This window comes from Styela clava, chromosome 1 (genome assembly GCF_964204865.1).
Source record: "Styela clava chromosome 1, kaStyClav1.hap1.2, whole genome shotgun sequence".
NCBI classification, from domain to species: domain Eukaryota; kingdom Metazoa; phylum Chordata; class Ascidiacea; order Stolidobranchia; family Styelidae; genus Styela; species Styela clava.
In genome coordinates this window covers 27,868,917-27,939,707 of record NC_135250.1, presented here as the reverse complement: position 1 = coordinate 27,939,707, position 70,791 = coordinate 27,868,917, and the positions used below count along the sequence as shown (strand labels likewise).

The following is a 70,791-nucleotide window of genomic DNA, read 5'->3' as shown; positions in this document are numbered from 1 at the left end:
AGTAAACTTTGTGAATAAATCACAACGTAATGTACCTTTGTGAAATGCCAATTAACAAAAGTGAAAGATAATTTGTAATATTTTAAGTTTGGATGTATCAGAGCTTTAGAGTATAGACAATGCAAGCGTTAAATTATAATTAGTTAATAATAATAATGAGTTTGATTCAATTGTATTTTTATATGAATTTCTGTCTTTAATAATAAACATTTTAGACGCGAATTCTTGTATGATCATCTTTTAAAAGCGGAATAACCGTGAATAAAGATAAAAAACTATAAAAGCAAAGTGATTCTTTTTTGTAATCATTGACTATACTCCAGCATATTCTTGTTTATTTTTTTGTGAGGCAATAGTTTAGATAGGTATTTGGAAGGTATCTGGCTTTGGCAAGTTCTATTACATGAATATGATGTAGTAGGGACGTGACGTTGTGATGACGTAGTCCGGTGGGTCTCAGGAATGGCATTTGCAAAAATTATTACGCAACGCTCACCCACTAAAAACATAAACCGCACCTAGACCTAGTTAAGGCAGCCGCCCCATAGTTCCAGCGCTCAGAATATAATTTTGGGGAAATTGTGGCTGTAGGTTTTGGCTTTCGTGTTCATATATTTCAGCACTGCTCTCTTGTTTAGTCATTCGATCCTCCATTGCCAATAAATAATTCGTGGAGAGTATTCTAAATAAAGCCCACAAAATGTGTTTGGGAACTTATGAGCGGTGTGGCTCATCGTGCTAAGCGTTAGGAATACGCTCGCCACCGCATCTCTGATTACTCTGCGTTGGTTCGCACGTTCGAATTCCATGCGGGATAGTTATGTGCGATTGCTGGACTCCTCGCCGTCGTAGGGTGGTTCACGTAACCGCTGTTTGGTTACGGCTTCCTCCACCATCATGTCCATGCTTACGAAAAACAAATAACAAACTAATCCCATACCCGACATGGAATGGTAACCGGACGAGAGGCCGTGGTTCGCCATACGGTTGAGCCGTCTGATCGGCTCTCCTCCAGGATAAATATTTAAATCCTATCCTATTATTAATTCAGAATTGTTTTGGGAGAAACGATCTCAGTCATTGAATTACATTAGTCAGGTCAAGATTTCAAATAACGAACCTTGGTAAACTGTTGCAGGTGATTGTAATTGGCAGGATTTGGCAAGTAATATTCATTGCTTTAGTTTTAGTACACGTAATAAAGATATACATGGGTACTCTGATAAATTCAACGTAACAACTATTGCACTGGCGGACATTTACATTTTTAAATTTATACCTTGGGATACCCAAATAAATTTATTCGGTGTGTGTGCAAGAGACGGCAGCTGATATAATTGAAAAACATGCATTTACTTGCGCGGGTATTGTTACCCATAGGTGAGTAATTTGTTCGTATCATTTTTCATCAGTGACTCTCAAAATGTATATAAGTGGATACGTGATGTTTACTTCACTACGTATAGTGAATGAATTTGTTGAGTTAAAATGCCTCATTCAAATTTGAAATATTTCCGAAATTTTTTAGAGTGAGTCATATGAATTTTAGAAATCCATCGAGGGTTTGAGTCTTTTAGAAATTCGGGACTTCAACGTTGTATAACTTGCCTTTTTTTAACAAGTACGTAACTAATTAGTAATAGTGAGATAATTGAAATTTGCACTGCATATAAATGTACGGTACGTAAACTTAACGAAGTTATCTTTAATAATATCATCGCGTATTTGAAACTCAAACCCCTCAGAGCGGATTTATGACTTGTCGGTTCTGAGGAAAAATAATTAACGCAACTAATATTCCTTTTTATTCACTTATAGTGTCAGCAACATTTTGCCAATCTATCGTTCTGAGTCAGTTTAACCTTGATTTATGTTCTAAATTTGAACAAGGCTCAAGTGTAAAGTAAAACATTTCTCTATTTTTTTATTAAGTTTTGATAAAAAATGATACAAATAAAGCATCCTATCCAATAAAAAAAAATTAACATGAATAATAATCACTAGAACGATGTAAAATATAGGAAAATTTAATTTTGAAAAATTTTCAAAAATGAATAAATGAATTTCATGAACATGAAAATATAGTTTAAATAGTCATTTTCAAATTGTATTTTTCAGAAGAGCGGGGGATATTCACACTATTTGGGAAATAAAAGCCGATAGTTGCATATCTGTTGACAGCGTCTTGTTAGTTAACATTACTGAAAATAATCTCAATCAAAACAGTCAGTGCATTGGATCTCTGAAAATTACTGGTAATCAAAGTGAATACATTTTTCGTGTTTATTTGTAACAATTAAAAAACTTCTATTATTTATAAAAATATAGTTTTGTATCCGCCTTCAAGGCTTGTTTCGATTAATTTGTCCTAGTAATTTTATGTCACCATGTGGTTATTTCTCCCGAAACATGTTTATGTGTTATACGTTTCATAAATGTACTATTTATCTAATCTTTAATAGTTGTCTTTATCATCTTCTGTTGCGTTAATTAAGAATTACAAATGTCTCAGTTGTGCTGTTTTTTGCCGAGATCTCTACGTAGGTGACCAATATATCGGATATAATATTTGAAATTAGGACCTGATACTCATATTAGTGCCGTATATGGTAAATTATAGGAGGTATTATCATGAACTATCAGGTAAAGGCATCAATTGATCACTATGTTTTAGCAGGATTAGTTGATACAGAACTCTGTGATTCAAAACTCAACGACTGTTTCCTTTTCGCCTCAAAAACTGTATCTTATAAATCCATTACTGACGGATGTAATGGAATACACCATCATATCATTGAAGACAATGTTTTTCCAATTAATTTGATATATAAGACAGAGAATGGTTACTCTCTTAAAGTTCAAAAATTCAAAATCCAGTTAATACACCGGATATTAAACAACACAGGTAAAAGCAACAAATTAAGTATAAGCGAATTAAATTAGTTTCTTTCAACTTAAGTTCTTCGTATTGTATTCTGCAGTAATCTGAAGTAGAATATATTATACCTGCAAAAACTGTAAACATATAATACTTAAAGAAGCAATTTGTACGCTTGCTGTGCTGCAACAATATTATAATGTGCCAATTCTGTAGAACAATACAGTTTAAACGATATTTTAAATATACATTCCATTGACATACTCAACTAGTCAATAATCTATTATACGTTTAGGGAATGTAATTTTGGTTTATTGAATACGAAACAAACGCGCTCTTTAGACGAAATTTTTAAACTATTTGACACCATATTATCTCATAAAAATTGTTAATTGAGAGGCGATTTTTGATATATGCACATACTTGAATTTTAAAAGAATTCATACCAAACTCAATACGCAAGAAGCGCAAAATTGGAAAGAAACAGTCTGTTATGTGACTACATCAGAACTAACATCTTCAATTTACTATTAATACCAGTTTCGGTTTCAACGTGACAACAGAGATTGATATAAAAATGCGGTTGCAAGTTTTTCCTTGATTAAATTTTTCCCGCAAATAAAATCACTAATAAAAATTGAACTGTACATGCTCGTGTAGCCTTAACAAACTTGATTAAAGTTATACAACAAATAAAATCACCAATAAAAACAAAATTGTACTTATTTGTAGGGATTCAACAAACCACAACAAGGAATACTGTTCCCACCACATCTAACGCAATCTACCACACAAAATATTCAGAGAATGGACCGACTGCAACAGAATCTGGTAATTTGGGGAACGATACACAAAATGGCTTAACCTCAATATCACTGTCTACGACCGCAGAAGTTCTAAAAGCACCCAACGGTTATAGTGGAAACTGTAAAACGAAGGATACTCCAACTTTGATAATCGTTCTGGGAATCTCACTTGGTTTAGCAGTACTTCTCATAATCATTTTAACATTGAGGTAATTTGAATATAAATTTATAAAATATTAGTGAACACTTGAAAAAAAAAAACATTTTTTATAAATTGTAAGAAGTTTGATTTAGTCCATGCCAATCTTTCAGGATAAATTTTTCTACGATAATCTGAATCAATATTTAAGCAACAAATTGATTTAACCGACAGTCAAATATCCAGTAGCCTACTACTCGTTCGGATTTTGTTTAGCTAACCGTTATCTCCGGCTCTTGTGTTTTAGATTTCTCCGTGAACTGGCATATTATCGTCAGTTAGTAGCTACAAGCTCGAAAATTTGTCCGCAACACGGACTGCAGCAAGAGGACGAAACACAGCAAGAGAACGAAGCGCAACAAGAGAACGAAATGCAGCAAGAGAACGAGGTGCATCAAGAGAACGATGTACATCAACAGCACGAGGAAACACATGGAACAAACAACTCCAAAACATTGAAGATATGTATAGCGTGGTCAACAAAAACACAAAAACTTCAAAAAAGGCTGAGTCGAAAAGAAATGATAGACAACGTGCTTTATAATATGTAGATACATTCATTGTATCTCAAAACACAAAAATTTGATAATATTACTTCGGACAACTAAAAACGCGTTTTAATTATTTGTTACGGTGTTTTCTTTTATTATATTATTTTTTTTCTTTCTTTGAACTATTTTGTACATATATCTAGGTTTTCTTTTCACATGTTATTCATATTGACGTACATATACTGTATTTTATCATTCAATAGCATTCGTTTTATATAAAATAAACTTTAATTTAACAATAGAACTACGAAAAATGTGGAGCCTGCATCTTAATATTTAGCCCAATCAAACTTTCAATTGTAACCCTATTTTTTCTTATCTTTTTTCCACATAGGTTTTAATTTGTTTTCAATATATTTGCCTGTAAGTGACGTATAAATGAGTTTTTTTTTTCTCGAGGATCGGCTTCCAATTGAACCTATTTAAAAACTTATTCTAGGAATGATTCCAATTTTTTAAATAGATCTTGTACAATCACTCATTAACGCAAACTGTGACGCATAAATATGTCATAATCACAAAGTCTTGTGAATGAACATAGTCATAGTCAACGAGTCGTTATATTTGCTCCAATGACTGATTGAATAAACATATAATTGCTGGTTGACAACTGTTAGAATTTGAACTGTGTTTACGTGAAACTTTTTATTGTGATTATTATTATGAGTATTTTTTTGAAGAACATTTGTTGTTTTAACCCTTCATTATACTGCATGCTACCCTTGTAGTTGAATGCCGTAAAAAACATGTCGATAGCATTGCCCGCATAATATTCTATCCAAATTAAATTTTATCAAAAATATTCTATTAAATTAAGTAACAATGCCTACAAATACGACAATGACGCGATCAATTACGCCCATATGTCAGTTGAAAATGGTTAATCATCATTAAGGCACCCGAAAATACTATTGATATTTCCCACCTTTCGAATTATCGCCCATATGTCAGTGGAAAATGCTTTATCAGACATCAAGACACCTAAAATTACCATTGATGTTTCCCACCTTGCTTTGAATGGTCGATCAACCAGTGCCCATATGTCAGTGGAAATAGATTTATCATGATCAAGTCACGTAATTTACCATTGTTGAAGCGAGCTGCTACCCTTGTTGTTAAATAGTGACAAAAACATATTTCGATAGCATTGCCCGTATCATATTCAATTCACACCAAATTTTTATTCTTTTCAAAATATTCTATTAAAAATAGAGTAAAAATGCCCACAAATTACTTGCAAATAGGAGGGAGAGGCGCTCAAACAGCGCCATATGTCATTGGAAAATGACTTATCATCAACAAGACACCTAAATCAGCGCTCAAGCAGTGTCCATATCTTGGTGAAAAATAGTTTACCATCATCAAGACACCTAAATTATCATTGGTATTTCCCATCTTGCTTGTAATACGCCGCGATCTGCTATGTTTTAAAAATTCCGGAATTTTTTGTCAAGCATATGCTACTGAATATATTACAACCTTAGTGGGACTGTGATTTTTTGGGGGCACGTTGATTATGAAGTTAAAGCAGTAGTAAAACTAGTGTATTTTTTCATGTCCTTGTTTAGTACTGTAAGACTGACTAGCTTATAAAAGTGGAGATAATTTAGCTGCGGATTCCTTTGTTAACTAGATCATAAGCTGCATAATGCCTGGAATGATTTTATTCATTTTCATTGTTGGACTTCTAATCCAAACATCAACTTCATGGTATAGGTAGGTGAATATCCCACCAGGGTTATGAAGACAGTATTTAAATGAGGACAGTTTTAATATATTTGTCGATTCCATTGATGTATTTTCTGAATTTTGTTGGTAACAATTGAAAGCTTTTGTAATTGTTCAACTGTAATGCAAAACATGCATTACTCTTTGTACTTCAAGCGACAATGAAGTCATAACAACCCCTGGTGATATGACGTCATAATTTTATTTTTGACCTGCGCGATATACGAAATTTTAGTTGCAGACAAGATAGTACGAGTAGATTTGATAGTAAGCTGAATTGAAAAAAAAATAAGAAATTAAGACTGTTTTAAAACATCACCAGACCAACAGAAATCCCTTACTCATAAGACCTGTTCATAGTCACAATAGAAGGCGGGCATTTGCCAATTATCGATACATAAAATGTTCATTGAATTATTAAAAATTGGATGGGTTACGATTTTACATATTTAACCCCGGGTTGAAGATAATACCAGTTACCAGTTAATGTCCGGATCTAGATTAATCCCATTAATTAGCCAGTTATTTGTTCCAAATGCATGTACTTGTTGGCAATGGCCTCCTGCGGCAGCAAGGAGTTCATGAATCCTCTCTCCCATAATTATCTCCCGAGGGATTTGAACAAGCGAACCCAAGCAGGTGTATGCTGCCGAGCGTGTATACCGATACGCAATAGTAATAAATATAACGGGTTGTTCTTACCCTTTACATTTCATTTCCTTGGATGGTAATAGGTTGTCGTCACACCCCATTCCATTGGACTGTAATAGGTTGTTCTGAAAAATAAGATCGCTTTGAATACAGATATCGTTCATTGTAGAACACATTATGAAGTCTGTGGTGAGCAGTGCCGGACTTACCCTTAGCCTAGGGGCCCGTCCTCTAACTTGTAAAGGCTTCAGAATAAAGCCTGTTTAAAATGTTACAAAACTGATATTTGTTTATTGTTTTAGCCAAGCTAATATTTCGTGTCCCAAATTAGATTAAATTAGATTAAAACCGCTTGAACCCGGCAAGCCGGTTTACCGGCTTGTTTGAGTACGCTCTGTGCCACGGCAAGCCGGTTTACCGGCTTGTTTTTCGTGTCGGAGGGAATCAACTTTATGATCTCGTATCTCAAGAACCACAATGAGTATTTAAATAAATTTTATATTGCATGAAAGCTTGTTATTGGGACTAATTATATCGTAAATATCGGTGTTCTAATATACGATGTTTCAGTAAAATTGGCAATTTGAAAGTGCGTATGAAATTATTGTATGATAACAAATATTTATTATAAAGAATTTCGACTTCTTGCCTAAATAGCCACATATTCAATCGGCAATATATGTGGAGAATTTGAGTAGCTTTTTATATACGTATCCAAAACGATTTTACGATGAGCCATTCAAATTTTATGGCTAAATATAATAGAATATCTGTAGATTTAACAGCGACGCTGCGTCAAATTGATGTTCTCATTGAAGAGAAGCAATGTCTCGTCACGCACAACTTTACGTATATTACGCAAATGCAACTAAACGTGACGATATCCGCAATAACGTTACGTCGAAGTAATTAATTAACCCGATGCTACGCATTCAAAATTCGCACTACGCTTTGACTTTGACTGCCCGCTCAAGCCCCATTAAGTTGTGGTTACGTATACGTAATATGAACAAGATTGTGATTTTATTAGCGGATAACGGAACAATAAAGACCATGAAAAATGTATGTAAATAAAAGACTGCTTGCTAAAATTTTTAAATTGAATATTGCACTTTGTTGTGCCCGGAACAATGAAGAACATGAAAATATTATGCAGACTGAATCCAATATTGCACATTGTTGTGCCAGTTATACCAATGGTTGTTGGTTTCGTTTTAAATATTCAAATATAAAATTGGTTATATGGCAACCACAATAGTAATTCGAATATCAACAAAAAGCTTATAAAAAACTCTTTATGAACATCAAATATTGGCAGTATATTTTGTACCAAACTAACAAAATTTCAAGCCAAAACTCACATACATGCAGAAAAATCACTGTTAGATTAGGGTCAATTTTATTAATTTTGACAAAATGTATTTCAAAATGGAAAATACATTCTGAATGCACGATAAAATTTCCTTTCGATTGAAATGTCACACAACGTGCAACCTATAATTGGTAAAAAGTTATAAGCGTGCCAAATAGCCAGTATTCAGACTTATTTTATTGTTCTACCAATACGGCACCGTGAACCTTCAGGGTGAGCGAGTAACTTCGCTCAGAGCCGTCAGAGTTCAAAGGGTTAAAACAAAAATACGGTCGAATGAATAAATTTGTTTAATTCGGAGAAACGCTACCTTTTTAATCGTTATTTTAAAATGACGTTTCACCGTAATAATGCCTTTTTTTGAAAAGATAAAAAAATACCTCGACTAAAACCAATTTAAAAATTAGTAGCGCTCAAGGAAATTCCAATTTTCCTATTGACCAGAAATTGGGAAACCGAATCTACAGTTGCTAGCTGGTTTTATACGTGTGTTAATACATTATTTACTTGGTGCTCCCGTAGTATGTGTACCAAAATGGCGCACATCCTGACCATAATATGTGTACCAGGTTAGGTTTATCGGGTTGTGTGCCATCTTGGTACACATACTACGGGAGCGCCATTTATCTATGCTCCATTGGGGCATTTTTAAATCCTGGATGTCGGAGTCCAGGTCGGTACAGATTTATTTAATAAGATGCCTAACTTTTAAATTAAATTGAAACAATGCTTTCAGACGACTAATCCGCAAAATGAATTTTAGATAGGAGATTGAGCCAGTGGAACATGGTAATCTGAAGTTGAAAAACTCGAAGTAACGAGTGCACATCTCGATAGATCTCGTGCTCATGAAAATACTCATGCAAAACGAAAACGCATAGAAAAATAAACTTAGAAATGTTAATATCGTGAATAAATATACACATCTATATATTCATCTAGCCGGAGCTAGCTAAAGACAGACAATGTAGAACATGTATCTCATGATTGACTTTCATATACACAGGATTCCTATCTGATTCTGCAGACGAAGATATGGCAGATTTTTCTTTCGAATAAGAAGCTAAAGCAACAAATGCAGCCACTCCAAAAGAACTGTTTTTCAAGTATAGATATGAACATTTCGTTGACTTGCACAATGCTTGTGCATGTTTCTTTTTCTTGTGTGTATTCTTAGCCTCTTTTCCGTGTAACGTTTTAATATGGAAATACATTCATTACTACAACATTCGTTATTCAAATGTAAATTGCATAGATATCAAATAAGAAGGGAATTTACATCATTACAATTCCTAGAAGGAATATAATGAAAAACACTCACGTCCAGCCAGTAAAACTAGCCAGAAAAATACCGTGCAAATTACTGCGACATTCAAACGCAAATTCTATAGACTCGTATAGAGATCAAATCAGAAGGGCATTTATTTATTCCATGCCTAGAGGGAATGTGAAGAAAGAAAGAAAAGTCGCCAACCACACTAACAAGGTACAGGCTTTCTGAATTGACTTGGCAATCAGGATGGTCCAAAGCATAACAAATTCGGGCCCAACCACAGAGCTCAACAAAATTCCAGAAAAATAGCCTTCTAGCCCATTCTTTCCACAGGCCTGCCCATCCTTTTTTGTTTCACGGGCCACTTCCACATGACGAAATTCAATACGGGCCGGAAACGTTTGTACCAAACTTTTATACCAGCCAAGCTGATTTTAAAAGAATTTACATATTACCTAAAACACAAGATTATTTCGGTAACATAAAATTAATCAAGTTAATAATTATTTACTGATTACCGATTAGTGCTAGCAGAATATCCAAATATCAGCAGTTTACTATTCGAATAGCCTATTTGACTTGGATTCATCGGGACATTGCCTGAGATTAGGATTTTAATACGGATGCAGATTTAATAAATAGACATAATGACGCATCTGGGCTACTTTAAGAAGTCTTGTTAAAATTACTTAACACATGGCTCACGATTGCCGCTTTTTTCGTGTCGGGGGTATGGAGCACAAGCGGTGTTAGCAGAACGATATATTTGCTGACTTGGTGGGCTGGAGTTCGTTTGCTTAGGATTTCGACATCAAATTGTTAAGTATTTTTGCATAGAGATTCGAAACGTCGTAAAATTACACCGACCAACTATAAGCGGACGTGCACTATTCTATACCCAACGTGAACAAACCTGGATTTGGTAAACCCGCAAGACATACTTCCCAAATTTGATTCGGCATTAAACCTATTTGTAAACATACTAGAAAATATATGAATTTTGATTTAGACAGCAAAACCGCACGACTGCTTCTCTTCCCAAGAACAATGAAAAACCAAATGTGCATAATGCAAATTTTCCTAAAGTTTCAAGATATTCCAAGCATCTACGAAAACAATATTATTAATAAACAAATACAACCAGCTATACTAGCCGCGACCTGTGGATACGAAATGCCTATTTCAGACGATCATTCTGAGGCGACTACTCATCCAGATCAAGTGGGATACTTGATGAGCAATTGCAACAACCTGATGGATCATCTGAATACGAACCGACAAATTTTCAGTAATTCTCGGAACCTGGAATAGTCAATAGTGGCGGTGTATTTTTTGCATATTTCATTCCTGTCCCCACCTCACGACGTTATACAAAAAAAGGTCACTGCGACGTCACAATCACATCAATGCGGGAGAGATTTCTGGCTTCGGCAAGCTATATTGCGAGATTGTGGCGCAGTACTGACGTAAATTTGGGATGACGTAGTTAGGTGGGTCTCAGTAATGGCATATGCAAAATACGCCACGCCCATCAGAGGTACTTGTGGTACTAAACTATACCTAGACCCATTTACAGCAGTCGTTCCATAGTTCCAGCTTGTTTCGGAATGTAGTTTTAGGGAAATTGTGGATAAAATATTTTGTTTTACGTTTTCTCGCCTTCGTTTCCATATATTTCAGCATTTTTTCTCTTTTTTAATCATTTAATCTTTTCATTTTCAATACATAATTTGGGGATAGTATTCTAAATAAACTAAGAAGCCCACAAAATGTGTTCGGGATCTTATGATGGATATTAATAATTAAAAATTTAGTTTGGAAGATTCGATCTCAATCATTGAATTACATTAGTCAGATCATAATTTCAAACCTTAGGAAACTGTTGCAGGTAATCGTCTATGCACGAGAAAGTGATCTCACACATTACTAATAAACATAGAACGTGCTTTACAATTACGTATCAGCATTTGGCAAGTAAGATTCATCTCTTTTGTACACGTAATAAATGAGTATAGATACACTCTGATAAATGCAACGTAACAACTGTCGCTTTGACAAAGTTTTACGTTTTCAAAATTTATACCCTGGAATAATCATATATATAAAGTTTTTCGGTGTAGTTGCAAGAGACTGGAACTGACATATTTGAAAAACATGCATCTCTTCGCGCGGGTATTGTTATTCATAGGTGAGTAATTAGTTCGTATCATTCTTCATTAGTGACTCTCAATAATGTATATATGTGGATATGTTTTATTTACTTCACTACGAATAGGGAATGAATTTGTTGCGTTAAAGTGCTCCATTCAAATTTGAATAAATTCAAAACTTTTTAGAGTGAATGATATGAATTCTAGAAATCCATCGAGGTTTTGAGAAAATCGGAACTTCAACGTTTTATAACTTGACTTTTTTACCAAGTATATAACTGATTAGTACTAAGTGAGATAGTTGTCATCTGCACTTGCATATAACTGCTCGCATACTTGACGGAGTCATCTTTAATAATATGACGCGTATTTTAATCTCAAACCCATTAAGCGGATTTATGAATTGTCAGTTCTGAGGAAAAATATTCAACATCCAATCCAATAAAATTTGATTTTAACATGAATATTAATCAACAGAATGATGAAAAATCTAGAAACATTTTATTTTGGTAAACTATTAAAAATTATAAATGAAGTTTCATGATTACCCAGCCGTATACGAACATAAAAATATAGATTAAATAGTCATGTTTAAATTGTATTTTTCAGAAGAACAGGGGATATTCACGTTATTTGGAAATTAAAAGCCTATAGTTGCTTATCTGTTAACAGCGTCTTGTTAGTTAAAATTACTAGAAATAATCTCAACCAAAACAGTCAGTGCATTGGATCTGTAAAAATTACTGGTAATCAGAGTGAATATATTTTTTGTGTTCATTTGTAATAATCAAACAACTTTTATTTAATATAAAAATATAGTTTCATATCCATCTTCAAGGCTTGTTTCGATTAATTTGTGTTCTAGTAATTTTATTTCATCATGTGGTTAGTTCTCTCGAAACATGTTTATGTGTTATACGTTGCATAAATGCACTACGTATTCTGTTTTCTGTTTAATATCCTGTTTATTAGTTTTCTTTGTGATTTCCAGTTGCGTTAATTAGGAATTATAAATGTGTTAGTCTCAGTTACGTATTTCAAATTTTGCAAAAATAAATATATTCCCTCAAAATTACATACTTGGGATATGTTGTTTTTTACCGAGATCTCTACGTAGGTAACCAATATATCGGATATAATATGTGAAATTAGGACTCGATACTCATATTAGTGCCGTATATGGTAAATTATAGGAAGTGTTATCATGTGGAACTGTAGATTGTAGAAACACTAATTTATCACTATGTTTCAGCTGGATTAGTAGATACAGAACTGTGTGATTCCAATCTCAACGACTGTTTTCTCTTTGCCTCAAAAACTGTATCTGATGAATCTATTACTGACGGATGTAATGGGATACAACATCATATCATTGGAGATAATATTTTTTCAGTTAATTTGACATATAAGACGGGGGATGATTACTCTTCTGAATTACAAGAATTCAGATTCCGGTCAATATACCGGATATTAAACAACACAGGTAAGAGCAACAAATTAAGTATGAGTCAATTTAATTAGTCTCTTTCAACTTAAGTTCTTCGGATTGTATTCAATGTGTATCAATTTATTTGTATAGAATGCTTCGTATAGCAAATAGCAAATTTTTGTATCAAATTAGCACAGAACTTTGTGGTTGCCAACCAAACGACTGTTTCGTTTTTTCTTCAAAAAATGAATCTTATGATTTTATTACCGACGAGTTTGCTAGGATATTTGTTCATATCATTGAAGACAATTTATTTACAATAAATATTACTTATAAGACAGAGGATAGTTTCTATGATCATTTCAAAATGTTTGCATTATCTCAAATTATGTAAAAACAAACGGCTAAGGTAAAATAAATACGCTAATAATAAACATAGAATTTATTGTAATTTAGATCGAACTGAGTAGTTATGACCTTATGAGTGGTCATGACTTAGTTGTTGCTTTTATATAATATAAACAAAATAACTTGACACATTTTTGAGCTTTACTAAAATCCGACAAATTTTAGAAAAACAATTAATTAGAACAAATTTAAAATTGAAATTCGTGTGTTTTTTATCTCCTAAACTTCAATGCTGTCAATATCGGAATTGTGAAAATGATTGGTATTATTTAAACATAGTGATTTTTCATAAAGATGATAAAAATTCAACTACTGGAAGCATCACGCGCCTACTCACAAATGAAGCAACAACTGCGTCGTTTGAACAAACGGGAGTGGAGAAAATAACAAAACCAACTACAAGTAGCGACGACTTTGGCAGAGAAAAAGAGAAAATCTTTTTCATCTCTATTATTGTATTTGGCATTTTTGTCGTTATTGCAATGATCATCATTATTGTCTTCACTATCAAGTAAAATTCAAATCACTATTGGATGTTGAAAAAACATTGCACAGACCAGGGCATTGATTTAAAAAAGCTAGCATCCAATTTATTTTCTAATTGTTTTCAAATCTGGAAACTCTCGGAATCTGCCGGTATTTGTATCACATATCAACAAAGCAGTTTCAAAAAAACGAATTTTCTATTTTGAATAATATAAACTGTGTTAGAGATGTATTATTTTTAGCTGATTCAAAAGTGGTTGAATCGTTAGTACGACATCAGGGATCGGTAGTAGTAGGTCAAAATCATAATCAAGAAACATTACATTCATTAATTGTTGAACTTGCTTTTGTTAGCATTGTAGAAATGTTCACATCAATGTTGTATCTACAACGCTTAGGCGCCGACATAGCTAGACCTGCAAGAAATTGAGATACTACCGAAGCTTGAAAATCTATACTTTTTAATATTATTTTAGGATGAAAAACAACAGGAATACAACTGCTATCCGGAATAATGAGAAACCGAGTATGAAAAATATGTCAAAAACTCAGTTTGAATGTGAACACGGTATCTACGAAAACAACACTAAAAAACAATCAAAGACAACCATCTCTACCGAAACTTCTGGATACGAATTGCCTATTTGTCACGAGCATTGCAATGACTTCTCATCCCGATCCAAGGCTTCAGATTGAATACTTGACGAGCGATTCATTGCAACAGCCTGATGGATCATCTGAATACGAGCCGACAAATTTCCACCCGTATCATGATATTGAATATTGATTTCACCTTATACCTGTTTATTTGTTGAACAATATTTCAGTTTTTCTTCATCTCGTTGACCCCTTGTGACTAGACAGAATTGAGTATAGTCACTCCTGATTAAGTGATCAGATCTTGCTATAATAGGTATATATAGACATACAAAATGAGCATACATATATTTAACAAATAACTTTAGCAAACTGAGTTAAAACTCCTTTTTTGGTTCTCTTGTAGTATGTGCAACAAGATGGCGGACACCTGAACATAGTATGTGTACCAGGTTAAGGTTAGATCAATATTTTATTCAAATTTTCCTTCTTTTAGTTCTATTATAAGTTCGTGGACTAGCCAAGTGACTTCCGTAGTATTTGTACCTGAAATTAGGGCCTAACCCTAACCTGATACGTTCTGGTGTCCGCCATCTTGTTGCACATACTGCGGGAGTATGTTATTTATTTTTTCAATTCGTATTTTATAGACTATTTTGATGTTTCATGTACTCTTTCGTGTATTTTATTTTGCCTTTTTATTCAATATTTGTTCTCATTCAACATGAAATTTAAATGAGCCAAGTTAAATGTCTAGGGTGGACATAGAGAATTTTTGGGAAAGTATAGAGGGTTATCAATATATATTTGATATACATGTAGAAAAAAAGAGTTTAGGGTTATGCAATTTTTTAAGTAAATTGCTGTATACATTTTGAATTTCATTTAAACTTTTATATTTTTTTGTATATAGATTCATCTATATGAAATAGATGAAAGAATGAAATATAACTTTTAAGCATAATTGAAATCACAATCTATACCGTTCAGATTAAGATTATTTTAATCGCATATTAAATGCTTGTCTGCAATAATGTCTCAACTACAATTGTGGAAAAACATTCTAGTTGCAACGCGATATTTATATTTGATCTGAAATAATAGTGCGGCACATCGTACATTCTTTCCCGGATCTGATTTATATTTCATAGAAACTTAAAGAGCAACTTTGTAACAAACAATTATTAGAAAGCATGGACATAATCTATTGAGGAATAAATTGCATCAATAGAAATTGATGATAAGAAATACAAGAGTGCAACAAACAGGATGTAATAGTTCGTTTATTATTCTCGCGTGACTTCTCAATTTACGTTAAAGTATTTTGTCACCATGGTGTCAATTCCTGATCACGTTGACGAGGCAATTGAGGTGCTCATTGTTCAGAACATAATGACAAAATTTCAGGTTATGAAGAAGATATTTTTTTATCTTCAGATACCACAGGCTTGCAGTACAATTAGAACGGCTATTCAAGTAATCTCCATGAACATTTATTAACATGTTATTTGTAAAATTTTGCTTAAATATGCTATTCTTTCTGATAGAACTTATTTAAAATTATGAGACAAAGTATAATTGTATAAATGAAAAAAAATGTTGAAACATATTAGTGTAAGTTCATGGCAAAAATCATTATCAATTATCGAATGTGTTTGTAGGTATCTTCTCAGATATACAATTATAATTTGTGTTGGCTCGATTGATTGGGCTTCCAAAGTTGAAACAAGATCACACCAGAGAAAGATCGTTTGCTAACGATTTTTCCCTCGGCAATTAGACCTAGACGGCTAACTTTATGGCGTAATATTGTAATTTAGCAAACACAAGTTTCACCAACGTTCAATTTTTATGAAATGGGAAAATCTGCGGTTGGAAAAGTAATATCGTATAGGATTGAAATCGTAAAAAATATTCACACCTGAAATTGTTGTGAACAAAACTGATTGACCAATCGATTTCAAATCTAAGTGACATGGAATTGGTAATAGTTCTCAGGAACGGATTACTTTTATATTTTATTAAATATCTTTGAGCCCTGTGGGGTTCGACATGTCATCCAATGTTTTTTTGATATCACAAATATTGCGCTATCACGTGGCATTTAACACAGTTGATTATCACTGATTAGCCAAGACATGACCTGTAACGATGCTTATTGCGTAAGCAAAAATGCCCAAACATCGCACAGATAGTTGTTCTAGTGAGACTTTATTCCGCCACTTGTCCGACTATCTTTCAGTCAGTGTGCTGCTAACCTTTAGACTTACCGTACCGCTACCGATGCCCGACCTTTGCGACCACATATTTGGGCATTGCTCTTTCTCAAAAATATGTGTGGTATGACATTAGTTTTTTGTGTGCGATGACGTCATAAAAATTGAAAATTGAGCCCTTTGTGGTGGTTCCGCTTTTGCATAAGTTAAAATATGGTGCTCAGCTGCGATACAGTGCCGGTACGACTGCTGTGACAAATTGCATACCCGTACCATTTCGTGTCCATATATTTGACAACGCTCTCTTGTTTCATTATATAATAGTATTGTTCATAATTTGGCGAATCCACTTAAAAAATACCTAACGCGTGGAGAGTAATTTGAGAAAATTAAAAACATCAGGAAGTGTTCAGGAACTAAATGTGCAATATTTCCGATTCAGAATTTTGTTCGGAAGATTCGATTTCAATCATTGAATTACAATAGTCAGATCATGATTTCAAATATATACAGAACATTAGTAAACTGTTGAAGGTGATCGTCTGTACACGAGGAAGTGATCCCACGCATCACTAATGAACATAGAACGTACTTCACCATTACGCATCTGCATTTGGCAAGTAATATTAATTGCTTCAGTAAAAGTAATGAATGAGTATAGATACACTCTGATGAATGCAACGTAACAACTGTCGCTTTGACAATATATAAAGTTTTTCGGTGTAGTTGCAAGAGACGGCAGCTGATATATTTGAAAAACATGCATTTACTTGCGCGGGTAATGTTACTTATAGGTGAGTAATTTGTTCGTATCATTTTATAATATTGACTCGCAATAATTTATATAAGTGGATAGACGTTGTTGACTTCACTACTTACAGAGAATGAATTTGTTGAGTTGCACCATTCAAATTTGAATAATTCCAAAACTTGAGTGATAGGAATTTTAGAAATCCATCGAGAGTTTGATTCTTTTAGGAAGTCGGGACTTCAACGTTTTATAACTTGGCTTTTTCCTTAATAAGGATATAACTACTTAGTACTAAGTGAGATAGTTCACATTTGCCTTAACGAAGTCATCTTTAATAACATGTCGCGTATTTGAAACTCAAACCCTTATAGCGGATTAATGATTTGTCAGTTCTGAGGGAAAATATTCAACAGAACTAATATTCTTTTTTGTTCACATATAGTGGCAGCAATACTTCACCAATCTATTGGTCTGAGTCAGATTAACGTTGATTTGTGTTCCACACAATTTGGAGCAAGTGTAAAGTAAACATTTTCTATTTTTTTTTTCATTAAATTTTGATGAAAATTGATACAAATAAAGCATCAATACAATGAAATATAATTTCAACATGAATAATAATAAACAGAATGTTGTAAAATATAGGTAAATTATATTTTGATAAACTTATTAAAAATGATGAAATGAAATTTTATGATTATCAAGCCGTATATGAACATGAAAATATAGTTTAAATAGTCATTTTTAAATTATATTTTTCAGAAGAGCAGGGGATATTCACAATATTTGGAAATTAAAAGCCGATAGTTGTACATCTGTACACAGCGTCTTGTTAGTTAAAATTACTAAAAATAATCTCAATCAAAAGAGTCAGTGCATTGGATCTCTGCAAATTACTGGTAATCAAAGTGAATACATTTTTCGTGTTTATTTGTAACAATCAAACAACTTTTATTTATTATACAAAGATTGTTTTATATCCATCTTCAAGGCTTGTTTCGATTAATTTGTGTCCTAGTAATTTCATTTCATGATGTGGTTAGTTCGCTCGAATCATGTTTATGTGTTATACGTTGCATAAATGCACTACGTATCCTGTTTTGCTGTTTAATATCCTGTTTAATAGTTGTATTTATGATTTCTTGTTGCGTTAACGAGGAAATATAAATGTGTTAGTCTCAGTTACGTATTTCAAATTTTGCATTAATAAATAATTTCCCTCAAAATAACATAGTTGGGATATGTTGATTTTTACCGAGATATCTACGTAGGTAACCAATATATCGGATATTATTTGAAATTAGGACACGATACTCACATTAGTGCCGTATTTGGTAATTTATAGTGGGTATTATCATGTACTATATCATGTAAAGAAACCAATTGATCAATATGTTTCAGCTGGATTAGTTGATACAGAACTGTGTGATTCCAAACTCAACGACTGTTTTCTTTTCGCCTCAAAAACTGTATCTGATAAATCTATTACTGACGGATGTAGTGGGATTTACCATCATATTATTAAAAATAATATTTTCCCAAATACTTTAACATATAAGACGGGGGTTGGTTACTCTTCTGAATTACAAATATTCAACATCCAGTTAATAAAATGAATATTAAACAACACAGGTAAAAGCAACAAATTAGGTATAAGCGAATTTAATTTGTCTCTTCCAACTTGAGTTTCCGTATTGTATTCAATGTTTATCAATATATTTGTATAAAATGCTTCGTATAGCAAATAGCAAGTTTTTCATCAAATTAGCACAGAACTTTGTGATTTCCGACCAAACGACTGTTTCCTTTGTACTTCAAAAATGTATCTAATGATTCTAATACTGACGGATGTAATGAGATATTCCCTAATATCATCATTGAAGGCATTATATTTACAATAAATATTACCTTTGAGACAGATGGTTTCTATGATCTTTTTCAAGATATTCACATTCCTTTAATTTATGTAAAAACAAGCAGCAAACAAGGGAAAACAACTACGCTAATGGAACATGGAATTTATTGTAATTTAGAACGAACGGAATAGTTATGTCTTTATGAGTGGTTATTTGTTAGCACGACTTAGTTATTGCTTTTATATTTATAAACAAAATAACTTGACACATTTTCGGGCTTTACCAAAATCGACGACATATTTGAAAAAAAATAAATTAGAACAAAATAAAATTAGTGTGGTTTTTATTTCATAAACTTCAATGCTGTCAATATTGTAATTGTGCTTGTTGTGATAATTGGTATTATTTAAATATATTGAATTATGTAAACTTTCAATAAGCTCATAAAAATGTTCAAATTACAACTACTGAAAGCAACACGCGCTCGCCCACAAATGAAGCAACTACTGCGTCGTTTGAACAAACTGGAGTTGAGAAAATAACAAAACCAACTACAAGTAGCGACGACTTTGGCAGAAAAACAAAGAAAATATTGTTCATCTCTACTATTGTACTTGGCATTCTTCTCGTTATTGCAGTGATCATCTTTATTGTCCTCACTATCAAGTAAGATTCAAATCACCATTGGATGTTGGATAAACATTGTACAGACAAGGACATTGATTTTAAAGAGCTAGCGTCCAATTTGTTTTCTATTGTTTTCAAATATGGAAACTCTCGGAATCTGCCGTAATAACTCTCGGAATCTTCAGATGTCCATATGGGTATTCGTATCACATATCAACAGAGCAGTTTTAACAAAAATAGATTTTTTTTTTTGAATATTATAAACTGTGTTAGAGAGGTATTATGTTTTGCTGATTCAAAAGTGGTTGAGTCGTTTGTACGACATCAGGGATCGGTATTAGTTGGTCAAAATAATAATCAAGAAACATTAAATTCATTAATTGTCGAACTTGCTTTCGTTGTCGAAATGTTCGCATCACTGTTGTATCTACAAAGCTTAGGCGCCAAAATAGTTGGATCTGCAAGAAATTCAGATACTACCGAAGCTTGAAAATCTATACTTTTTTTTATTATTTTAGGATGAAAAACAACAGGAATACAACTGCTATCCGGAATAATGAGAAACCAAGTATGAAAAATATATCAAAAGCTCAGTTTGAATGTGAACACGGAATCTACGAAAACAACACTATTAAACAATCAAAGACAACCAGCTCTACCGAAACTTCTGGATACGAATTGCCTATTTGTCACGAGCATTCTGCAATGACTTATCATCCCGATCCAAGACACCAGATTAAATACTTGACGAGCGATTCATTGCAACAACCTGATGGATCATCTGAATACGAGCCGACAAATTTTCACCTCTATCATGATATTGAATATTGACTTCACCTTATACCTGTTTATTTGTTGAACAATAACTTCAGTTTCTCTTCGTGTCATTGACTGCTCCAGACTATACATGATTGAGTATAGTCACTCTAGATTAAGTGATCAGATCTTGCTATAATAGAGTATATATAGACATACAAAATGATTATACACATATTTAACATATAACATTAGCAAACTGAGTAAAAACTCATTTTTGGGGTCTCTGGTAGTATGTGAAACAAGATGGCGGACACCTGAACATAGTATGTGTACCAGGTTAGGGTTAGACCATTATTTATTCCAATTTCCTTCATTTAGTTCTATTATGAGTTCGTGGACTAGCCAAGTGACTCCCGTAGTATTTGTACCTGCAATTAGGGCCTAACCCTAACTTGATGCACATACTACGTTCCGGTGTCCGCCATCTTATTGCACATACTACTGGAGTAACCTTTTTTTTCAATTTTTTCGAATTTATAGACTATTTTGATGTTTTATGTACTTTTTCGTGTATTTTATTTTGCCTTTTGATTTAATATTTGTTCTCATTCAACATGAAATTTAAATGAGCCAACTTAAATGTCTAGAGCAGACATAGAGGACTTTTGGGAAAGTATAGTGGGTTATCATTATATATTTGATATACATGTAGAAAAAACGAGTTCAGGCTCAAACAATTTTTTAAATAAATTGCTATATACATTCTGAATTTAGTTTAAATTTTTTTTGTTGTAGTAAATAAATTCATTTATATGAAATAGATATTAGAAAAATAAATTATAAATTGTAATTATAATTGTTATCTCGAACCATAACGTTAGATTAAGATTATTTTTATTCGCATAATAAATGCTTTTCTGCAACGATTATCCCACTGCATAATAATAAATATTAATAAAATGTATTGGCGATCTGGAATATTGTGGGTTTGCATGATCGAATGCTGGATCATTTACAAAAGTGGAAAGAAATTCTAGTTGCAAAGCGATCCTTATATTCAATCTGAAATAATAGAGCGGCACATCGTCCTTTCTTTCCCGGATCTGAATTAAAATTTATAGAAACTAAAAGAGCAACTTTAGAACAAACAAATATTAGAAAGAATGAACATAATTTATTGAGGAATAAATTGCATCAACAGAATTTGTTGATAAGAAATACAAGAGTGCAACAAACAGGATGTAATAGATCGTTTATTACTCTTGCGTGACTTCTCAATTTACGTTAAAGTATTTTGTTATCATGGTTTCGGTTTTTGATCACTTTGACGAGGCAATTGAGGTGCTTCTAGCTCAAAACATATTGACAAAATTTAGGGTTATAAATAAGATATTTTTTTATCTTTAGATACCACAGTACAATTAAAACGGCTATTCAGTGATGAATATTTATCCATGAACATTTATTAACATGTAATTTGTAAAATTCTGCTTCAATATGCTATTCTTTCTGTTAGCATTTAATTAAAATTATGAGACAAGTTATAATTGTGTAAATCAAAACAAAAATGTTGAAACATATTAGTTCATGGCAACAAGCTCGACAATTACCTAATGTGACTGTAGGTATGTTCTTAGATATACAATTATAATTTTGTTGGTTTGATTGATTAAGCTTCCAAAGTTGAAACACGATCACACCAGAGAAAGATCGCTTGCGCTCGATTTTTATCTCGGTAACTGGTCCTAGACCGCTAACCCAATGGTTATATCGTAATTAAGCAAACACAAGTTGACCAACGTTCATTTTTTATGGAATAGGGAAAATCTGCAGTTGGAAATGTAAAATCGTAAAGGATTGAAAAATAATTCAGTACGAAAATACTTTTGCTTGAATATCAAATAAGATGATAAAATATTTATCAAATATCCAAAACTATAAAATGGCACAAAAACATTAGCGAGTCTCATCAAAACAATGCGTCGGCCGATACACACCCAAATCAAAATGCAGCAACAAGACGGCAATAAATTGTAAGAAATATTTACACCTGAAATTGTTGTGAACAATATTAATGGACCAATAGATTTCACATCTTGATGACATGAAGGTGGTAGTAGTTTCCAGGAAAGGATTACTTTTATATTTTTTCAAATATCTTTGAGCCCTGTGGGGTTCTACATTTCATCCAATGTTTTTTGATGTTACAAATATTGCGCTATCACATGACATTTAACACAGCTGGTGATCACCGTTTGGCTAAGGCGTGACCTGTAACGAAGCTTATTGCGATTGATTTGGTGTTTGTTATGATCGGATATTTGATTTTAGTTTGCATGTGTACTGAAGTTAGTTATTAGATATCTATATTCGTTTTTTGAAGGTAATATACCAAGCGAATATGTCCAAACATCGCACAGATGGTTGTTCTAGTGAGACTTTATTCCGCCACGCTTGCCCGACGATCTTTCAGTCAATGTGCTGCTTAGCTTAAGCCTTACCGTACCAGTGTCGATGCCAGACCTTTGCGTCCAAATATTTGGACATTGCTCTCTCTCTCTATTGTTGCTCGCGAAGTGTACATACGGATTGTTCTGTTATTGTTTTGTTGTTCTTGATGATCATCATGTTAGTATTTCTTTTATTCTTCTTTTTGTGAAAAAATGCCTTTCTTCTTTATTTCTGGACCAATGGCTTTGAGATTTTCAGTGGTTTGAGATTATATTTTTATCTAGAAGTCTATTACATTTAATTATATCCAAAATATGTGTGGGCTTTTATAATATTTCTTTTTTATGTCCGATGACGTCATCAAAATTAAAAATTGACCTACTTGTGGTGGTTCCGCTTTTGCATAAATTAAAATATCGGGCTCAGCTGCGATATAGTGCCGGTATGGCTGCTTTGACAAATTACACTGCGTATCCATATATTCGACCATCGCTCTCTTGTTTCATTATATTTACATAGAATTAATTGTTTATGATTTGGCCATTTGAATTTCAAAGTACATATTCGTGGAGAGTAATCTAAGTAAATTAAAAATATCCAAAGTGTTTAGGTACAAATGAGCAATAAATTGAATTCAAAATTCTGTTTGGAAGATTGGGAAGATTCGATCTCAATCATTGAATAAAATTAGTCAGATCATGATGTCAAATAACGAACCTTAGTAAACTGTTGCAGGTGATCGTCTGTGCACGAGGAAGTGATCTCACACATTACCAATTAACATAAAGCTCACTTTACAATTACTAATCGTCAAGCAATATTCATCGCTTCAAAACACGTAATAAATGAGTAGTTACATGAATACTCTGATAAATGTATGCATAACAACTGTTGCATTGGCCGACATTTACGTTTTCAAATTTATACCTTGGGATAACCAAATAAAGTTCTTCGGTGTAGTTGCAAGAGACAAAGGTGGCATATTCGAAAAACATGCATATCTTTGCGCTGATATTGTTACTTATAGGTGAGTAATTTGTTTGTATCATTTTTGATCAGTGACTCTCAAAATGTATATAAGTGGATACGTGTTGTTTACATCACTACGGATAGAGAATGAATTTGTTGAGTTAAAATGCCTCTTTTAAATTTGAATAATTCCGAAACTTTTTAGAGTGAGTAATATGAATTCTAAAAATCCATGGAGGGTTTGAGTCTTTTAGAAATTCGGGATATCAACGTTTTATAACTTGACTTTTTTTTTTAAGTACGTAACTAATTAGAAATAAGTGAAATAAATGACATTTGCAGTGCATATATCCGTACGATACGTATACCTAATAATATTATCGCAAATTTAAAAATCAAACCGTTAGAGCGGATTTATGACTTGTCGGTTCTAAGGAAAAAAATTCAACGCAACTAATATTCTTTTTTGTTCACCGATAGTAACAGCAACATTTCATCAATCTATTGGTCAGAACCGGATAAACGTTGATTTATGTTCTACACCTAAACAACACACAAGTGTAAGGTAAAACATTTCTCTATTTTTTTTATTAAGTTTTGATAATAATTGATACAAATAAAGCATCCAATCCAATAAAATATGATTTTAACATAAACAATAATCAACAGAATGATGTAAAATATAGGCTAACTTTATTTTGAAATCAAATTTCATGATTATCCAGACGTATATGTACATGAAAATATAGTTTAAATAGTCATTTTTAAATTGTATTTTTCAGAAGAGCAAGGGATTTTCACATTATTTGGGAATTGAATACCGATAGTTGCACATCTGTTAACAGCGTCTTGTTATTTAAAGTTATTGAAAATAATCTCAATCAAAACAGTCAGTGCATCGGATCTTTGAAAATTACTAGTAATCAATATGAATACATTTTTCGTGTTTATTTGTAACAATCAAACAACTTCTATTTATTATAAAAATATAGTCCGCCTTTAAGGCTTGTTTCGATTAATTTGTGTCTTGGTAATTTTTTTTCATCATGTGGTTATTTCTCTCAAATCATGTTTATATGTTATACGTTGCATAAATGCACTACTTATCTAGTTTTCAATAGTTATCTTTATGAATAGTTGTCTGCTGTTGCGTTAATTAGGAAATACAAATGTGTTAGTCTCAGTTATGTATTTCAAATTTCACAAAAATAAATAATTTACCTCAAAATTACATGCGATAATGTACCCACCATTCACCATATAAAGAGTAATAGAATGTATCACTTTATTTAAAGAAAAACGCAGATACGAGGGATATGCGTTTTTTGCCGAGGTCTCCAAATAGGTAACCAATATATCGGATATAATATGTGAAATTAGGACCTGATACTCATGTTAGTGACGTATATGGTAAATTATAGGAGGTATTATCATGTACTATCATGTAAGGGCGCCAATTCATCACTATTTTTCAGCTGGATTGGTTGATACCGAACTATGTGCTTCAAAACTCAACGACTGTTTACTTTTTGCCCCAAAAACAGTATCTGATGAATCTATTACTGACGGATGTAATAGGATATACCAGCATAGCATTGAAGATAATATTTTTCCAATTAGTTTGACATATAAGACAGGAAATGGTTACTCTCATGAATTTCAAGAATACAGAATCCATTTGATATACCGGATCATAAACAACACAGGTGAAAGCAACAAAGTATGAGAGAATATAATTAGTCTTTTCAACTTAAGTTCTTCGTATTGTATTCAATGTTTATCAATCTATTTATATGAAATGCTCCGTATAGCAATTAGCAATTTTTTTTTATCAAATTAGCACAGAACCAATCAAACGACTGTTTCCTTTTTACTTCAAAAATGTATCTAATGATTCTATTACTGACGGATGTGCTAGAATATTTCCTCATATCATCATTGAAGGCATTATATTTACAATAAATATTATCTATAAGACAGAGGATGGTTTCTATGATCATTTCCAAGATTTTCGCATTCCCTCAATTTATGTAAAAACAAGCAGCAAACAAGGGAAAACAAATACGTTAATGGAACATGGAACATGAAATTTATTGTAATTTAGAACGAACTGAATAGTTATGTCCTTATGAGCTGTTATTCGTTAGCACGACTTAGTTATTGCTTTTATATATTATAAACAAAATAACTTGACACATTTTTGGGCTTTACCAAAATCAACGACATATTTAAAAAAAATAATTAGAACAAATAAAATTAGTGTGTTTTTTATTTCATAAACTCCAATGTTGTCAATATTGTAATTGTGCTTGTTTTGATAATTGGTAATATTTAAATATATTGAATTATGTAAACTTTCAATAAGCTCATAAAGATGTTCAAATTACAACTACTGAAAGCAACACGCGCCTGCCCACAAATGAAGCAATAACTGCGTTATTTGAACAAACTGGAGTTGAGAAAATAACAAAACCAACTACAATTAGCGACGACTTTGGCAGAGAAACAGAGACAATCTTTTTCATCTCTACTATTGTACTTGTCATTCTTCTCGTTATTGCGGTGATCATCATTATTGTCATCACTATCAAGTAAGATTCAAATCACTATTGGATGTTGGATAAAAATTGCACAGACAAGGGCATTGATTTAAAAGAGCTAGCATCCAATTTGTTTTCTATTGTTTTCAAATCTAGAAACTCTCGGAATATGCCGGAACAACTCTCGGAATCTTCAGATGTCCATATGGTTATTCGTATCACATATCAACAAAGCAGTTTTAAAAAAATGGATTTTCTATTTTGAATAATATAAACTGTGTTAGAGAAGTATTATTTTTAGCTGATTCAAAAGTGGTTGAGTCGTTAGTACGACATCAGAGATCGGTAGTAGTAAGTCAAAATCATAATCAAGAAACATTAAATTCATTAATTGTCGAACTTGCTTTTGTTAGCATTGTCGAAATGTTCGCATCACTGTTGTATCTACAAGGCTCAGGCGCCGTAATAGTTAGACCTGCAAGAAATTGAGATACTACCGAAGCTTGAAAATTTATACTTTTTTTATTATTTTAGGATGAAAAACAACAGGAATACAACTGCTATCCGGAATAATGAGAAACCAAGTATGAAAAATATATCAAAAGCTCGGTTTGAATGTGAACACAGAATCTACGAAAACAACACTATTAAACAATCAAAGACAACCAGCTCTACCGAAACTTCTGGATACGAATTGCCTATTTGTCACGAGCATTCTGCAATGACTCCTCATCCCAATCCAAAGCATCAGATTGAATACTTGACGAGTGATTCATTGCAACAACATGATAGATCATCTGAATACGAACCGACAAATTTTCACCCGTATCATGATATTGAATACTGACTTCACCTTATACCTGGTTATTTGTTGAACATCAATTTTAGTTAGACAGGATTGAGTATAGTCACTCCTGATTGAGTGATCAGATCTTGCTATAATAGAGTATATATAGACATAAAAAATGATCATACATATATTTAACAAATAACTTTAGCAAACTGAGTTAAAACTCCTTTTTTGTTATCTTTAGTATGTGCAACGAGATGGCGGATACCTTAACATATTATGTGTACCAGGTTAGGGTTAGATCATCATTTTATTCTAATTTCCCTTTATTTAGTTCTATTATGAGTTCGTGGACTAGCCAAGTGACTTCTGTAGTGTTTGTACCTGAAATTGGAGCCTAATCCTAACCTGATACACATACTACGTTCCGGTGACCGCCATCTTGTTGCACATACTACGGGAGCACACCTTTTTTTCTCAATACGTATTTTAGAGACTATTTTTATGTTTCATGTACTCTTTCGCGTATTTTATTTTGCCTTTTTATTCAAAACTTGTTCTCATTTAACTTGAAATTCAAATTTTTTTGGCAAGCAATATTCATCGCTTCAAAACACGTAATAAATGATTAGTTACATGAATACTCTGATGAATGTATGCTGTTGCATTGGCTGTTGCATTGGCCTACATTTACGTTTTCAAATTTATACCTTGGATAACCAAATAAAGTTCTTCGGTGTAGTTGCAAGAGACGGGAGCTGGCATATTCGAAAAAACATGCATAGCTTGGCGCTGATATTGTTACTTATAGGTAAGTAATTATTTGTTCGTATCATTTTTCATCAGTGACTCTCAAAATGTATATAAGTGGATACGTGTTGTTTACATCACTACGTATATAGGGAATGAATTTGTTGAGTTAAAATACCTCTTTTAAATTTGAATAATTCAAAAGTAGTAATGGGTGAGTAATAGGAATTCTAGAAAACCATGGAGGGTTGGATTCTTTTAGAAATTCGGGACTTCAACGTTTTATAACTTGACTTTTTTTTTAAAAAGTACGTAACTAATTAGGAATAAGTGAGATAATTGACATTTGCAGTACATATAACTGTACAGTACGTATACTTAATAATATTATTGCGTATTTGAAACTCAAACCGTTAGAGTGGATTTATGACTTGTCGGTTCTAAGGAAAAATATTCAACGCAACTAATATTCTTTTTTGTTCACCGATAGTGACAGCAAAACTTCACCAATCTATTGGTCAGAACCGGATAAACATTGATTTATGTTCTACACCTAAACAAGGCACAAGTGTAAAGTACAACGTTTATCTATGTTTTTTATTAAGTTTTGATAAAAATTGATGCAAATAAAGCATCCAATCCAATAAAATATAATTTAAACATAAATAATATTCAACAGAATGATGTAAAATATAGGCTAAATTCATTTTTAAATTGTATTTTTCAGCGGAATAGGAGATATTCACAATATTTGGGAATTTAATACCGATAGTTGCACATCTATTAACAGCGTCTTGTTAATTAATATTACTAAAAATAATCTCAATCAAAACAGTCAGTGCATTGGATCTCTGAAAATTACTGGTAATCAAAGTGAAAACATTTTCGTGTTTATTTGTAACAATTGAACAACTTTTATTTATTATAAAAAATATAGTTTTGTATCTGCCTTCAAGGCTTGTTTCGATTATTTTGTGTCTTAGTAATTTTATTTCATCATGTAGCTATTTCTCTCGAAACAGGTTTATGTGTTATACGTCGCATAAATGCACTACTTTTCTAGTTTTAATAGTTTAATAGTTGTCTTTATGATCTCCTGTTGCGTTAATCAGGAATTACAAATGTGTTAGTCTTAGTTATGTATTTCAAATTTTGCAAAAAATAAATAATTTCTCTGAAAGGTACAAGCGATAATGTTCCCACCATTCAACATATAAACATTAATAGAATGTTTCACTTTATTTGTTTATTAAAACGAAAGATGCTTGGGATATGCTGTTTTTTTGTTGAGATCTCTACGTAGGTAACTAATATATCGGATATAATATGTGAAATTAGGATAAGGACCCGATACTCACATTAGTGTCGTATATGGTAAATTATAGCAGGTATTATCATGTATAGGCACCAATTTCACTATGTTTCAGCTGGATTAGTTGATACAGAACTGTGTGATTCCAAACTCGACGACTGTCTTCTTTTTTCCTCAAAAACTGTATCTGATGAATCTATTACTTACGGATATAATGGAATACACCATCATATCATTCGAGATAATATTTTTCCAATTAATTTGACATTTAAGACAGGGGCTGGTTACTCTTCTGAATATCAACATTTCTACATCCTGTCAATATACGTGATATTAAACAACACAGGTAAAAGCAACAAATTAGTTATAATCGAATCTAATTAGTCTCTTTCAACTTGAGTTCTTCGTATTGCATTCTGCAGTAATCTGAATAAAATAATAATATAACTGTAAAAACTGTGAACATATATTACATAAAGAAGTAATTTGTATACTTGCTAAGCTGCAACAATATTATAATGTGCCAATTCTGTAGAATAGTACAGTATATACATTATTTTAAATATACAATACATTGGCATACTCAACTAGTTAATAATCTCTTAGGGAATGTAATTTTAGTTTATCGAATACGAAACAAACGCGCTTTTCAAATGAAAATTTTCAAATATTTAATACCATAATTTCTTATAAATATTTTTAATTGAGAGGCGATTTTTGATATATGCACATACTTGAATTTAAAAAGAGTAAACTGTACCTATTTGTATAACCTAAACAAACTACAGTAAGGAATAGTGTACCCACCACATCTAACGATCACGCAACAAATTCAGAGAATGGATCGACTGCTACTCAACCTGGTAATTTGATGAACAGTACACAAAATGACATAACCTTAATTCCACTGGCTACGGATAAAGAAGATATAGAAACACTCAACGGTCATGATGGATATTGTAAAACAAAAGATATATACTTTGATTATTTTTTTGGCAGTCTTGCTTTGTTTAGGAGTACTCATTATAATCATCCTAACATTGAGGTAATTTGCATAAAAAATTACAGTGCCGTCATTCGATTTTTTTTTAATTCTGTATGGTTCTAGCCTCAAGTCTTTACAAATAGCGCTAACTTCTTTGGAAAAATTGTAATAACTTGGCGAATAACTATTTATAAACTGTAGGAAGTATAGCTCAGTTCATATCAATCATACAAGATAAATTTCAAGTGTGTGAGTATAAAAGACTCCTGAACCAATTTCAAGCAAAAGATTGATATCAACGATAGTCTAAACAGTAGTACAACTTGTTCTTATTTTTTTAAGCTCTTGTTATCTCTGCCATATGTGTTTCAGATTTTATCGCACACTGACACACTATCGTCAATTATTGTCTACAACCTCGAAAATGTCTCTGGAATCTGAACCGCAGCAAGAGATGGCAGCGCAGCAAGATAACGAAGTGCAGCAAGAGAACAAAGTTCAACAAGAGAACGAAATTAACAAGAGAACAAAGTCCAGCAAAGGAAAGAAGAAGCACAAGAAGCAAACAACCCCGAAAACATTGAAGCTATGTATAGTGTCGTCAACAAAAACACAAAAACTTAATAAAAAAAACGCTTAGTCGAAGAAAGAAATGGTAAACAACGTGCTTTACAATATGTAGATGCATTTATTTAATCTCAAAACACTCAGATTTGATTATTACTTCGGACAACACAAAACGTGCTTCTAATATATAGTGTTACTAGCGTAACAGCAAACTTTATCAATACACAAAATGATGAAAACTTTGATCTGTTACACTGTTTTCTTTTATCCAATTGTTTTTTCTTTCTTTGAACACTTTTGTACATATATCTAGGTTTTCTTTTCACGTGTTATATAAGTGACTTATATATACTGTTATTTATCATTCAATAGCATTCATCCTATCTCAAAAACACTTGAATTTAACAATACAACTACGGAAAACGAGAAGCGCGCCTCTTAATATTTAGCCCAACCGATGTATACGCGTTTTTTATATTTCACAAAATCTTTTCGAACTAAATTTTCAAAAACTTCTGAATGTAACACTATTTTTTTCCTAAATATTTTTTATACATAGTAAGGCTTTAATTTGTACTTATATTTGCTTATTGTTCGTACTTATATTTGTATATTATATTTGCATGTAAGTGACGCATAAATGAGTTTGATTTTGCTCAAGGATAGGTTTCCATATGAACCTTTAAAGAAACTTATTCTGGGAATGATTCCAATTTTCAGAATAATTCTTGTACAATCACTTATTAACGCAAACTGTGACGCAGAAATATGTTATAATCACAAAGTGAATGAACAGCATGATTCATCATATTTGCTCAAGTGACTGATTAATCATATAATGGCTGGTTAACAAATATTCAAATTTGAACTGTTTGTGGGTGAAGCTCTTTTGTGATTATCGTATTTTATTGAAGAATATGTGCTGTTGTAACTCTTCATTATATTGCGTGCCACTCTTGTTGTTAAATAGAGAAAAAAAACATATTGTAAGCAATGCCCGTAGAATATTGCATCCAAATTATATTCTATCGAAAATATTCTAATAAAAAATGGAGTAAAAATGCTTACAAATACGACGATGACGCGATCAACAGGCGCCCATATGTCAGTTGAAAGTGTTTTATCATCATTAGGACACCCAAAAATACCATTGTTATTTTCCACCTTGCTTCGAATCAACGCCCATATATCAGTGGAAAATGCTTTATCAGACATCAAGACACCCAACAATACCATTGATATTTCCCACCTTGCTTCGAATCAGCGCCCATATGTCAATGGAAAAGGCTTTATCAGACATCAAGACACCCAAAACCCAAAAATACCATTGATATTTCCCTCCTTGCTTCGAATCAGCGCCCATATGTCAGTGGAAAAGGCTTTATCAGACATCAAGTCACCCAAAAATACCATTGTGTTTCCCACCTTGCTTCGAATCAGCGCCAATATGTCAGTGTAAAATGCTTTATCAGACATCAAGACACCCAAAAATACCATTGATATTTTCCACCTTGCTTCGAATCAACGCCCATATGTCAGTTGAAAACGCTTTATCATCATTAAGACACTCAAAAATACCATTGGTATTTTCCACCTTGCTTCGAATCAACGCCCATATGTCAGTTGAAAATTCTTTATCAGACATCAAGACACCCAAAAATACCATTGATATTTTCCACCTTGCTTCGAATCAACGCCCATATGTCAGTTGAAAATGCTTTATCATCATTAAGACACCCAAAAATACCATTGCTATTTTCCACCTTGCTTCGAATCAACGCCCATATGTCAGTTGAAAATTCTTTATCAGACATCAAGACACCCAAAAATACCATTGATATTTTCCACCTTGCTTCGAATCAGCGCCCATATGTCAGTGGAAAATGCTTTATCAGACATCAAGACACCCAAAAATACCTTTGATAGCAGATACGTTGATGATACGTTGTTGTTGTGCCCCTTTATTAAACTGCATCCTTGTTGCTTTTAAATAGCGAAAAAATTATATGACGATAGCATATTCAATCCACACCAAATTTTGATGCATTAATTACTAGATTCAAATAAAAATTGAGTATAAATGCTTACAGATTACGTAGAAATACGACGAAGGCGCGATCAACCAGCGCCCATATGTCAGTGGAAAATGGTTTATCATCATCAAGTCCTCTTAACTGCCTTTAAATTTCCCATCTTGCTTTGAATCAGCGCTCAAACAGCGCCCATATGTCAGTGGAAGATAGTTTATCATCATCAAGTCACCTAAATTATCATTGGCGGAGCGAGCTGTTATGATTTGGAAATACCGTTGTTGTTGTTGTTGTTGTTCCCCTTAATTATACTGCATGCTACCCTTGTTAAATTGCGACAAAAACACATGTCGATAGCATTGCTGGTATTTAATTCAATCCACACCAAATTTTTGTCTTTTAAAAATATTCTGTTGAAAATAGTGTAAAAATGCCCACAAATTACCTGCAAATAGGACGGAGACGCGCTCAAACAGCGCCCATATGTCATTGGAAAATGACTATCATCATCAAGGCACCTAAATTACCGATGGTATTTTCCATCTTGTTTGTAATACGCAGCGATCGGCTATGTTTTAGAAATTCCGGAATTTTTTGTCAAGCATATGCTACTGAATATATTAAAATCTTGGTGGGACTGTGAATTTTTAGGGACACGTTGAGCCGACCGAGCTGGCAATAACACCAAATAAATTTAGGCAATGAAACCAGAACATATAAAAAAAAAACTCGATTCGGTTCGGTCCCCATTTTGAAATTCGATTATGTTGAATAAAATTATGAAGTTAAAGCAGTAGTAAAACTAGTGTATTTTTTCATGTCGTTGTTTAGTACTGTAAGATTAGCTTATAAAAGTGCAGATAATTCAGTTGCGGATTCCTTTGTTAACTAGATCATAAGCTACATAATGCCTGGAATGATTTTATTCATTTTCATTGTTGGACTTCTAATCCAAACATCAACTTCATGGTATAGGTAGGTGAATTTGACATCAGGGTTATGAAGACAGTATTCAAATGAGGACAGTTTTTATTATTTTTGCCGATTCCATTGATGTATTTCCTAAATTGTGTTGGTAACGATTGAAAGCTTCTGTAATTGTTCAACTGTAATGCAAAACATGCATTACTCTTTGTACCTTAAGCGACAATTAGGTCATAACAACCCCTGGTGATATGACGTCATAATTTTATTATTGACCTGCGCGAAATACGAAATTTTAATTGCAACAAGATAGTACGAGTAGATTTGATAGTAAGTTAAATTGAAAAAAACTAGGAATTAAGAATGTATTAAATCATCACCAGACCAACAGAAATCCCTTACTTATAAGACTTGTTCATAATCACAATAGAAGGCGGGCATTGACCAATTATCGATACATAAAATGTTCCTCAAATTATTAAAAATTGGATAGGTTAGGATTTTACATATTTAACCCCGGGTTGAAGATAATCATATGGCGAACTCGCCCCGTTACCAGTTATTGTCTGGATCTCGATTAATCCCATTAATTAGTTATTTGTTTCATATGCATGTACTTGTTGGCTATGGCCTCCTGCGGCAGCGAAGAGTTCATGAATCCTCTCTCACATAATTATGTCCCGCAAGGGATTTGAACAAGCGAACCCAAGCAGGTGTATGCTGCCGAGCGTGTATACCGATACGAAATAGTAATAAATATACTAATTTTTAAATTGGTTTTAGTCGAGGTATTTTTTTATCCTTTCAAAAAAAGGCATTATTACGGTGAAATGTCATTTTAAATTTTAAAATACCGATTAAAAAGGTAGCGATTCTCAGAATTAAACAAATTTATTCATTTGACCGTATTTTTGTTTTAAACTATTTTAATCTAATTTGGGACAAAAAATATTAACCTGGCTAAAACAATAAACAAATATCAGTTTTGTAACCTTTTAAACAGGCTTTATTCTGAAGCCTTTACAATTCAAAGGACGGGCCCCTAGGCTAAGGGTAAATCCGGCACTGCTCACCACAGACTTCATAATGTGTTCTACAATGAGCGATATCTGTATTTCAAAGCGATTTTATTTTACAGAACAACCTATTACAGTCCAATGGAATGGGGTGTGAAGACAAACTATTTCCGTTCAGTGGAATGGGATTCGAAGAAAACCTATTACCATCCAAGGAAAGGGAATGTAAAGAGTAAGAACAATCCGCTAAATTTTTCAATTGACAGCGCTCAAGGAAATTCCAATTTTCCTATTGACCCGAAATTGGGAAACCGATTCTACAGTTGCTAGCTGGTTTTATACGTGTGTTAATGCATTATTTACTTGGTGCTTCCGTAGTACGTGTACCAAAATGGCGCACAACCTGAACATAGTATTTGTACCAGGTTAGGTCCATCGGGTTGTGTGCCATCTTGGTACACATACTACGGGAGCGCCATTTATCTATGCTCCATTGAGGCATCATTTTGAAATCCTGGATGTCGGAGTCCAGGTCGGTACAGATTTAATTAATAAGATGCCTAACTTTTAAATTAAATTGAAACAATAATTTCAGACGACTAATCCGCAAAAATAAATCATTTTAGATAGGAGATTGAGCCAGTGGAACATGGTAATCTGGAGTTGAAAAACTCGAAGTAGCGAGTGCGCATCTCGATAGATCTTGTGCTCATGAAAATACTCATGCAAAACGAAAACGCATAGAAAAATAAACTTAGAAACGTTAATATCGTGATAGATTTATATATTCTATATATTCATCTTGCCGGAGCTAGCTAAAGACAGACCATGTAGAACATGTATCTCATGATTGACGTTTATATACACAGGATTCCTATCTGATTCTGCAGACGAAGATTTGGCAGATTTTTCTTTCGAATAAGAAGCTAAAGCAACTCCAAAAAAATTGTTTTTCAAGTATAGATATGAACATTTCGTTGACTTGCACAATGCTGTTACATGTTTCTTTTGCTTGTGTATATTCTTAGTCTCTTCTCCGTGTAACGTTTTAATATGGAAATACATTCATTACTGCAACATTCGTTATTCAAATGTAAATCGAATAGATATCAAATAGGAAGAGAATTTACATCATTACAATTCCCAGAAAAAATATATTGAAAGACATTCACGTCCAGCCAGTAAAACCAGCCAGAAAATTACCGTGCAAATTACTGCGACATTCAAACGCAAATTCTATAGAGATCAAATGAGAAGGGCATTTTCTTTATTCCATGCCTAGAGGGAATGTAAAGAAAGAAAGAAAAGTCGTCAACCACACTAACAAGATGGTACGGGCTTTCTGAATTGACTTGGCAATCAGATAAGGCCCAGGCTTGATTTTAAAACCAGCCAGCAAAACATCGGGCAAATCATCATTATTAATTCACCTACTTTCATAACGTTTTTAGCACGGTTGCCTAAATATCGCCACCAGCGAAGTCGAATTTGTAAAAATGATACAGCCTTGTCACTATTGATTTTGCCATTACAATACTTAGCAATGCTCAGATGACACGGAGGTTTCATATCCAAAGCATAACAAATTCGGGCCCAACCACAGAGCTCAACAAAATTCCAGAAAATACCCTTCTAGCCACTCCTTGCACCAGGCCTGCCCAACCTTTTTTGTTTCACGGGCCACTTCCACATGACGAAATTCAATACGGGCCGGAAACGTTTGTACCAAACTTTAATATCAGCCAAGCTGATTTTAAAAGAATTTACATATTACCTAAAACGCAAGATTATTTCGGTAGCATAAATTAATCAAGTTAATAATTATTTACTGGTTACCGATTAGTGCTAGCAAAATATCCAAATATCAGCAGTTTACTATTCGAATAGCCTATTTGACTTGGATTCTTTGGGGGCATAAGGACGACAGGTAAGAGACAAGGTATTTCATGTTTATATCTCGAAAAAGGGAAGTCACGGAGCCAGCTTTTGACTATATGACTAACCACGGCCTCGTACTCCCATCACCGGTCCAAGTCAGATATTGAAACCGTTATTTGTCTCAAATGTATGAAATTGTATGGACATTGCCTGAGATTAGGATTTTAATACGGATACAGATTTAATAAATAGACATAATGACGCATCTGGGCTACTTTAAGAAGTCTTGTTAAAATTACTTAACACATGGCGCACGATTGCCGCTTTTTTCGTGTCGGGGGTATGGAGCACAATCGGTGTTAGCCGAACGATATATTTGCTGACTTGGTGGGCTGGAGTTCGTTTGCTTAGGATTTCGACATCAAATTGCTAAGTATTTTTGCATAGAGATTCGAAACGTCGTAAAATTACACCGACCAACTATAAGCGGACGTGCACTATTCTATACCCAACGTGAACAATCCTGGATTTGGTAAACCCGCAAGACATACTTCCCAAATTTGATTCGGCATTCAACCTATATGTTAACATACTAGAAAATATATGAATTTTGATTTAAACGGCAAAACCGCACGACTGCTTCTCCTCCCAAGAACAATTAAAAAGCAAATGTGCATAATACAAATTTTCCTAAAGTTCCAAGATATTACAAGCATCTACGAAAACAATATCATTAATAAACAAATACAACCAGAACCAGCTATACTAGCCGCGACCTGTGGATACGAAATACCTATTTCAGACGTTCATTCTGAGACGACTACTCATCCAGATCAAGTGGGATACTTGATAAGCAATTGAAACAACCTTATGGATCATCTGAATACGAACCGACAAATTTTCAGTAATTCTCAGAACCTGGAATAGTCAATAGTGGCGTTGTATTTTTTGCATATTTCATTCCTGTCCCCACCTCACTACGCTATACAAAAAAAGGTCACTGCGACGTCACAATTACATCAATGCGGGAGAAATATCTGGCTTCGGCAAGGTATATTGCGTGATTGTGGCGCAGTACTGACGTAAATTTGGGATGACGTAGTTAGGTGGGTCTCAGGAATGGCATATGCAAAATACGCCACGCCCATCAGAGGTACTTGTGGTACTAAACTATACCTAGACCCATTTACGGCAGTCGTTCCATAGTTTCAGCTTGTTTCGGAATGTAGTTTTAGGGAAATTGTGGATAAAATATTTTGTTTTACGTTTTCTCGCCTTCGTTTCCATATATTTCAGCATTTTTCTCTTTTTTAATCATTTAATCTTTTCATTTTCAATACATAATTTGTGGATAGTATTCTAAATAAACTAAGAAGCCCACAAAATGTGTTCGGGATCTTATGATGGATATTAATAATTAAAAATTTAGTTTGAAAGATTCGATCTCAATCATTGAAGTACATTAGTCAGATCATAATTTCAAACCTTAGGAAACTGTTGCAGGTGATCGTCTATACACGAGAAAGTGATCTCGCACATTACTAATAAACATAGAACGTACTTTACAATTACGTATCTGCATTTGGCAAGTAAGATTCATCTCTTTTGTACACGTAATAAATGAGTATAGATACACTCTGATGAATGCAACGTAACAACTGTCGCTTTGACAAAGTTTCACGTTTTCAAAATTTATACCCTGGAATAATCATATATCTAAAGTTCTTTGGTGTAGTTGCAAGAGTCGGGAACTGACATATTTGAAAAACATGCATCTTTTCGCGCGGGTATTGTTACTTATAATAGGTGAGTAATTAGTTCGTATCAGTTTCTTTTTCTATTAGTGACTCTCAATAATGTATATAAGTGGATAGGTTTTATTTACTTCACTACGTATAGGGAATGAATTTGTTGAGTTTAAGTGCCTCATTCAAATTTGAATAATTCCGAAACTTTTTTGAGTGAATGATATGAATTCTAAATATCCGTCGAGGTTTTGAAAAAATCGGAACTTCAACGTTTTATAACTTGACTTTTTTAACGAGTATATAACTAATTAGTGCCACGTGAGATAGTTAACATCTGCACTTACATATAACTGCTCGCATTCTTAAAGGAGTCATCTTTATTAATATGACGCGTATTGGAAACTCAAACCCTTAGAGCGGATTTATGGCTTGTCGGTTCTGAGGAAAAATATTCAACATAACTAATATAGCTTTCTTGTTCATCTATAGTGGCGGCAATACTTCACCAATCTATTGGTCAGAACCAGATTAATGTTGATTTATGTTAATGACAATTAAAACATCTATTCAGTGATCTCCTTGAACATTTTATTAACATGTTATTTGTAAAATGTCGCCTAAATGTGCTATTCTTTCGAATAGAATTTAATTAAAAACATGAGACAAGTTATGGTTGTTTAAATAAAAAAAATGTTGAAACATATTACTGTTAGATCATGGCAAAGTCATTATCAACTAACTAATGTGTCTGTAGGTGTGTTCTTAGATGTACAATTATAATTTTTGTTGACTTGATTGGTTAGGCTTCCAACGTTGAAACAAGATTACACCAGAGAAAGATCGTTTGCTAACGATTTTTACCTTGACATTTGGTTTTAGACGGCTAACTCTATGGTGTAACATCTTGACTGAGCAAACACAAGTTCACCAAAGTTCAATTTTTATGAATTGAGAAAATCTGCGGTTGGAAAAGTAATATTGTATAGGATTGAAAAATATTACAATACCAATAAACCCAAAATACTCCGGAATACTTTTGTTTGAATATCAAATAAGATGAGAAAATATTGAACAAATAATCAAAACTAAAACACTACCGAGTCAGAAAATGCGTTGCCCGATACATACCCAAATCAAAATGCAGCAACGAGACTAAAACAAATTGTAACCAATATTTACACCTGAAATTGTTGTGAACAAAATTAGTGGACCAATCGATTTCAAATCTTGATGACATGAAGATGGTAGTAGTTTCCAAGATGAAAATATTTTTATATTTTATCAAATATCTTTTAAGCCCTGTGGGATTCGACATTTCAACCAATGTCTCACAAATATTGCGGGATTACGTGACAATCGACACAGCTGTTGTTTCCTGTCAAGCTAAGGCATGACTTGTAACAATGCCCATTGCAATTTGGTGTTTGTGAATGATCAAATATTTTAGTTTAGTTTGCATGGGTACAACAGTTAGTTATTGGTTCTCTATATTCGGTATATGAAGGTAATATACCAAGTGAATATGCCCAAACATCGCACAGATGGTTGTTCTAGTGTGACTTTATTCCGCCACGCTTGTCCGACGATCTTTCAGTCAATGTACTGCTAAGCTTAAGACTTACCGTACCAGTACCAATGCTGGCCTTTGCGTCCACATATTTGGCATTGCTTATTCTAAAAAATATGTGTGGCCTTTAAGAGATTTGTCTTTTTGTGTGCGATGACGTCATCAAAATTTAAAATTGCCCTCCTTGTGGTGGTTTCGCTTTTGCGTAAGTTAAAATATGGGCTCAGCTGCAATACGGTGCCAAAATGTGACCAATTGCATACCCGTACCATTTCGTGTCCATATATTTGACCATCGCTCTCTTGTTTCATAGCATTGTTCATAATTTGGCCAATTCACTTTCAAAATACATAATGGGTGAAGAGTAATCTAAGTAAATTAAAAATATCCAAAGTGTTCAGGAACTAAATTAGCAATATTTCCAATTCAAAATTTTGTTCGGAAGATTCGATCTCAATTATTAATTGAATTACATTAGTCACATCATGATTACAAATTAACAACCTTAGTAAACTGTTGCAGGCGATCGTCTGTGCACAAGGAAATGATATCACACATTACCAAGTAACAAAAACGTACTTTTCAATTACGTATCTGCATTTGGCAAGACATATTCATCGCTTCAGTACACGTAATAAAAGAGTAGATACATAAATACTCTAATGAACGCATGCGTTAACAATTGTTGGCTTGGCAAAGTTTTACGTTTTTAAATTTTATACCTTGGGATAACCATATAAAGTTCTTCGGTGTAGTTGCAACAGACGGGAGCTGACATATTTGAGAAAACATGCATCTCTTCGCGCGGGTATTGTCACTCATCGGTGAGTAATTTGTTCATATCGTTTTTCATGAGGGATTCTCAATATTGTATATCAGTGGATAGGTGTTGTTTACTCCACTACGTACAAGGAATAAATTCATTGAGTTCATTCAAATTTATATAATTCCAAAACTTTTTAGAGTAAGTGATATGAATTATAGAAATTCATTGAGGGTTTGAGTCTTTTTGAAATTCGGGACTTCAACGTTTTATAACTTGACTTTTTTTTAACGAGGATCTAACTAATTAGTACTAAGTGAAATAGTCGACTTTTGCACTGCATCTAATTATACATATACTTAACGAAGTCATCTTTAATAATATATCGCGTATTTGAAACTCAAACCCCTCAAAGCAAATTTACGGCTCGTCAGTTCCGAGAAAAATTTTTCAACGTAACTAATCTTCATTTTTGTTCACCGATAGTGACAGCAATACTTCACCAAGTTATCGGTCTGAGTCAGTTTAATGTTGATTTATGTTCCAAACCCGAACTTCGAGCAAGTGTAAGGTAAACATTTTTATATCCTTTGATTAAATTCAAAAAAAATTGATACAAATAAAGCATCCAATACAATGAAAAATAATTTCAACATGAATAATAATCAACAGAATGATGTAAAATATGAGAAAATTTTCATTTTGATAAACTTTTTAAAAATGATGAAATGAAATTTCATGATCATCGAGCCGTATATGAACATGAAAATATAGTTTAAATAGTCATTTTTAAATTGTATTTTTCAGAAGAGCAGGGGATATTCACACTATTTGGGAATTAAAAACAGATAGTTGCACATCTGTTAACAGCGTCTTGTTAGTTAAAATTACTAAAAATAATCTCAATCAAAACAGTCAGTGCATCGGATCTCTGAAAATTACTGGTAATTAAAGTGAATACATTTTTCGTGTTTATTTGTAAAAATTAAACAACTTCTATTTATTTTAAAAATATAGTTTTGTATCCGCTTTCAAGGCTTGTTTCGATTAATTTGTGTCCTAGTAATTTCATTTCATGATGTGGTTAGTTCTGTCGAAACATGTTTATGTGTTATACGTAGCATAAATTCTCTACTTATCTGATTTTTATTAGTTTAATAGTTGTCTTTATGATCTCCTGTCGCGATAATGTGGAATTACAAATGGGTTAGTCCCAGTTATGTATTTCAAATTTAGCAAAAATAAATAATTTCCCTGAAAATTACAAGCAATATTGTTCCCGCCATTCACCATATAAACAGTGATAGAATGTATCACTTCATTTGTTTATCAAACGAAAGTTACTTGGGATATGCTGTTTCTTGTCTTGATCTCCACGTAGGTAACTAATATATCGGATATAATATGTGAAATTAGGACCCGATACTCACATTAGTACCGTATTTGGTAAATTTTAGGAGGTTTTATCATGTAATGGCACCAACTTATCACTATGTTTTAGCTGGATTAGTGGATACAGAAATGTGTGATTCCAAACTCAACGACTGTTTCCTTTTCGCCACAAAAACTGTACCTGATGAATCGATTACTGACGGATGTAATGGAATACAAAGTCACATCACTGGAGATAATATTTTTCCAATTAATTTAACATACAAGACAGGAGATGGTTACTCTTCTGAATTACAAGAATTAAACATCCAGTCAATATACAGGATATTAAACACAGGTAAAAGCAACAATATAAGTAATATAAGGGAATTTAATAAGTCTCTTTCAACCTTAGTTCTTCTTATTGTATTCAATGTTTATCAATCTATTTGTATAAAATGCTTTGCATAGCAAACAGCATGTTTGTTTTATTCTATCAGCTCAGAATTTTGTGATTCCCAACCGAACGACTGTTTCTCTTTTACTCCAAAAAATGTGATTAAAAAATGTATTACCGATAGATGTGCTAGGTTATTTCCTCATATCATTGAAGGCAATATATTTACAATAAATAATACTTATAAGACAGAGGATGGTTTCTATGATCATTCCCAAGTTTTTCGCATTTCCTCTGTTTACGCGAAAACAAGCAACAAAGTAAAAAAAATACGCCAATGATAAACATGGAATTTATTGGGATTTAGATCGAACTGAATATTTATGGCCTCATGGATGGTCATTCGATAGCATGACTTAGTTATTGTTTTTATATAATATAAACAAAATAACTTGATGTATTTTTAGGCTTTACTAATATCCGACATATTTTAAGAAAAAAAATTGATTAAAACAAAATTAAAATTAAAATTAGTATGGATTTTATTTCCCCAACTTTAATGCTAACAATGTTAGAATTGTGAATGTTGTAATGATTGTTATTATTTAAATATAGTGAATTTTATAAATTTTTAAGCTCCCAAAGATGATAAAAATGCAACTACTGAAGACAACAGGTACTTTCTCACAAATGAAGCAACAACTTCGCCGATTGAACAAACTGTAGTTGGGAAAATAACAAAACCAGCTACAAGTAGCGACGACTTTGGCAGAGAAACTGAGAAATTCTTTTTCATCTCTACTCTTGTACTTGGCATTCTTCTCGTTATTGCAGTGATCATCATTATTGTCCTTGCTATCAGGTAAGGTTCAAATCACTATTGGATGTAAAATAAACTTTGCACAGACACGTACAACTCTCGGACTCTGCCTGCTTTCTTATGTTCATATGATTATTGGTATTACATATCGGCATTGAATTTTTTAAAAACTGGATTTACTATTTAGATCAATATCAACTATGTTGGAGAGTAATTATCTTTGGCGGATTCAAAAGTGGTTGGGTCGTTAGTACGACAGCAGGGATCGATAGCAGTAGGTCAAAATCATTCCAAGTATCAAATAACATCAAATTCCTTAATTGTCTTGGTTGCTTCCGTTTGCATTTTTAAAATGTTTGCATCACTGTTGTATCTCCAAGGTTCAGGCGCCAAAATAGTTAGACCTGCAAGAAATTGAGATAATACCGAAGCTTGAAAATCCATACATTTTTTTAAATTTTAGGATGAAAAACAACAGGAATACAACTACTACCCCGAAGAATATGAAACCGAGTATCAAAAATATAACAAAAGCTCAGTTTGAATGTGAACACGGAATCTACGAAAACAACACTATTAAACAATCAAAGACAACCAGCTCTACCGAAACTTCTGGATACGAATTGCCTATTTGTCACGAGCATTCTACAATGACTTCTCATCCCGATCCAGGGCTTCAGATTAAATACTTGACGAGCGATTCATTGCAACAACCTGATAAATCATCTGAATACGAGCCGACAAATTTCCACCCGTATCATGATATCGAATATTGACTTCAACTGTTAATTTGTTCAACATTATTTCAGTTCTTCTTCATGTCATTGACTGCTTGAGATTAGACAGGGTAGAGTATAGTCACTCCTGAATATGTGAGAAGATCTTGCTATAATAGAGTTTATATAGACATACAAAATGATCATACATATATTTGACAAATAACTTTAGCAAAATGAGTTAAAACTCCTTTTTTGTTTCTCTTGTAGTTTGTGCAACAAGATGGTGGACACTTGAACATAGTATGTGTACCAGGTTAGGTCATAATTTCATTCCGATTTCCTTATTTTAGTTCCAATATGAGTTCGGGGACCAGCCAAATGACTCCGTAGTAACTGTATCTGAAATTTTGGACTAACTTCAACCTGATACACATACTACGTTCCGGAGTCCGCCATTTTGTTGCACATACTACGGGAGTACACTCTTTTTTTTCAATTCGTATTTTTAGACTATTTTGATGATTCATGTACTCTTCCGTGTATTTTATTTTGCCTTTTCATTCGATATTTGTTCTCATTCAACATGGAATTTAAATGAGCCAAGTTAAATGTCTAGAGCAGACATAGAGAAATTTTGGGAAAGTATAGTGGGTTATCAATATATATTTGATATTCATGTAGAAAACGAGTTTAGGCTTGAACAGTTTTTTTAGTAAATTGATATATACATTTTGAATTTGATTTAATTTTTTTTTTGTAAATAAATTCTATTTGAAATAGATATTGAAAAAATGAATTATAACTTGTAATTCTAATTGTAATCTCAAACCATAATGTTCAGATTAAGATTATTTTTATTCGCATAATAAATGCTTGTCTGCAACGATCTCACTGCATAATAAAAAATATTGATAAAATGTACCCGCGATCTGAAATCCTGTGGGTTTGCATGATCGAATGCTGACTCAATGCAACAAGAGAAAAAAACATTCTAGTGAAAAAGCGATATTTTTATTTAACCTGGACTAATCGTGCGGCATATCGTCCTTTCTTTCCCGGATCTGAATTGAAATTTATAGATACCCAAAAAGCAACTTTATAAGATACAATTATTAGAAAGCATGGACATAATTTTAATAGAAATCGATGATGAGAAATACAAGAGTGCAACAAACCGGATGTAATAGATCGTTTAATATTCTTGCGTGACTTCTCAATTTACGTTAAAATATTTTGTTTTCGTGGTTTCAATTTCTGATCACTCTGACGAGGCAATTGAGGTACTTATTGCTCAGAACATAATGACAAAATTACAGGTTATAAAGACAGGTTTTTTTTATCTTTAGATATCACAGGCCTGCAGGACAATGTACAGCTAGCTATTCAATAATCTCCTTGGAAATTTATTAACATGTTATTTGTAAAATTCTGCTTGAATGTGCTATCTTTCTGACAGAATTTAATTAAAATTATGAGAAAAGGTATAATTGTATAAATCAAAAAAATATATTGAAACATATTAATGTAAGTTTATGGCAAAAATCATTATCAATTAACTAATGTGTCTGTAGGTATGTTTTCAGATATACAATTATAGTTTTTGTTGGCTTGATTGAATAGGCTTCCAAAGATAAAACAAGATCACACCAGAGAAAGATCGTTTGCTAACGATTTTTACCTCGGCAATTGGTCCTAGACGGCTAACTCTATGGCGTAATATTGTAATTAAGCAAACGCAAGTTCACCAACGTTCAATTTTTATGAAATGGGAAAATCTGCGGTTGAAAAAGTGATATCGTGTAGGATTGAAAAATAATTCAATACCGATAAACCCAAAAAACTGCGGAATACTTTTGTTTGAATGCTTATTGCGATTTGATGATTTAGAATGATTAAATTTTAGTTTAGTTTGTATAGGTACTGCAGTTAGTTATTGGATCTCTATATTTGTTTTATGAAGGTTATATACCAAGTGGATATGCCCAAATATCGAACAGAGGGTTGTTCTAGTGAGACTTGATTTTCCCACGCTTGTCCGACGATATTTCAGTCAATTTCCTGCTAGGCTTTAGACTTTCCGTACAGTACCAATGCCCGACTTTTGCGTCCACATATTTGGACATTGCTCTTTCTCAAAAATATGTGTGGCCTCTATGAGATTTGTGTTTTGTGCGCGATGACGTCATCAAAACTTAAAATTGCGCTCCTTGTGGCGGTTACGCTTTTGCGTAAGTTAAAATTTGTGCTCAGCTGCAATACGGTGCCAAATTGTGACAAAATGCATACCCGTATCATTTCGTGTTCATATATTTGTTCATCGCTCTCTTGTTTCATAGCATTGTTCATAATTTGACCAATTCATTTTAAAAATACATAATGGGTGAAGAGTAATCTAAGTAAATTAAAAATATCCAAAGTGTTCACGAACTAAATTAGCAATATTTCCGATTCAAAATTTTTGTTCGGAAGATTCGATCTCAATCATTGAATTAGATTAGTCAGATCATGATTACACATAAACAACCTTAGATCGTCTGTGCACAAGGAAATGATATCACACATTACCAAATAACAAAGAGCCTATTTACAATTACGTATCTGCATTTGACAAGTAATATTCATTGCTTTAGTACACGTAATAAATAAATAGGTACATGAGTACTCTGATGAACGCATGCGTAACAACTGTTGCCCGACATTTACGGTTTTGAAATTATACTTTGGGATAACCATATAAAGTCTTCCTGGTAGTTGCAAGAGACGGGAGCTGACATTTTAAAAAAACATGCATTTCTATACGCGGGTATTGTTACTTATAGGTGAGTAATTTGCTCATATTATTTTTAATAGTGACTCTCAATGATGTATATAACAGGATAAATGTTGTTTACTTCAATACGTACAGTGATTAAATTTGTTGAGTTAAAATGCCTCATTCAAATTTGAATAAATCCCGAATTTTTTAGAGTGAGTGATATGAATTTATCAATATTGACTTTTGATATATAATTAATTAGCACCAAGTGAGATAGTTGACATTTGCACTGTATATAACTGTACGTATACTTTCTTTAAAAAAAGCTTAAACCCCGTATTTTAAACTCAAACCCTAAGATCGGATTTATGACTTGTTGGTCTGAGAAAAAATATTCAACGCAACTAATATTCCTTCTTGTTCTCCTATAGTGGCAGCAATTCTTCACCAATCTATTGGTCTGAGTACTATTAACGTTGATTTATGTTCTACACATGAATCAGGCTCAATGATAAGGTAAAATATTTCTCTATTTTTTTATTAAGTTTTGATAAAAATTGATACAAATAAAGCATCCAATCCAATAAAAAATAATTTTAACATAAATAATAATCAACAGAATGATGTAAAATATGGGCTTAATTTATTTTGATAAATTTTTAAAAATGAAGAAATGAAATTGCATGATTATCCAGCCATATATGAACATGAAAATATAGTTCAAATAGTCATTTTCAAATTGTATTTTTCAGAAGAAGAGGGGATATTCACAGTATTTGGGAATTAAAAGCCGATAGTTGCACATCTGTTGACGGCGTCACGTTAGTCAAAATTACTAAAAATGATCTCAATCAAAACAGTCAGTGCATTGGATCTCTGAAATTACTGGTTATTAAAGTGAATACATTTTTTGTGTTTATTTGTAACAAATAAACAACTTTTATTTATTATACAAATATAGTTTTGTATCCGTCTTCAAGGCTTGTTTCGATTAATTTGTATCCTTGTAATTTCAATTTATTGCGTGGTTATTTTCCTCGAAACATGTTCATGTGTTAAACGTTGCATAATTTCACTCCTTATCTAGTTTTTAATAGTTGTCTTTATCATCTTATTTTGAGGTAATTGGGAATTACAAATGTGTTAGTCTCAGTTACGTATTTCAAATTTCGCAAAAATACTTTATTTCCTTCAAAATTACAAGCAATATTGTTCCCGCCATTCACCATATAAGCAGTCATATAATGTTTCACTTCATTTGTTTATAAAAATGAAAGATACTTGAGATATGCTGTTCTCTACGTAGGTAATCAATATATCGGTTATAATGTGTAAAATTAGGACCCGATAATCACATTAGTGCCATATATGGTAAATTATACGAGGTATTATCATGTATTATCATATAAAGGCATCAATTGATCAATATGTCACAGCTGGATTAGTGGATAAAGAACTGTGTGATTCCAAACTCAACGACTGTTTCCTTTTTACCTCAAAAACTGTATCTGAAGAATCTATTACTGACGGTATAATAGGATATACCAGCATATCATTGGAGTTAATATTTTTCCAATTAATTTGTCATATAGAACAGGAGATGGTTACTCTTCTGAATTTCAACAATTCAACTTCCAGTCAATATACCGGATTACCGGATATTAAACAACAAAGGTAAAAGCAACAAATTAGGTATAAGCGAATTTATAAGTCTCCTTAAACCTAAGTACTTCGTATTGTATTCAATGTTTATCAATCTATTTGTATAAAATGCTTCATATAGCAAATGGGAAATTTGATTTATTCTATCAGCAGAGAATTTTGTGATTCCCAACCAAACTACTGTTTCCTTTTTACTCCAAATATGTGATTAATGAGTCTATTACCGATAGATGTGCTAAGATAATTCCTCATATCATTGAAGGCAATATATTTACAATAAATATTACTTAAAGGACAGAGTATGGTTTCTATGATCATTTCCAAGTTTTTCGCATTTCCCCTGTTTAAGCGAAAACAAGCAGCAAGGTAAAAAATAAGCTAAAGATAAACATGGAATTTGTTGTGATTTAGATCGAACTGAATAGTTATGGCCTCATGAGTGGTCATTCGTTAGCATGACGTAGTTATTGCTTTTATATATTATAAACAAAATGACTCGACACATTTTTTGGCTTAACTAACATCAGACATATTTTAAGAAAAAAAAATTAATCAAAACAAAATAAAAATTAAAATTAGTATGATATTTTTTTTCCAAACTTTAATGCTAGCAATATCGAAATTGTGAATTTTGTAATGATTGTTATTATATAAATATTGTGAATTATATAAATTTTTAAGCTTCTAAAGATGATAAAAATGCAACTACTGAAGACAACAGGTACTTTCTCACAAATGAAGCAACAACTTCGCCGATTGAACAAACTGTAGTTGAGAAAATAACAAAACCAGCTACAAGTAGCGACGACTTTGGCAGAGAAACTGAGAAATTCTTTTTCATCTCTACTCTTGTACTTTGCATTATTCTCGTTATTGCAGTGATCATCATTATTGTCCTCGCTATTAGGTAAGGTTCAAATCACTAATGGATGTTAAATAAACTTTTGACAGACACGTAAATCTCTCGGTCTCTGTCCGCTTTCTTATGTTCATATGATTATTGGTATTACATATCGGAATTGAATTTTTTTTTAAATTGATTTTCTATTTAGATCAATATCAACTAAGTTGAAGAGTAATTATCTTTGGTGGATTCAAAAGTGGTTGAAACGTTAATACGACGACAGATATCGGCAGCAATAGGTCAAAATCATTCCAGGTATCAAAAGCCATCAAATTCCTTTATTTTCTTGGTTGACTCCGTTTGCATTTGTAAAATGTTTGCATCACTGTTGTATCTCCAAGACTCAGGCGCCAAAATAGTTAGACCTGCAAGAAATTGAGATGCTACCGAAGCTTGAAAATCCATACATTTTTTTTTTAATTTTAGGATGAAAAACAACAGGAATACAACTACAAGCCCGAAGAATATGAAACCGAATATCAAAAATATAACAAAAGCTCAGTTTGAATGTGAACACTGAATCTACGAAAACAACACTATTAAACAATCAAAGACAACCAGCTCTACCGAAACTTCTGGTTACGAATTGCCTATCTGTCACGAGCATTCTGCAATGACTTCTCATCCCGATTCAAGGCATCAGATTAAATACTTGACGAGCGATTCATTGCAACAACCTGATAGATCATCTGAATACGAACCGACAAACTTCCTTCCGTATCATGATATTAAATATTGACTTCACCTGTTTGAGACTGCTTGAGATTAGACAGGGTGGAGTATAGTCACTCCTGAATATGTGAGAAGATCTTGCTATAATAGAGTATATATAAACATACAAAATGATCATACATATATTTAACAAATAACTTTAGCAAACTGAGTTAAAACTCCTTTTTTGTTTCTCTTGTAGTATGTGCAACAAGATGGCGGACACCTGAACATAGTATGTGTACCAGGTTAGGGTTAGGTCATAATTTTATTTCAATTTTCCTTCTTTTAGTTCTATTATGAGTTTGTGGACTAGCCAAGTGACTCCCGTAGTATTTGTACTTGAAATTAGGGCCTAACCCTAACCTGATACACACTACGTCCCGGTGTCCGCCATCGTGTTGCACATACTACGGGAGTACCCTTTTTCTCAATTCGTATTTTAGAGACTATTTTGATGTTTCATGTACTCTTTCGTGTATTAAGTTAAAACCCGTAAATGTATAGACTGTAGACATAGAGAAATTTTGGGAAAATATAGTGGGTTATCAATATATATTTGATATACATGTAGAAAAAACGAATTTATGCTTAAAAAATTTTTTAAGTAAATTGCTATATACATTTTGGATTGGATTTAAATTTTTTTTTTCTTCAAATAAATTCATCTATATGAAATAGATATCGAAAAAATGAATTAAAACTTGTATTCCTAATTGTAATCTCAAACCTTAACGTTCAGATAAAGAATATTTTTAATCGCATAATAAATGCTGGTCTGCAACGATTATCCCACTGCATAATAAAAAATATTGATAAAATGTATTGGCGATCTGGAATATTGTGGGTTTGCATATCAAATGCTGGCTCAATTACAAATGTGGAACGACCTTCTAGTTGAAAACCGATATTTATTTTTAATCTGAAATAATAGTGCGGCACATCGTTCTTTCATTCCCGGATCTGAATTGTGATTTATAGAAACTCAAAAAGCAACTTTATTACAAACAATTATTAGAAAGCATGGACATAATTCATTAAGGAATAAATTGTATCATTAGAAATGATGATAAGAAATACAAGAGTACAGCAAACAGTATGTAATAGTTCATTTATTATTCTCGCGTGACTTCTCAATTTTCGTTAAAGTATTTTGTTTACGTGGTTTCGGTTTCTGATCACTTTGAAGAGGCAATTGAGGTGCTTGTTGCTCAGAACATAATGACAAAACTTGATTGATTAGGCTTCCAATGTTGGAACAAGATCACATCAGGAAAAGATCGTTTGCTCACGAATTTTACTTCGGCATTTGGTCCTGGACCTCTAATCCCCTGGTTATATTGTAATCAAGCAAACACAAGTTGACCAACACATTTTTCATGGAATTGGAAAATCTGCGGTTGGAAATGTAACATCGTATAGGATTGAAGAATAATTCAATACAAAAAACTCCGATATACTTTTGCTTGAATATCAAATAAATCAAAAAAAATAATTATCAAATATCCAAATCTTCAAAACGCGACAAAAACGTTAGCGAGTCACATCAAAAAATTGCGTCGGCCGATACACACCCAAATCAAAATGCTTCAACAAGACTGAAATAAATTGAATGAAATATTTGCACCTGAAATTGTTGTGAACAAAACTGATGAACCAATCGATTTCAAATCTTGGTGACAAGGAACTGGTAATAGTTTCCAGGAACGGATTACTTATATGATTCAAAAAATATCTTTGAGTCCTGTGGGGTTCTACATTTCATCCAATGTTTTTTTGATATCACAAATATTGCGCTATCCCGTGGATTTAATACAGTTGATGATCACTGATCAGCTAAGACATGACCTGTAACGATGCTTATCGCGATTTGATGTTTATGAATGATCAGATATATATTTAATTTTAGTTTAGTTTGCATGTGTACCGCAGTTAGTTATTGGACCTCTATACTCGTTTATTGAGGTTAATATACCAAGCGAATATGCCCAAACATCACACGCACAGATAGTTGTTCTCGTGAGACTTTATTCCGCCACGCTTGTCCGACGATCTTTCAGTCAATGTGCTGCTAATCTTTAGACTTACCCTACCGGTACCGATGCCCGACCTTTGTTTCCACATATTTGGGAAAATATGTGTGGTATGAGATTCGTTTTTTGTGTGCAATGACGTCATCAAAATTGAAAATTGAGCTCGTTGTGATGGTTCCACTTTTGCGTAAGTTAAAATATGGTGCTCAGCTGCGGTACAGTGCCGGTACGGCTGTTGTGACAAATTGCATACCCGTACCATTTCGTGTTCATATATTTGACTAACGCTCTCTTGTTTCATTATATATATAGTATTGATCATAATTTGGCGAATTCACTTCAAAAATACCTAACGCGTGGAGAGTAATCTGAGTAAATTAAAAACATCAAAAGTGATCAGGAACTAAATGAGCAATATTTCCGATTCAAAATTTTGTTCGGAAGGTTCAATCTCAATCATTGCATTACATTAGTCAGATCATGATTTCAAATAACGAACCTTGGTAAACTGTTGCAGGTGATCGTCTGTACACGAGGAAGTGATCCCGCGCATTACTAATGAACATAGAGCGTACTTTACCATTACGCATCTGCATTTGGAAAGTAATATCAATTGCTTAATAAAAGTAATGAATGAGTAGGTACGTAGGAACACAGTCGAATGCATGCGTCGAAACTGTTGCTTTGGCCGACCTTTACGTTTTCAAATTTGTACCTTTGGGATACCCAAATAAATTTATTCGGTGCATTTGGAAGAGACCTCAGCAGACATATTTGAAAAACATGCATTTCTTTGCGCGGGTATTGTTACTTATAGGTGAGTAATTTGATCATAACATTTTTTATTAGTGACTCTCAATAATGTAAGTGGATAGGTGATGTTTACTTCACTACTTACATTCAATGAATTTTTTGAGTTAAATTGCCTCATTCAAATTTGAATAATTCCGAAACTTTTTAGAGTGAGTGATATGAATTCGAGAATTTCATCGAGGTTTTGAGAAAATCGGAACTTCAACGTTTTATAACTTGACTTTTTTACCAAATATATAACTAATTAGTACTAAGTGAGATAGTTGACATTTGCACTGCATATAACTGTTCGTATACTTAAAGAAGTCATCTTCAATAATATGACGTGTATTTGAAACTCAAACCCCCAGAGCGGATTTATGACTTGTCGGTTCTGAGGAAAAATATTCAAAACTAATATTCTTTCTTGTTCACCCATAGTGGCAGCAATACTTCACCAATCTATTGGTCAGGACCAGATTAATGTTGATTTATGTTCTACCCCTATATCAGGAGCAACTGTAAAGTAAACATTTGTCTATTTTTATTTTATTAAATTCTGATAAAAAATGATACAATTAAAGCATCCTCTCCAATAAAAAATCATTTTAACATGAATAATAATTAACAGAATGATGAAAAATATGGAAACATTTTATTTTGGTAAACTATTAAAAATTATGAAATGAAATTTCATGATCATCCAGCCGTATATGAACATGAAAATATAGTTTAAATAGTCCTTTTTTAAATTGTATTTTTCAGAAGAAAAGGGTATACTCAAAGTATTTGGGAATTAAAAGCCGATAGTTGCATATCTGTTAACAGCGTCTTGTTAGTTAAAATTACAAAAAATAATCTCACTCAAAACAGTCAGTGCATTGGATCTCTGAAAATTACTGGTAATCAATATGAAAACATTTTTCGTGTTTATTTGTAACAATCAAACAACTTTTATTTATTATAAAAATATAGTTTTGTATCGTCTTCAAGGCTTGTTTCGATTAACCTGTGTCCCAGTAATTTTATTTCATCATGTGGTTATTTCTCTCGAAACATGTTTATGTGTTATATACGTTACATAAATGCACTACTCATCTAGTTTTAAATAGTTGTATTTATCATCTTCTGTTGCGTTAATTGGGAATTACAGTTGTGTTGTGATCAGATATGTATTCCCAACTTCACAACAATAAACAATTTATCCTTAAAATTACAAGCGATAATGTTCCCGCCATTCACCATATAAACTGTAATAAAATGTTTCACATTATATATTTTTTTAAAACGAAAAATATTTGGGATATGCTGTTTTTCAGTCGAGATTTGTACGTATAGGTAACCAATATATCGGATTTAATATGTAAAATCAGGACCCGATACTCATATTAGTACCGTATATGGTAAATTATAGGAGGTATTATCATGTAAAGGCACCAACTAATCACTATGTTTCAGATGGATTAGTGGATACAGAACTGTGTGATTCCAAACTCAACGACTGTTTTATTTTCGCCTCAAAAACTGTATCTGAGGAAGCTATTACTGACGGATGTGGGGGGATGCACCATCATATTATTGGAGACAATATTTTTTCAATTATTTTGACATATAAGACAGGGAATGGTTACTCTCATGAACTTCAAGAATTCAAAATCCTGTTAATATACCGGATATTAAACAACACAGGTAAAAGCAACAAGTTAAGTATGAGCGAATTAAATTAGTCTCTTTCAACTTAAGTTCTTCGTATTGTATTCTGCAGTAATCTGAAGTAGAAAATAATATAACTGCAAAAAGTGTAAGCATATATTACTAAAAAAAGTAATATGTATGCTTGCTGAGCTTCAACAATATTATAATGTGCCAATTCTGTAGAATAGTAAAGTATATACATTTTTTAAATATACAGTACATTGCCATACTCATCTAGTCAATGATCTGTTTAACATTAGAGAATGTAATTTTAGTTAATTGAAAACGAAACAAACGCGCTTTTTAAAAGAGAATTTTCAAATATTTGATACCATAATTTCTTATAAAAATCTTTAATTGTGACGCGATTTTTGATATATGCACATACTTGAATTTAAAAAGAGTTACCAGCAATAAAAACTGGACTGTACTTATTTGTAGAACATCAACAAACTACAGCAAGGAATAGTGTTCCCACCACATCTAACTATCATACAACATATTCAGAAAATGGGCGGATTGCAACTCAACCTGGTTATTCGATAAACAATACACAAAATGACATAACCTTAATCCTACTGTCTACGGATGCAGGAGATGGTGAAAATTGTAAAACAAAAGATAATCCAACTTTGATTATTGTTCTGGCAGTCTTGCTTTGTTTAGGAGTACTCATCATAATCATCCTAACATTGAGGTAATTTGCATAAAAAATTATAGCGCCATCCTTCGATTTTTTGTTTTCAATTATGTATGGTCCAGCCTCAATTTTTTACAAATGGCGCTAAATTCGTTTGAAAAATTGTAATAACTTGTTAAATAACCATTTATAAATTGTAGGAAGTATAGCTCAGTTCATACCAATCATACAAGATAAATTTCAAGTGTGTGAAGTATACACGACTTTTGAACCACTTTGAAGCAAAATATTGATATCAACGTTAGTATAAATAGTAGTACCACTCGTTCGTGCGTCTTTAAGCTCTTCGTTATCTCTGCCATTTATGTTGCAGATTTTATCGCAAAATGGCAAACTATCGTCAATTATTGTCTACAACCTCGAAATTATCTCCGGAATCTGAACCGCAGCAAGAGATGGAAGCGCAGCTGGATAGCGAAGTGCAACAAGGGAACGAAGTGCAGCAAAAAAACGAAGTGCAGCAACCGAGCGAAATGCAGCAAGAGGACGACGAGACCCAAGAATCAAACAACTCTAAAAACATTGAAAATATGTATAGCGTCGTCAACAAAAACGCGAAAAATTCCAAAAACACCAAGTCAGAAAAAGAAATGGTAGACAACGTGCTTTATAATATGTAGCAATTATTTTATCTCAAAACACCCAGATTTGACAATATTACTTCGGACAACAAATAACGTGTTACTAGTAGTTTGCGCAACTGGCGTAACAGCAAATTTTATCAATTCAGAGAATGCTGAAGACTTTTAAAAATTTTGATCTGTTGTTTTTTTTCATCCAATTGTTTTTCCTTTCTTTGAATTCTTTCGTACATATATCTAGGCTTTCTTTTTACGTACCACGAAAATCTTGAAGCTATGTATAGCGTCGTCAACAAAAACGCAAAAATTTAAAAAAACGCTGAGTCGGAAAAAGAAATGCTAGACAACGTGCTTCACAATACGTATTTGCATTCATTTTATCCCGAAACACTCAGATTTGATTATTACTTCGGACAACACAAAACGTGCTTCTAATATATATCTGTTGTTTTTTTTAATCCAATTGTTTTTCCTTTCTTTGAATTCTTTCGTACATATATCTAGGCTTTCTTTTTACGTACCACGAAAATCTTGAAGCTATGTATAGCGTCGTCAACAAAAACGCAAAAATTTAAAAAAACGCTGAGTCGGAAAAAGAAATGCTAGACAACGTGCTTCACAATACGTATTTGCATTTATTTTATCCCGAAACACTCAGATTTGATTATTACTTCGGACAACACAAAACGTGCTTCTAATATATATATATAGTGTTACTAGCGTAACAGCAAACTTTATAAATTTACAGAATGCTGAAGACTTTGATCTGTTACACTGTTTTCTTTTATCCAATTGCTTTTTCTTTCTTCGAACACTATTGTACATATATCTAGGTTTTCTTTTCACGTGTTATATATGTGACGTACATATACTGTATTTTATCATTCAATAGCATTCATCCTATCTCAAAAATAGTTGAATTTAACAATACAACTACGGAAAACGAGGAGCGTTCATCTTAATATTTGGCCCAACCGATGTATACGCGTTTTTTATATTTCACAAAATCTTTTCGAACTAAATTTTCAAAAACTTTTGAATGTAACACTATTATTTTCCTAATTATTTTTTATGCATAGTTAGGCTTTAATTTGTACTTATATTTGCTTATTGTTTGTACTTATATTTGTATATTATATTTGCATGTAAGTGACGTATAAATGAGTTTTTTTTTATTCAAAGATCGGTTTCCATATGAACCTTTAAGGAAACTTATTCTAGGAATGATTCCAATTTTCAGAATAATTCTTGTACAATCACTTTTTAACGCAAACTGTGACGCAGAGATATGTCATAATCACAAAGTGGATAAACAGCAGGATTCATCATATATTCTCCAGTGAATGATTAATCATAAAATGGCTGTTTAACAAATATTCGAATTTGAACTGTTTGTGGGTGAAGCTCTCTTGTGATTATAATATTTTATTGAAGAATATGTGTTGTTGTAACCCTTCATTATATTGCATGCCACTTTTGTTGTTAAATAGAGAAAAAAACATGTTGTAAGCATTGCCCGTAGAATATTCCATCCAAATTATATTCCATCAAAAATATTCTAATAAAAAATGAAGTAAAAATGCCTACAAATACGACGATGACGCGATCAACAGGCGTCCATATATCAGCTGAAAAAGATTTGTCACCATTAAGTCAACTAAATTACCATTTGTATTTCCCCTCTTGCTTGGAATACGCAGCGAGCTGCTATAAAAATACGATGTTGTTGTGCCCCTTTATTAAACTGCATCCTTGTTGCTATTAAATAGCGAAAATTTTTTATGACGATAGCATATTCAATCCACACCGAATTTTGATTCATTAATTACTATATTCTAATAAAAATTGAGTATAAATGCCTACAAATTACGTACAAATACGACGAAGGCGCGATCAACCAGCGCCCATATGTCAGTGGAAAATGGTTTATCATCATCAAGACCTCTTAATGGCTTTCAAATTTCCCACCTTGCTTTGAATAAGCGATTAACCAGCGCTCTTATGTCAGTGGAAGATAGTTTATCATCATCAAGACACCTAAATTACTATTGGTGCAGCGAGCTGTTATGATTTAGAAATACCGTTGTTGTTGTTGTTCCCCTTCAATATACTGCATGCTACCCTTGTTAAATTGCGACAATAGCATATGTCGATAGCATTGCTCGTATTATTTTAAATCCACACCAAATTTATATTCTTCTAAAAATATTCTATTGAAAATAGAGTAAACATGCTTACAAATATCCTGCAAATGGGACGGAGACGCGCTAAAACAGCGCCATATGTCATTGGAAAATGACTTATCATCAACAAGACACCGAAATCAGCGATTAAACAGCGTCCATATCTGGGTGAAAAATAGTTTACCATCATCAAGACACCTAAATTATCATTGGTTTTTCCCATCTTGCTTGTACGCAGCGATCTGCTATGTTTTGAAAATCCCGGAATGTTTTGTCAAGCATATGCGACTGAATATATTACAACCTTGGTGGGACTGTGATTTTTCAGGGGCCCGTTGAGCCGATCGAGCTGGCAATAATACCAAATTTAGACAATGAAACCAGAACATATAAAAAATAATTCGATTGGGTTTGGTACCCAATTTAAAATTCGATTATGTTGAAAATTATGAAGGTAAAGCAGTAGTAAAACTAGTGTATATTTTCATGTCCTTGTTTAGTACTGTAGGACTAGCTTATGAAAGTGAAGATAATTTAGCTGCGGATTCCTTCGTTAACTAGATCATAAGCTACATAATGCCTGCTTATTCATTTGCATTGTTGGACTTCTAATCGAAACATCAACTTCATGGTATAGGTAGGTGAACATCCCATCAGGGTTATGAAGACAGTATTTAAATGAGGACAGTTTTAATATTTTTGTCGATTCCATTGATGTATTTCCTAAATTATTTTGGTAACGATCAACTGTATTGCAAAACATGCATTACTCTTTGTACTTGAAGCGACAATGAAGTCATAACAACCCCAGATTAATCCCATTAATTAGCCAGTTATTTGTTCCATATGCATGTACTTGTTGGCAATGGCCTCCTGCGGAAGCGAAGAGTTCATGAATCCTCTCTCACATAATTATCGTCCAAGGGATTTGAACATGCGAACCCAAGCAGGTGTATGCTGCTATACCGATACGAAATAGTAATAAATATACTAATTTTTAGATTGGTTGTGGTCGAGGTATTTTTTTTATCTTTTCAAAAAAGGCATTATTACGGTGAAATGTCATTTTAAAATAACGATTAAAAAGGTAGCGTTTCTCTGAATTAAACAAATTTATTCATTCGACCGTATTTTTGTTTTAATCATTTTTAACCTAATTTGGGACAAGAAATATTAACCTGGCTAAAACAATAAACAAATAGCAGTTTTGTAAAATTTTAAACAGGCTTTATTCTGAAGCCTTTACAATATAGAGGACGGGCCCCTAGGCTAAGGGTAAATCCGGCACTGCTCACCACAGACTTCATAATGTGTTCTACAATGAACGATATCTGTATTTCATAGCGATTTTGTTTTTCTGAACAACCTATTACAGACCAATGGAATGGGGTGTGACGACAACCTATTACCGTTCAGTGGAATGGGATATGAAGAAAACCTATTACCATCCAAGGAAATGGAATGCAAAGGATAAGAACAACCCGCTAAATTTGTTGATTGACAGCGCTCAAGGGAATTCTAATTTTCTTATTGACCAGAAATTGGGAAACCGAATCTACAGTTGCTATCTGGTTTTATACGTGTGTTGAGGCAATATTTACTTGGTGCTCCCGTAGTATGTGTACCAAAATGGCACACAACCTGAACATACTATGTGTACCAGGTTAGGTTTATCGGGTTGTGTGCCATCTTGGTACATTTACTACGGGAGCGCCATTTATCTATGCTTCATTGAGGCTTCATTTTGAAATCCTGGATGTCGGAGTCCAGGTCGGTACAGATTTATTTAATAAGATGCCTAACTTTTAAATTAAATTGAAACAATGCTTTCAGCCGACTAATCCGCAAATATAAATCATTTTAGATAGGAGATTGAGCCAATGGAACATGGTAATCTGGAGTTGAAAAACTCGAAGTAACGAGTGCACATCTCGATGTACTCATGAAAATACTCATGCAAAACGAAAACGCATAGAAAAATAAACTTAGAAATGTTAATATCGTGAATAAATATACACATCTATATATTCATCTAGCCGGAGCTAGCTAAACACAGACAATGTAGAACATGTATCTCATGATTGACGTTTATATACACAGGATTCCTATCTGATTCTGCAGACGAAGATTTGGCATATTTTTCTTTCGAATAAGAAGCTAAAGCAACAAATGCAGCCACTCCAAAAGAACTATTTTTCAAGTATAGATATGAACATTTCGTTGACTTGCACAATGCTTGTGCATGTTTCTTTTTCTTTTGTGTATTCTTAGCCTCTTTTCCGTGTAACCTTTTAATATGGAAATACATTCATTACTGCAACATTCGTTATTCAAATGTAAATAGCTTAGATATCAAATAAGAAGAGAATTTACATCATTACAATTCCCAGAATAAAAATAATGAAAGACACTCACGTCCAGCCAGAAAAATACCGTGCAAATTATTGCGACATTCAAACGCAAATTCTATAGAGATCAAATGAGAAGGGCATTTTCTTTATTTCATGCCTAGAGGGATTGTAAAGAAAGAAAGAAAAGTCGCCAACCACACTAACAAGATGGTACAAGCTTTCTGAATTGACTTGTCAATCAAATAAGGCCCAGGCTTGATTTTAAAACCAGTCAGCAAAAAAACATCGGGCAAATTATAATCTTAATTCATCTACTTTCATAACGTTTTTAGCACGGTTGCCTAAATATCGCCAGCAGCTAATCCAAATTTAATAAAAGGATGCAGCCTCATTACTATTGACTTATTCATTACAGTACTTACAAATATGGCTTAGTTACCTTAGTACGTGTATTGTAATATTTTTTGCATCAACAATAATATTCTATAAAAACTAAAATTCAATGCTCAGATGACACGGAGGTTTCATATTCAAAGCATAACAAATTCGGGCCCAACCACAGAGCTCAACAAAATTTCAGAAAATATTCTTCTAGCAACTCTTCACAACAGGCCTGCCCAACTATTTTCGTTTAACGGGCCACTTTCACATGTCGAAATTCATTACGGGCCGTGTACCAAACTTTAATACTAGCCAAGACCTGATTTCATTAGAATTTACATATACATAAGACGCAAGATTATTACGGTAACATAAAATCAATCAAGTTAAGAATGATTTACTGGTTACTGATTAGTGCTGGCAAAACATTCGAATATCAGCAGTTTACTATTCAAATATCTGGTAACACGGGGGATGGACTTGAAACTCGCGGGTCGCTGAATCAAAAAATCAATCATTACACAACGCACTTGTGTATATCTGACGACCCCGCGAGAATCTGCACACAGTTTTTACTAACAAACAAAGACGTCAAAATTGAGTCTTATATTTGAGCCATGATGTTTTTTATTTATTTATTCTCAGTGGCTATGATATTGTTTCAATGTTAAAATGAGCGTAATGTGCGTCAATGTCGCGGGAACAACAAACTTTAGAGTGCGGTTTCGTATAATTTGAAACTTCAATATAGGCTCCAAATTCATTACTATAATTTCGCTCAGCGTTCGTCGCCAACGATCACACAATATCTTTCGAGTTCGTCAAACAAAACACACAGTTCTGCGGGAAATAAAAAAAAAATAAACTTGATGTCCATCAGGGCGCATCAGATGGAATAATCACACCAAAATCACGAAACATAATTCCGCCTGTATAGCACAGTAAAAATTCAAAAAATCTGCTTACAAAATTTATTGGGCGGGCCGCAAAAAACAGTCCGGCGGGTTTGGCACCATTGCCTTACACTCACTGGGTGCTGAATATTTTTAAAACCGATTGGTATACTAGTTGCAGATCACAGCAATTTTTTTTTACAACAAAGATTGGTGAGCGATTCGTAGGCGCTCCATGTTAAAAATACTTTGCCCTCAATAACCGGATCGTGAAATCTTTTTCACCAGGACGATAAGCTCTAAACATAATACAGTTGTATCCAAGATTGCTATAAACTTTGCCTTCTTGTATTATTCCAGATGAGCGATGCCGACTTTGATTCGAAAGTATTTTCCGAAAAAGTTTGGTCATGTCAACGGAAGGTGACCATCAATACTAGTTTTACAGGTTCTATGTGAACTAATCAATGGTCGAATTCAAAATGACTAAACCCAAACGTGTCAATTAGTTATTGTTGACCACTTTTACAATTGTAATTAATTCGACGACAACTTTAGCCTATTTGGCTTGGATTCATTGGGGCATGGATACGACAGGAGAGAGACAAGGAATTTCATATTTATATCTCAAAAATAAGAAGTCACGAAGCCAGCTTTTGACTATATGACTAAGCACGGCCTCGTAGTCACATCACCGGTCCTATTCAGATATTGAAACAGTTATTTGTCTCAAATGTATGAAATTGTATGGTAATTGCCTGAGATGAGGATTTTAATACGGATACAGATATAATAAATGCACATAAGGACGCATCTGGGCTACTTTAAGAAGTATTGTTAAAATTACTAAACATGTGGCGCACGATTGCCGCTTTATTCGTGTCGGGGGTTTGGAGCACAATCGGTGTTAGCAGAACGATATAATTTGCTGACTTAGTGGGCTGGAGTTTGTTTGCTTAGAAATTCGACATCAAATTGTTAAGTTGTTTTTGCATAGAGATTCGAAACGTCGTAAAATTACACCGACCAAGTATAAGCGGACGTGCACTATTATATACCCATCGTGAACAATCCTTGATTTGGTAAACCCGCAAGACATATTTTCCAAATTTGATTCGGCATTAAACCTATATGTAAACATACTAGAAAATATATGAATTTTGATTTAGACCGCGAAACCGCAAGACTGCTTCTACTCCCAAGAACATTGGAAAACCAAATGTGCATAACGCAAATTTTCCGAAAGTTTCAAAATAATCGAAGCATCTACGAAAACAATATTATTAATACACAAATACAACCTGCTATACTAGCCGCGATCTGTGGATAAAAAATACCTATTTCAGACGATCATTCTGGGGCGACTACTCATCCAGATCAATTGGGATACTTGATGAGCAATTGCAACAACCTGATGTATGAATACGAACCGACAAATTTTCAGCAATTCTCGGGACCTGGAATAGTCAATAGTGGCGGTGCAATTTTTGCATATTTCATTCCTGTCCCACCTCACTACGTCATACAAAAAAGGTCACCGCGACGTCACAATAACATCAATGCGGGAGAGATATCTGGCTTCGGCAAGCTATATTGCGTGATTGTGGCGCAGCACTGACGTAAATTTGGGATTACGTAGTTAGGTTGGTCTCAGGAATGGCATATGCAAAATTTATTACGCTACGTCCACCAGAGGTACTTGTAGTACTAAACTATACCTAGACCCATTTACGGCAGTCGTTCCATAGTTCCAGCTTTTTTCGAAATGTAGTTTTAGGGAAACTGTGGATAAAATCTTTTGTTTTACGTTTTCTCGCCTTCGTTTCCATATATTTCAGCATTTCTCTCTTTTTTAGTCATTTGATCTTTGCATTTCCAATACATAATTCGTGGAGAGTATTTTAAATAAACTACGAAGCCCACAAAATGTGTTTGGGATCTTATGATCAATATTACTAATTAATAATTTAGTTTGGAAGATTCGATCTCAATCATTGAATTAAATTAGTCAGATCATAATTTCAAACCTTAGTAAACTGTTGCAGATGATCGTCTATACACGAGAAAGTGATCTCACACATTACTAATGAACATAGAACGTACTTTACAATTACGTATCTGCATTTGGCAAGTAAGAGTCATCGCTTTTGTACACGTAATAAATGAGTATAGATACACTCTGATGAATGCAACGTAACAACTGTCGCTTTGACAAAGATTTACGTTTTCAAAATTTATACTTTGGAATAATCATATATATATATAAAGCTTTTCGGTGTAGTTTCAAGAGACTGGAACTGACATATTTCAAAAACATGCATCTCTTCGCGCGGGTATTGTTATTTATAGGTGAGTAATTAGTTCGAATCATTTTTCATTAGTGACTCTCAATAATGTATATAAGTGGATATGTTTTATTTACTTCACTACGTACAGTGAATGAATTTGTGGAGAAGTGCTTCATTCAAATTTGAATAAATCCAAAACTTTTTAGAGTGAATGATATGAATTCTAGAAATCCATCGAGGTTTTGAGAAAATCGAACTTCAACGTTTTATAACTTGACTTTTTTAACAAGTATATAACTAATTAGTACTAAGTGAGATAATTGACATCTGCACTTGCATATAACTGCTCGCATACTTGACGGAGTCATCTTTAATAGTATGACGCGTATTTTAAACTCAAACCCATTAAGCGGATTTATTACTGGTCGGTTCTGAGGAAAAATATTCAACATAACTAATATTCTTTCTTGTTCATCTATAGTGGCAGCAATACTTCAACAATCTATTGGTCAGAACCAGATTAACATTGATTTATGTTCTACACCTGTATCAAGCGCAAGTGTAAAGTAAACATTTCTCTATTTATTTGATTAAATTCTGATAAAAATTAATACAAATAAAGCATCAAATTAAATAAAAGATCATTTTATCATGAATAATATTCAACAGAATGATGTAAAATATAGGAAAATTTTATTTTGATAAAGTTTTAAAAATGATGAAATGAAATTTCATGATTATCCAGCCGTATGTGAGCATGAAAATATAGTTTAAATATTCATTTTCGAATTGTATTTTTCAGAAGAACAGGGGATATTCACAATATTTGGGAATTAAAAACCGATAGTTGCACATCTGTTAACAGCGTCTTGTTAGTTAAAATTACCAAAAATAATCTCAATCAAAACAGTCAATGCATCGGATCTCTGAAAATTACTGGTAATTAAAGTGAATTCATTTTTCGTGTTCGTTTGTAACAATCAAACAACTTCTATTTATTATAAAATATAATTTTGTATCCGCTTTCAAGGATTGTTTCGATTAATTTGTGTCCTAGTAATTTCATTTCATCATGTGTTTAGTTCTGTCGAAACATGTTTATGTGTTATACGTACCATAAATTCTCTACTTATCTGATTTTTATTAGTTTAATAGTTGTATTATGATCTCCTGTTGCGATAATTAGGAATCACAAATGAGATGTCTCAGTTATGTATTTTAAATTTCGCGAAAATAAATAATTTCCCTCAAATTACATGCGATAATGTTCCCACCATTCATAGAATGTATCACTTTATTTGTTTAATAAAATGGCCGATACTAGGAATATGCGTTTTTTTGCCGAGATCTCTAAGTAGATAACCAATATATCGGATATAATATGTGAAATTAGGACTTGATACTCATATTAGTGACGTATATGGTAAATTATAGGAGGTATTATCATGTACTATAATGTAAGGGCGCCAATTCATCACTATTTTTTCAGCTGGATTAGTTGATACAGAACTATGTGCTTCCAAACTCAACGACTGTTTCCTTTTTGCCACAAAAACTGTATCTGATGAATCTATTACTGACGGATGTAGTGGGACATACCAGCATATCATCGAAGATAATATTTTTCCAATTAGTTTGACATATAAGATAGGAAATGGTTACTCTCATGAACTTCAAGAACTTAAAATCAAGTTAATACACCGGATAATAAACAACACAGATAAAAGTAACAAATTAAGTATAAGCGAAAATAATTAGTGTCCTTCAACTTAAGTTTTTCGTATTGTATTCGATGTTTATCAATCTATTTATATAAAATGCTCCGTATAGCGAATAGCAAATTTTTTTATCGAATTAGCACAGAACTTTGTGATTCCCAACAAAACAACTGTTTCCCTTTTACTTCAAAAAATGTATCCAATGATTCTCTTACCGACGGATGTGCAATGATATTTCCTCATATCTTCGAACGCAATATATTTACAATGAATGTTACTTATAAGACAAAGAATGGTTTCTATCGTCAGGCTAATAACCAAATTGCGTAAGTCATTTTTAGCGATTTTGAGTTTTTTTTTTATATTTTTTTTTTATAAAATAGGCATTTATGTAATGCTGCGCACCTGTCTGTTAACTCAGATTTTATTTTAAGAATTCCGAAACCCATGAAAATGGAGATTTGGTATGACATGCACATTTGAGCAATTATTTTGTCATAATGAATTATCATTGTTACCGCGGGACCATTGTGACGTCACAGAGGCAAAATAACCCCGGCGAAGTATTGTCCGAACCCAGTTCACCTTGGTTGGCTTTTATATTGGGTGCATTGCTGTTTTATTCTTTATATTTAATTTTAGTCTTATTTTGGTGGGTGTCCAGGGCGTGTTATATTGATGAAATATATATTTTTAAACATAAAAAATAATGTAATTGAAACAGATTAGCTATTTTGGGGATTATACATCGTAGATACTGAGAATTAGATTCGGTTTTGGAATGTTTGGTTTTCAGGACAGCTGCATATAGTCAAGTTGCAAAATTGCGTATATCCCCAGTGGCGTAGCCAGGGGGATGGTTTCGCGGGTCGAACCCCCCCCCCCTTTTGAAATGTGAAAAAATCAAATCATTTTTCTGTATCATAGATAGCAATTTTCCGTAGCTTAAAATGCTTTTTACACCTCATAGACACATTTCTGCCTAAGTCACAGTGCGCCATTATGACGTCACGTAAGTGCGTCATACAAATTAACTCAAATCTGGCTACGATAAAAAAATTGAACCATGGCAAATTATTGACTCTCAATGTCATAACAATATCATTGGGAAGTTTTTTACGTTTTTCTCAAAACTGCTAAAAATGACTTACTCAATTTGGTTATTAGCGTGACGCTATGTTCATTTCGCATTCCCCTAATTTATGTAAAAACAAGCAGCAAAGGTAAAACAAATACGACAATGATAAACATGGAATTTTGTTGTAATTTGGATCGAGCTGGATAGTTATGGCCTTATGGGCGGTCATTCATTAGAACGACTCAGTTGTTGCTTTTATAAAATTTAAAAAAATGACTAGACAGATTTTTGGGATTTACCAATTTCAACGACAGATTTTAGGGAAACAATAAATTAGAACAAAATTAAAACGGAAATTCGTGTTGTTTTTATCTCCTAAACTTTAATGCTGTCAATATCGGAATTGTGAATGTTGTAATGATTGTTAATATTTGAATATAGTGGATTATATAAATTTTTAAGCTCAAAAAGATGATAAAAATGCAACTACTGAAGACAACAGGTACTTGCTCACAAATGAAGCAACATCTTCGACGCTTGAACAAACTGTAGTTGAGAAAATAACAAAACCAGCTACAAGTAGCGACGACTTTGGCAGAGAAACTGAGAAATTCTTTTTCATCTCTACTATTGTACTTGGCATTATTCTCGTTATTGCAGTGATCATCATTATTGTCCTTGCTATTAGGTAAGGTTCAAATCACTATTGGATGTTAAATAAACTTTGCACAGACACGTAAACCTCTCGGATTCTGTCCGCTTTCTTATGTTCATATGATTATTGGTATTACATAGCGGCATTGAATTTTTTAAAAACTGGATTTTCTATTCAGATCAATATCAACTATGTTGAAGAGTAATTATCTTTGGCGGATTCAAAAATGGTTAGGTCGTTAGTACGACGACAGAGATCGGTAGCAGTAGGTCAAAATCATTCCAGGTATCAAAAGACATCAAATTCCTCTATTGTCTTCGTTGCTTCCGTTTACATTTTTAAAATGTTTGCATCACTGTTGTATCTCCAAGGCTCAGACGCCAAAATAGTTAGACCTGAAAGAAATTGAGATACTACCGTAGCTTAAAAATCCATCCATTTTTTTAATTTTAGGATGAAAAACAACAGAAATACAACTTCTACCCAGACGAATATGAAACCGAGTATGAAAAATATATCAAAAGCTCAGTTTGAATGTGAACACGGAATCTAGGAAAACAACACTATTAAACAATCAAAGACGACCAGCTCTACCGAAACTTCTGGATACGAATTGCCTATTTGTCACGAGCATTCGCCAATGACTTCTCATCCCGATCCAAGGCATCAGAATAAATACTTGACGAGTGATTCATTGCAACAATCTGATGGATCATCTGGATACGAACCGACAAATTTCCACCCGTATCATGATATTGAATATTGACTTTACCTTATACCTGTTTATTTGTTGAACATTATTTCAGTTCTTTTTCATACCATTGACTGCTTGTGACTAGACAGGATTGAGTATAGTCATTCCTGATTAAGTGATCAAATCTTGCTATAATAGAGTATATATAGACATACAAAATGATTATACATATATTTAACAGATAACTTAGCAACCTGAGTTACGATTCGTTTTTTTGGTCTCCTGTAGTATGTGCAACAATATGGCGGACACCTGAACATAGTATGTGTACCAGGTTAGGGTTAAGTCATAATTTTATTCCAATTTTCCCTATTTTAGTGTTATTATGAGTTCTGAGACTAGCCAAGTGACACCCGTAGTATTTGTATCTGAAATTATGGCCTAACCCTAACCTGATCAACATACTACGTTCCGGTGAACGCGGATGTACTGGCGGATGTAATGGGATATACCATCATATCATTGGAGATAAAGGTTTTCCTATTAATTTGACATACAAGACAGGGGTTGGTTATTCTTCTGAATTACAAATATTCAACATCAAGTTAATGTACGGGATAATAAACAACACAGGTAAAAGCAACAAATCAGAAATAACCGAATTGAATTATTCTCTTTCAACTTAATTTCTTCGTATTATATTCTGCAGTATTCTGAAGTAGAAATACTATAGCTGCAAAAAGTGTAAACATATATTACTTAAATAAGTAATTTGTATGCTAGCCGAGTTTTATTATAATGGCCAATTCTCTAGAATAGCACAGTATATACATTATTTTGAATAAACAGTACATTGGCATACTCAACTAGTCAATAATTTCTTAAACATCAGGTAATGTGATTTTAGTTTATTCAAAACGAGACAAACGCGCTTTTTAAATGAAAATTTTCAAATATTTGATATCCTAATTTCGTAAAAAAATCTTTAATTGAGAGGCGATTTTTGATATATGCACATACTTGAATTTAAAAAGAGATACCACCAATAAAAACTGAACTGTACCTAAACTACAGCAAGGAATAGTGTAACCACCACATCTAACTATCACACAACAAATTCAGAGAATGGATCGACTGCTACTCAACCTGGTTATTTGTTGAACAATACACAAAATGACATAACCTTAATTCCACTGGCTACGGATAAAGAAGATTTAGAAACACTCAACGGTCATGATGGATATTGTAAAACAAAAGATATATACTTTGATTATTTTTCTGGCAGTCTTGCTTTGTTTAGGAGTACTCATTATAATCATCCTAACATTGAGGTAATTTGCATAAAAAATTACAGTGCCGTCATTCGATTTTTTTTTAATTCTGTATGGTTCTAGCCTCAAGTCTTTACAAATAGCGCTAACTTCTTTTGAAAAATTGTAATAACTTGGCGAATAACCATTTATAAATTGTAGGAAGTATAGCTCAGTTCATATCAATCATACAAGACAAATTTCAAGTGTGTGAGTATAAAAGACTCTTAAATCAATTTCAAGCAAAAGATTGATATCAACGATAGTCTAAACAGTAGTACAACTTGTTCTTATTTTTTTAAGCTCTTGGTATCTCTGCCATATGTGTTTCAGATTTTATTGCAAACTGACACTCTATCGTCAATTATTGTCTACAACCTCGAAAATGTCTCTTGAATCTGAACCACAGCAAGAGATGGCAGCGCAGCAAGATAACGAAGTGCAGCAAGAGAACGAAATTCAACAAGAGAACGAAATTAAGCAAGAGAACGAAGTCCAGCAAAAGAAAGAAGAGGCACAAGAAGCAAACAACCCCGAAAACATTGAAGCTATGTATGGTGTCGTCAACAAAAACACAAAAACTTAATGAAAAAATGCTGAGTCGGAGAAAGAAATGGTAAACAACGTGCTTTACAATATGTAGTTGCAGTCATCGTATCTCAAAACACTCAGATTTGATTTTTACTTCGGACAACACAAAACGTGCTTCTAATATATAGTGTTACTATCGTAACAGCAAATTTTATCAATTCACAAAATGCTGAAGACTCCGATCTGTTACACTGTTTTCTTTTATCCATTCGCTTTTTCTTTCTTTGAACACTTTTGTACATATATCTAGGTTTACTTTTCGCGTGTTATATAAGTGACGTATATATACTGTATTTTATCATTCAATAGCATTCATCCTATCTCAAAAACACTTGAATTTAACAATACTACGCAAAACGAGAAGCGTGCATCTTAATATTTAGCCCAACCAATGTATACGCGTTTTTTATATTTCACAAAATCTTTTCGAACTAAATTTTCGAAAACTTCTGAATGTAACACTATTTTTTTCCTAGATATTT

At 33.0% G+C, this 70,791-nt stretch overlaps 1 protein-coding gene and 1 long non-coding RNA gene across 2 annotated transcripts; both read left to right on the top strand.

The window, feature by feature from the left end:
• Positions 1 to 17,486: 17,486 nt before the first annotated feature.
• On the top strand, positions 17,487 to 20,815 carry LOC144425790 (uncharacterized). Its single transcript, XM_078115454.1, has 6 exons — positions 17,487 to 17,538; positions 17,938 to 18,019; positions 18,258 to 18,394; positions 18,897 to 18,992; positions 19,792 to 20,017; positions 20,497 to 20,815. Exons 1-6 carry the CDS (start codon positions 17,505 to 17,507, stop codon positions 20,807 to 20,809), a joined length of 888 nt encoding a protein of 295 aa, XP_077971580.1. The 5' UTR covers positions 17,487 to 17,504; the 3' UTR covers positions 20,810 to 20,815.
• A 33,177-nt stretch (positions 20,816 to 53,992) lies between these two features.
• On the top strand, positions 53,993 to 55,457 carry LOC144424451 (uncharacterized). The gene is made up of 3 exons (XR_013476722.1): positions 53,993 to 54,093; positions 54,650 to 54,880; positions 55,328 to 55,457. It is a non-coding gene; the product is annotated as an uncharacterized LOC144424451 (long non-coding RNA).
• The last annotated feature ends 15,334 nt before the right edge of the window (positions 55,458 to 70,791 follow it).

Excerpts from the sequence above, each read along its gene's own strand:
- LOC144425790 (XM_078115454.1), top strand. The coding sequence starts at position 17,505 with ATGCATTTACTTGCGCGGGTAATGTTACTTATAG. Across the intron at positions 18,020-18,257 it reads CAATTTGGAGCAAGTGTAAA|AAGAGCAGGGGATATTCACA; the intron begins GTAAACATTTTC and ends TATATTTTTCAG. Across the intron at positions 18,993-19,791 it reads TAAATCTATTACTGACGGAT|CTCATAAAAATGTTCAAATT; the intron begins GTAGTGGGATTT and ends ACTTTCAATAAG.